The sequence below is a fragment of the Hyaena hyaena genome, unplaced genomic scaffold (genome assembly GCF_003009895.1).
Source record: "Hyaena hyaena isolate Hyena2069 unplaced genomic scaffold, ASM300989v1 scaffold_739, whole genome shotgun sequence".
Taxonomy (NCBI): domain Eukaryota; kingdom Metazoa; phylum Chordata; class Mammalia; order Carnivora; family Hyaenidae; genus Hyaena; species Hyaena hyaena.
In genome coordinates, this window is record NW_024081375.1 from 866,488 (window position 1) to 924,193 (window position 57,706).

The following is a 57,706-nucleotide window of genomic DNA, read 5'->3' on the forward strand; positions in this document are numbered from 1 at the left end:
TTATAAGTGCATGGATAACAGACATCAATGAAAATATGTTACTCTGTTAAATAACACATCAAATCAGAATTTATAAACTGCAGTTACAGAATATCCCGATCTTTTCCTCTTTAGGATTAGTAAGAAATATACACCTATTGGAAGAAAGAGAATAAATGAGATATAAACAATCAGGACCATTTCCCCCCCTTGGAAGTAACCTAAGCCCTTAAACTGCATGAATGATTAAGGGTACACAGTATGTCACTCGGGTATATCCACCACCCTGGAGTGTGGTGCTTAAGTATATATAAATACTTAAGCAAGCTATTTAAAATATCAAATAGGTAAAATGAGCAAATCAGAGGACTCTAGATGCTGGCAAGGATGTGGAGAAATGGGTACCTTCCTACATTGTTGGTGGGAATGTAAACTGGTGCAGCCCCTCTGGAAAACAGTGTGGAGGTTCCTCAAAAAATTAACAATAGAACTCCCCTATGACCCAGCAGTAGCACTGCTAGGAATTTACCCAAGGGATACAGGAGTGCTGATGCATAGCGACACATGTACCTCAATGTTCATAGCAGCACTCTCAACAATAGCTAAAACATGGAAAGAGCCTAAGTGGCCATCAACTGACGAATGGACCAAGAAGATGTGGTTTATGTATACAATGGAATACTATATGGTAATGAGAAAGAATGAAATCTGGCCATGTGTAGCAACATGGATGGAACTAGAAGGTGTTATGCTGAGTGAAATAAGTCAGAGAAGGACAGATACCATATGTTTGCACATATAGGTGGATTAGGAGGAACTTAATGGAAGACCATGGGGGAGAAGGGGAAAAATAGTTGGGGAGAGGGAGGGAGGCAAACCATGAGAAACTCTTGAATGCCGAGAACAAACTGAGGGCTGATGGGGATGAGGGGGAGAGGAAGGAGGTGATGGGCATGGAGGAGGGCACTTGTTGGGATGAGCACTGGGTGTTATATGGAAATCAACTTGACAATAAACTCTGAAACAAAAAAATAAATGAAAACTTTGGAACTTGATATTAAGAATATATACAAATAATGTTAAAATACTTGTTAACAGGTATTGAGGGATAAAGTTCATATTGCTAAATACTTAAATAAAATATAAATATCTAATAGCTTAAAATGTGAAACCTGGACTATCCTGATTGGATAAAGAAATGAAACTGATGGGAACAGAAAAATAAACGTATGTGTGTGTGTGTGTGTTTGTGTGTGAAAACAGGGGAAAATGATTCATTTAAGTAACTGTGTTTGAATTATTTGTTAACTCTTTGGAAAATGATGCTGATTATGTCTGACCAGGATAAAATTAGAAAGAAAATACCATGAAGAAGTACAATGTTTAGATTATAACTAATTATAACTAATATCTCTGCTCTTATATCATGAAAAGACAATAAAGGTATAATCACATGAAGATTAAATGTATTAAGGAAAAACAAGGAAATAATTATTTTGTCCTAGACCTTCCTGTATGAGGTCTGGGACATGTGAAAATTCTTCACTCTTAAAATTATAGGTGTTCCTTTTCATCTCCCTAAGAGGCTGCCTACCAAGGCACAGTGCTTTCTCATTTCATCTCCTTGCTGCTACATGGGATTAAACAAATGTTATTCCTGGTTGCAGTGGTGCTACCCATCCTTGTTCGGCTTTGCAGTTTCTGCATCCTGTCCATATAAAGGGGAGTGAGTCATTTTCTCTGACATCTTTTGGAACCAGGCAGGCAGGCAGTCTGGTAACCAAATGGCAGTGACTGACATTATCCATGATTCAACTTGCTGACAAGGATTAGTTGATCAATAAAAACAGTCTTTTGACACAGATGACAATTTATCCTTCATTGATTGTCAGGTGATGAGTGATATCCCACATCTATCATTCTTTCTTCTTATGTATTATCCTCTGGCTCCATTTCTTGTCTTGAATGTTTTCTTGACTCTGATTTTCGGTTCCTTGCCTTATTCAAAGTAGGGAGGACAGCCCTTCATCCACACATTAACACTTGGAATTGGATTCATATCACCAGATTGAATTTCCTTTTCAAAGTTTTCCAGAATTTGTTGCTTGCAATGATATCTACTGATTACAAAATAGATCCTGGCTTTTGCCTTCAGCATCATGGCAATATCTCCAGGAGCACTGCAATTAACCTTGTAATTGTTCTTTGGAGTCCTCAAGAGCTCTTCAAGATGTGTTCACTACATGTATTTCCTTTTCTTCTTTACCTTGACTTTGACTTATGTTCTAAATGACCCATAGTTCTTATGGGAGGTTCATTGTTGCTTTCTCTATTGATTGCCTATGCAAGTAGCTCTGGATACATAGGAGGTAACTCTAAATTTGAAAGTGTGACTACTCTTGAGGACTGAACTATCTTTTGCAAACTCACATCTGAGTTATCTATGTTATAGATTAACTGTCCTCCCTGGTGACTTCTGCCTCTGGTAGTCAAAGAAACACACAAGCATAGCTGTAAATCATTTGTTTTATGATCCCTTCTACATTCTCTACTTGCAGATCTTTTCCTCTCAGGGTGTAGGAGTTTTTCAGGGGTCAAATGTCATTACATATATGACTTTGTCAGAATTACCTCCCTCTACATAGACTGAAGCTTTGCTATGGAACCATGCTTATATGTGTCAAGCCTTCTTTTTTTTCAGTTCTTTCCAAGGATGATATAATAAGCCCATATGGGAAGGAAGAACTCTATTTTAGCTAGTTAACTATACTGAGGATATGACAGTATTTACATTGAAATTGGGACCCTGGCTATACTTATTTTCTTAAAAATAGTGTTTTCTGTTTATTAGACATTAATGCATAGAAAGTTGCTGTAGAAAAGTTAAACACTTATAACAAAAATAAGAAAAGACATGCAACTATAAGTCTCAGAAATAATTAGTAGCTTTAACATTTCATGAAAAAATAGAAAACATCTAGTTCTATGCAGAAACATATATATTACTTACATAGTGTTATAGGTTAATGAATAATGGAACCATATATATTGTGTTCTAACATTTCTTTTTAAATTAATATTATAACATGACAGCTATTCTATGTTAATAAATATTCTATGTCAATATCAGCAGCAGCATTCTTATGAACAATAATTATAATAATAATCATAGCTAACATTTCATATGTGTTTATTATATTATTTACCAGACACTATCCTAACTGCTTTATATACAGCTCATTCATTTGCCTCAACATTCCTATGAGTCATGTACTTATATATCATCTTAGAGATATAGAATTAAAATTTTGGATTTTCTAGGTATTGCACAATATTTCCCACAGGGCAAGAGTTCATTCATAGAAGTAAATACAGAAATGTTCAATAAAATATAACACTAAAGCCTACTAATGATTAACCATACAAGTTAAAATAAGAATCACCGATCTTTATTTCATCCACACTCCTTTCAAATTAAAAATATGAATTTTTTCTCAGTGGTTGAATGCAGGATTAGAACTATCATCATATAATGACTGTAGTGAGGATGTAAATGATGACAACAGATAGAGGCTATAAATCAAAATTTAATTTGTAGTATTTTATTCCTAATATATTTGAATGTGTCCAAATACTATGCAATGGAATGTGTATTCATATCCTTAGTCTTCATTATATGTTAAAGGTAGAAATACGTTAAATGTTCATTAATTGTATAAGGATTACATAAATTATGTTCCATTTGTATACTGAACATTGTGAAACCATTTCATAATTGTCATAAATACATTTGATTGTGTGGATGGACATAAAGCAGTGGTGCATGCAAAAAGCAGGGTCAAAAAACTGGGTGTGAGGACCAAGGGGGAGAAGGAGGGGGGAAATAGTGGGGGAGAGGGAGAGAGACAAACCATGAAAGACTCTCGAATACTGAGAACTGAGGACTGATGGGCGTGGGGGGGAGGAGGGAGATGGGCATGGAGGAGGACACTTGTGGGGATGGACACTGGGTGTTATATGGAAACCAACTTGACAACAAACTATCTGTAAAAAAAAAAAAAAAAGAAAAGAAAAGAAAAAGAAAAAACTGGGTGTGATGTTATTTATGCATTTAAAATATGTGTGTATATATATGCATTACAAGAACTCTAGAAAACACATTCACCATAAATAAAACAGCAATGTCGGTTGCTGGATGGTGGCACTCACACATAGTTCGGCTTTTTTTTTTTTAATATATATACTTTTGTAACCCACTCTTTAAACAAAAAAAAAATATTAGTAAAGACAGAGTAAAATATATTTAATTTTATAAAAAAGGTCATTGCTGCTTCCCAAAATTTTATGTTCAATGATATTTTCTAATGTTCCTATGTTATATATTTAAAGATATATATTTTTTAAATGATTTGGAAAATTTATGTGGAGTTTTCAATTGTATATTTAAATTTATTATTCAAAATGGATAGAGAGGTAGGGTGCCTGGGTGGCTAGGTGGTTGAATATCTGACTTCAGTGCAGGTAATGATCTCATAAATGATCTCACAGTTCACGAGTTCGGGTGCTGACAGCTCAGAGCCTGGAGCCTGCTTCAGATTCTGTGTCTCCCTTTCTCTCTGCCCCTCCCCTGCTCTCTCTCTCTCTCAAAAATAAATGAAAACATAAAAAAACCCCATAAAACTACAAAAAACTTTAATGGATAAAAAATTTATCCCATTACTTTCATAGATTTTTATTCTATTGTTTAATGATGCCTCCTTAATCATATATTATGTATTTATGTTCTCTTTCTGGGATGTTTATTGTATTCCACTTAATTACCTATTATGTTATGTCAGCTCAACACTGTTTTCATTAATTCTTTGAATGATAATTTCAAGAGGTTTCTAGCTGGTAAAATGTCATGTTCCCATATTCATTATTAAGTTTTTACTTCTAATTCTGATAATCTTATCCCATGCTTTAATTACAGGAAATAATTCCTTGCACCTGCCTGGTAACTTGACATTTATAAAACATTCTTTTTTTTTTTTAAAGAGATTCTTTTTTTAATGTTTTATTTATTTCTGAGAGAGAAAGAGAGAGACAGCTTGAGCAGGGGAGGTCAGAGAGAGAGGGAGACACAGAATCTGAAGCAGCCTCCAGGCTCTGACCTAGCCGTCAGCACAGAGCCCGATGCGGGCCCCGAACCCACGAACCGTGAGATCATGACCTGAGCCAAAGTCTGATGCTTAACCGACTGAGCCACCCAGGCACCCCTACAAACCATATTCTTATATACCATTCCATAAACCCTTATAAAAATACTGTCAATGAGATGCTGTTATTTTGTTTCTTTTTGTTTTTGTTTGTTTTTTCTTAGCAGATGGGCACACTAAAGGTAAGAGAGGATATCACCACCTGAGTAAATCATTATTGTGAACATGGATTCATATCTAATTTCTGTCTTCTGTTGAATTTAAGATGCCTGTATTACAATACTTAGCAACATTTTATACACCAAAAATAAAAGTGAAACTGCTTAGAAGCATTAAATTGAACAAAAATCAAAATGGCTGCACTGACTTCAGTGAAACTGGATTTTAAAGTAGCCATTTTCATTTCTTCCACAAACTTCCCTCTTCCCTTCTGAGCCTTTTGTTTTAGCAACCTGGTACCACCTTAAAAATGACTAAAGAAGCTGGCAGCAAGTCCTGTCTAAACCCACTAAGTCCTCTATTTCCTTATAAGCCCCCCTAGCCCCTTACTCCTGGGGGCTCTCAAACATAGCCTGTCGCAGTCTCCTTTGCCTGTCAAAGCAATGAAGCTATTATTCCTCTTTGTCCTAAACTCTGTCTTCCCCTTATGTTCTGGCTCCAAAGCACAGAGGTTGAGTTTTCACAACAAAAACACTGTTAAATGGTGGAAAAAGTATTCATACCGTTTTAACTTTATATTTTATTCTTATTGTAAAAACACTCTATGGATTCTTTTACACATTAATTTTTATCATACATTGTGCTGCTCTAGTTTTAGATCTTTCTATATGCAAATTGCTTTGTTTAATTGTTGAATGTTTATAATGTTTTTCAAGATATCTTAAACAATGAATCTCTTTCTATATATATACACATAAATAATATATAGGTATATATTATATATACATAAATAATCCAAATTATGGCAACGACTTTGACCACATGCATAGGAAATGAAATGAACATCATCTTGTTGATTAATAAACTATAGTTTTAAGTTGGCAGTGATCATAAGACAAGTTCCTAATTGGGATAATAAAATGTGAAAAAAGTACTCATCATTGAATAAATGAGACCAAATGTTTTTATGCTTTCATCTCCAGTTCAAAGACATTTACTATCTATCTAGTATCATTAACTGTCTCATAAAAGAATTAGAAAAAAGTGATAAGGAGGCAGAGCAACATTAGATCCCCTTGGCACCCCTGCCTCACAGCCTTCCACAGCATTGATAAATATTTAAGTACCTGACATTTGCTGAGACTACAGTGGATTACTAGTTCCCATTTTTATTTACAGATAAATATGGGTAACTGAACATTTCAGGTTAATCTCAAGTTGCTTTGTGTCCAATTTCTTTTTTTTTTTATTTGGTTGTTCTATTACTATAGCCTAAAAGCATTCTTTTTTTTTTTTTTTTTATAGTTTATTGTCAAGTTGGTTTCCATATAACACCTAGTGCTCATCCCCACAAGTGTCCTCCTCCATACCCATCACCCCCCATCCTGTCCCCCTACCCCATCTGCCCTCAGTTTGTTCTTGGCATTCAAGAGTCTCTCATGGTTTGCCTCCCTTCCTCTCCCCCACTATTTTTCCCCTTCTTCTCCCCCATGGTCCTCCGTTAAGTTCCTCCTAATCCTCCTATACATGCAAACATATGGTATCTGTCCTTCTCTGCCTTATTTCACTTAGCATAACAGCCTCAAGTTCCATCCACAATGTTACAAATGGCCAGATTTCATTCTTCCTCATTGCCATGTAGTATTCTATTGTATAGATGAACCACATCTTCTTGATCCATTCTTCAGTTGATGGTTTTGTGTCCAATTTCTATGTTCTAATTCAGTTCACTTCCCCTGAGCATGCTTTCTTGTGGTGAAGATGGGTGTGATTACCTCCAAACTCTCCACATGTGGGAGGTTAAATCAAAATCCTCGAAGAATTTTTAATGACATAGTAAGATATTGAGAAATTTTTAATAAAAATAAACCAAGATACAAAACCGCCTACCTAAGGTGGCTTAATTCATTCAAATAAAAGCTACACAAATAGGAGAAACAACCTAAAACTAAAGTGCTAACAGTGGTAATACCTTGGCTTAATCTTTCACTTTTCTTTTATGTGCATTGTTGTTTTTAAATAAATATATATGAGATAAACTCAGAAAAATGTACATTAACATGTTTTAGTATAACGGTTTGGAGCAAAACTATAGAAAAAGAATAAAATATGCCATAGCAAAGTGGGATAAAACTTTCATTATGCTGTCTATTGAAAACATATTTTCATTTTTACAAAACCTTGAAGGTGGGAACATAGCTGATAACAAGGTTTCAGAGTGTACCATCGAAAAACATCTCCAGTTGACACTGATTTGTCATGCAGTTCCAGCGCTACTTATATTTCCACTCTCTGCTTACTTCATTCAATTATTGTGATTTCTTGCTGTCAGAGGATTTCACTGTCTGAGGACCTTAGAACTCAGTATTAAAAAAAGGTGCAATAAAGGTTATTATAAATTTGACTGTGCTACTTATCTTGTTGTAAACTTCAAATGAATCCTCTTTCTACAGAATAATATTGAATTGTAGAAGATTAGCTTCTTTATTTCAGTCTCCTCATTTCCATTATGTCTCCCTCCTTCTCCCCACAATGAAATACCATATATACCAGGACCTTCATCTGCGTGTCCTCATAAATGTTGAAGTTTCTGACTAGAATCCCCTCTTATCTTACTAACATGGAAAATATTTTATATTTAACTATGTTTTCTACATCTAATGGGAACAGATTACGCATCTATGCCTCAAAACTCAGGTCAGAGGTTTAGTCTTCTTCTCTGTGCTACTACCATAAAACACTGGATATAGTCCTAGGTTGACCTTTTTTTTTTTTTTTTTTTTTACATCACATTGTTACTACTGACAATTTCCTTGTGACCTGTCTCATCACCTCCTTCAGATCTTTACTCAAAGCAACTTTTCAGTAAAATTTTCCTTTAACCCATTTTAAATTAATTCCATCATTGAACACTCATATCATTTTCTGGTTTGCTATTTTTTTTTTAATTTTATGATTTTTTTTTTTTTTTTGAGAAAGAGAGAGTGAGAGAGAGAATGGCAGAGGAGGGGCAGAAAGAGAGGGAGAGAGAGAAAGGATCCCAGTAGAGTCCATGCTACCAGTGCCCAGGCATGGGGCTCAAACTCACAAACCACGAGATCATGACCTGAGCCAAAAACAAGTTGGATGCTTACCTAAATGAGCCACCCAGGCATACCAACCTCTCCTTTTAAAAAAGTCATATCATTTATCCTCTATTTTTGCTAAGTATATATTACTTTATTGTTTATATCCTTTCTCTCATATAAATGGAATCATACAAAGCATAGCCCTTGAGTCCAACCTCCTTCAAAACTTAGAATACTGTTTAAAATTTATCTGTGTTGTGTATGAAACAGGAGTGCATTTATTTTTATTGATCAGTAGCATTTCATTGCATGACTATATCCTCCTTTTTATATCCATTCACCAGTTGCAGCACTTTTGTGGGGAGGGTTATTTCCAGATTTGGGAGGTTATATAAAAAAGCCACCACATATAGGCATTTGAACGAAGCTAAATTTTCATGTATTGGGCAAGCCTTAGGGATGTGGTTGCTAGGACATATGAAGAATATATGTTAAACTTAAAACTGACAAATAATTGGCCAAACTGCCTGTGTCGTTTTGTGTTCTCCAATAATTTATGAAATTTCCAGTTGCTCTGCATCCTTTCAAGAACTTGGTATTGAAAATTTTATAATGATAATGCAATCTCGATTTTAGCCATTCTAATAGGTATATATACATGCTATTTCATTGTGGTGTTAGCTTGCATTTCTCTAATGACTGATGAGGAATAGAGAGAGAAAATCTCAACATGTTTCACTTAGTGCAGAGCCCAATGTGGCACTTGATCCCATGACCATGACTCATGACCTGAGCTGAAATCAAGTCAGATGCTGACTGAGCCACCCAGTCACCCCTCATAGAATTGTTTTTTATATATTTGCCAAAATAAATTGGCCATATACTTTTGTGTCTATTTCTGGACTCTCAAATAACATTGTTATTTGTGTCTTCATTTTCACCAATAGTATACTGTCTTGATCACTATAGGTTTACAGTCAGTCTGGATATCAGGTTGTATGCATACTACAACTTTTATCTTCTTTCACCAAATAATTTTTGCTATACTAGATCCTTTGACTTTCATAAAGATTTCAGAATCACATCATTGATCACTACAAAAAATTCTGTGATGTTATAGCATCCAAATTGTGATGTGAATCAAGTATTACATTACAATGTAATTACATTATAAGTTAATGTATTAGACATTTTAATTAAAAAACACAGGTTGTAAGAATAGACAAAAGTGTAAAAATCAATTTTATGTTAGCTATGAGACACACTTTAAATATTAAAATTAGCAATAGGTTAAAAGTAAATAGACTGAAAAAGAATCACCACATAAATAGTAAGCGCCAGAAGGCTAGAATGGCTAATACTAATATCAGATAATATTAGATTTTAACATAATGAGTATTACCAGAAATAAAGAGTGATATTTTATTATAATAATGACTTCATTAGGAAGACAGAATAATAATTGCTTTTGTGTCCAATATCGAATCTCCAAATTACGTGTAGCAAACACTGTTAGAATAAAAGGGAAAATTAGACCAGTCCACAGTTGTAATTGGACATTCTGCACCCCTTACTCAGCAACTGATAGAACAGGCAAAACAAAAATCATTGTAAATGAAGATCTGAATGCCATTATCACACATTTTGTCCTGATTTATACGTAATGAACAACTACACCAAATAATTTCAATATAAACATTCTTTTTGGACACTATGGTATATTCAAGAGGATATACCATATATTGTGTTGTAAGACAAGTTTTAATTGTTATGATACAGTTCTCTATTTGCTCCCTTTTAAACAGAAATACTAACAGTCCTATGTTCTGAATGATCTTTTCAAGGATGTTTACATAGTGAAAACAAGACAGAGATAGTGACTTTTGGAAAAGAAAGGACAGGAACTTTGTTGTCCATAATGAAATATTTGGGTTCTTTAGGTTAAGGTACCTCACCTGTAGCTTCTTGGGTCAGCATCTATCTGGGTTCATCCACATCACCCTCATGAGACTTGGGGGCAAGAAGAATTGATGTGATATGATGCTATACTTAAAGCTTGTTGTACCTGTGAGTAAGAAAGTCTTCATCTCCTACCCAGGAATTGCATGTTCTCTACCAGAAAGTATGAAACTAACTTGTTAGCATATAAGTAGGATAAAATCTGTTTACACTTCTTGACAGTTTTGGCAAGGAGGATGGGATGTTGACAAAGATGGATTTGTGGAAGTGGAAGGTTGAGGGTCTTGTGGAATGACTGACAAGATTTGAGGTAAGTCCAAAGGAGTAAGGAACAGATATACTGATCAAACTGCAAGACCAACAGATAATAAATGGCCTTCCACCATACTGACTATCAATGAGGAGGTATAGGTTGGCAGATACAAGCCAAACACCAGAACTTCTTTGTTAAATGGTGCTGTCTTCTTGCCAATTCTCCGCTGAATAAAGAGAAGGGGTCTTCCTCACCAGTCTGCCTTTCATCTTTAGATCTGCCCATAAAGATTCATCTGAATGTTCAGATGGTTCACTACCATTTTAAAAGGTAGTTATAGGGCTGTATACCTGTACTGAGATTGAAATAAGAGATGTTTGTGACCACTATGTACAGAAACAAGGTGAATCGTTAGAACTTTGGATCAACTGAAAAATAAAGGGTGGAGTAGCACAATGCTTGTCAAGGATGAAAGTCTAGAGCTTATGGCTTAGTCTCAGTCTGTTTATTATGTCAACATTAGATCCATTCAGAGACAAAAGAAAACATCTCAGAGATATGTGTGTGTGTGTGTGTGTATGTGTGTGTGTGTGTGTGTGTGTGTGTATGTGTGTGTGTTGTTTTGTTTTGTCCTGTTTGTTTGCTATTTTGCAATGGGTCCTAGTTTCTATAAGAGAGATCTGGCCTCTCACAATCTTCCAAAACAGACAAACTCTCATGGTAAATCATAGGAGAACCATTGTTTAATATTCAAATTGGGTATACACTGCTGCTGACAGTTACTCAGTGGGGAATGAGAAATTGACCCAAATAAATCTTGGTAAATATGCAATCATCTGAACTTTCCTAGAAAACTCATATAGCATTTATGCTAACATTTGGTGAAAGCCTAAGAGTGTTATTAGTATGACTGGACAACAAACGCTTGCAATTAAAGTAAATTCCTTAGGAGATGTTACTACTGTGTGAGTCAAGCCTGAGTCAGCCAAAGGGTGAAAACCCTATGGCTCCATTTAGAAATAGTATGGCTGTGACTGCAGAGTCAGGGGATCCCCAAAGAGAAAACAGATTATGTCATTAGTGATGATCTTGACACTAGATATACAGCTTTATGAAGACTAAAAACACTAGAAAATCCTTTTGTTGACCTGTAAGCAGCTACTGAACTGCTTGAAAAGGAAAATAAATGAGCCTTAAATAATTGCATAAAACTGGTATCTCCCTTTGTGTACCTTAATTGTCCATTCCTTCCTTACTCTAAACTCAGATGCTTTAAGGATAAAGACTATTAGGGGTGGGGCGGAGGTCTCTCTGTCTCCAAGAGGAATTTAGGATCATAGGTAACCATCAAAAGATTCTAGAAAATTTCAGAGAGTGGAGAGATTTAAACTTTTATTGTTCAGATGGATATACACACCCAAACCACCTTTCTTCTATGTTCTGTCGGGGAATGAGATACCAAAGTTGAGCTAACAGTTTGACTAATGTTCACAGAAGCTAAAATGACCTTATGGTGGAACCATTTGGACCAATTCCACTACTTTTGCCATTCTCCTATATTAAAGGTAATAGTAATTAATGTGCTTTATATTTACACCTCACTGTTCCATAAATGCCAGAAAGAATTTGTCCAGTTGGAAAGAGTACATCAAAAGAAGTGCTAATGGGACAGGGATTACTAAAATCCCTTCCATTTGCCATTAGAGAGTGTGACAGGATTTAGCCCAAGTATCTCTACTCTATGATATGCAGTGTTGACTATACCGTCTTCTTGCTTGGCAAATCAAAAGCCTCAGTATCAATAAACTTGCCTACAGTATTGTCACACATATACTAGTAAGGATGGTTGATAAACACCAGCAAAATTAAAAGAAAACTGCTAGAAAGTAAAATTTCTTGGGATTATGTGAGTGCATTCATAATGCTCAATATCCTCAGTAAAGGAAGATAACTGTGTGTTTTATTCCCACCATCAAAAGGGACACTCAGCATCTTATTGGTTTCTTTGTATGACAGACAGTGTGCACCTTACCTGAACTTTCAGTTTGGTCATTTATACTGGTTATTCCACTAATATGAATTCTTTGAGTGGGATCCAAACCAACAAGATATTCTGGAAGGTGGCAATCAAGCTAAGGCACACTTTCTTCATTTAGAGCCCACAAGTCTAACAACCCTCTATAAGTAACAATCTCTGTAACTGATGATTTTGTGGATTAAGTCCCTTGGTCAAAGGAAAGCAATCTTCAACCAGAGGTACTCTTTCTAAAGCAGATTTAAGTGCTGATTCTTTATTAGTGGGTGCAATACCAGGACAGTGTGCACTAGAAGGAGAGAAGACAGAATACAGCCAAGTTGGTTACTGCTTCAGCATACATATAACCAGTCATTTATCCATGTGCAATATCACTGCCTATTATGCTGGGTCATGAGTGAAGAGGTAAAAGGGTGATTTATCTGTATTTCTACCCATCATCTTTCCTTCACTGGTTAAAACTTCATTCTTCTACAACCAGTTTACATTACCTGGTTCTTTAAGCTCCCCTGGGGAGGCCAAATACCATGACCTGTGGTGTGATGTTTCATGTACCTCTGAAAGTAAAAGAGAATCAGTTACCACTCTTGATGGTAATATAACCATGAACATTAACAAGATCCAATCTCTACAGAGGTGACTGGGCAGACCAAATAAGGCTGAGAGACCTGAGATAGCACAGTAGAGGTATCTGATACATTCCATTGTTGCTTTTTTTTTTTTTTTAATTTCCTTACATTAATTGTGAAAATAAAGGACAAGGAATGCTCTAAAGGGCTGTTTAAAAGTCAAGATTCATTTGAGCTTTCTTCTATCACTTAAATTACAGAACTGTATGAATTGTTACTTTTTCCATCTGCTGAGGTCACTTAAAAAGTCTCCTGAAATGAATCAAAACAGTATGGTACTAGCACAAACACAGACACACAGATCAATAAAACAGGATAGAGAGCCTGGAAATAAATTCACTTTTTCTTTCTTCTTTCCTTCCCCCTTCCCTCCCTCCCTCCCTCTCTCCCTTCCTGTCATCTATCTATTTCTGAGAGACAGAGGGAGAAAGTAAGAACAAGCAAGTGAGGGAGGGGCAGAGGGAGAGACAGAGAATGCCAAGCCGGCTCCATACCCAGCACAGAGCCCAATGAGGGGCTCGATCTCATGATCATGACCTGAGACAAAATCAAGAGTTGGATGCTTAACTGACTGAGCCACTGAGGCGCCTGGAAACTCACACTTATGTGGTCAATTAATCTGTGACAAAGGAAACAAGAATATACAATAGGGAAAAAACAGTCTCTTCAATAAATGGTGTTAGGAAAACCAGACAGCTATTATGCAAAAGAATGAAATTGGACCACCAACTTGCAATGTACACAAAAACAAACTCAAAGTGGATTAAGGTCCTAAATGTAAGACCTTAAACTATAAAACTCCTAGAAGAAAACACAGGCAGTAATCTCCTGGACATTGCCATTAAAGCATATTCATGGATATGTCTCCTCAGGCAAGGGAAACAAAAGCAAAAATAAACTATTGGGATTACATCAAAATAAAAAGCTTCTACACAGTAAAGGAAACCATCAATAAAACAAAAACGCAACCTACTGAATGGGAGAAGATATTTGCAAATAATATATCTGATAAGAGGTTACTACTCAAGATGTATAAAGAACTTATACAACTCAACACCCCCAAAACAAATAAATTAATTAAAAATGGGGAGAGGACACAAATAGACATTTTTCCCAGGAGGATATGCAGATGACCAAGAGACACATGAAAAGATGCACCACATTACTATTCATCAGGGAAATGCAAATCAAAACTACAATGAGTTATCACCTCACATCAGGCAGAATGACTACCATCAAAAAGACGAGAAATAACAAGTTTTGATGAGGATGTGTATACAACTAAACTCTTGTGTATTTTTGGTAGAAATGTAAATTGGGTCAAGCATTGTGGAAAACAGCATGGAAGTTACTCAAAAAATTAAAAATAGTAATACCGTATGATCCAGTAGTTCCACTACTGGGTATTTTTCCAAAGAAAATTAAAACACTAATTTTAAAAGATATATACACCCCTACTTTACTGTAGCTATGTTTACATAGCCAAGATATAGAAACAACCCAAGTGTCCATCAATAGAGAAATAAAGAAGAAACGGTGTGTGTACACATACACACACACACATGCTAGAATATTACTCAGCCATAAAAATAGAATGAGATCTTGCTGTTTGTGACAGCATGGATATGCCTAGATGGTATTAAATTAAGTGAAATAAGGCAAAGACAAATACCTTATGATTTCACTTATATGTAGAATCCAAAAACAAAACAAAACAGCAATTTTAGACTCATAAATGCAGAGAACAAAGTGATTTTGCCAGAGGGGAAAGGAATGGGGAATAGAAGAAATAGGTCAAGAAGATTAAAAGGTACAAACTTCCAATTATAAAGTAAATAAGTCATGAGGATGAAAAGTACAGCATAGGGAATATAGTCAGTAATACTGTAATAAGGGAGGGCAGAAGGGAGGGCAGGTAGGGAGGGAAAGGAGGGAGGGAAGGAAAGGAAGGAAGAAAGGAAAGGAAGGAAAGGAAGAAAGGAAGGAAGAAAAAGAGAGAGAGAAAAGGAGGAAGAGAGATGATGGTAACTATGCAAGGTGAAGTTATTTCACAAAGTGGACATATACGAAAACATCAGGTTGTACGTATTTATATACAATTTTATTTGTCAATTATACCTCAGTAAACATGGGGGAAAGGAAACTAACAGCAAGGAAAAGACAAAACCCAAACCCAACCAAAACACAAAATATCAGACATTTTTGTCACTTTATCTCTTTTTGAGAACAATTGCCATTTGAGAGCAACATCATTCAATATTTCAATGATACAGTTCATGCACTGTAAAGCAACAATCCCTCCCTCCTCTCTACCTCTCTTCTCTTCCACCAAAGTTCCTAGGTACTTCTCTTTTGGTCTGCATATCAACCAAGGCCTGGTACAAGTGGTTCATTGAATTCTAACACTACCTAACACTTGGTAGGGTATCCAGAGGGTTCATTTCTGAGGAGAGTGATAGAAGAACCTGAATAGTCTACTCTCTTGATGGTAAATGCATCAACTTTGACAACACTTGTTGAGTATAACAAGCAAAAAATACTCTTTAGTCTCTCCCATTTCTTCCCCAGCTTCTATGAATACACTAGCCCTCATAATTACTTATGGCTCTCCTTACGTACTTTATTTATAAAATCAGAGATTACTTTTAAAAAACAGATAGATTTGTATCCATACCTATAGACAGGTATATATTTAACATAGATGAGAGAACATTTATAGTGTTCAGTATGGTTTGTTGAATTCTTTCTAGGTTCACTAGTCCCATTTACATTGTTTTCAGTTCTCACACCAATCTTGCAGGAACAAATTTTTATTGCTTTCTTTTTGCCACATGGCAATGTCTTCCTTCTGTACAGCTAACATGCAGATAGTCATCTACATATGCAGCTCCATCATACCTCTGGGGTTTGTCTAGCTTTTTAAAGAAACACTGGCAATAGAACTTTCTGTAATGACAGAAATGTCCAGTGGTGGCCATTAGCCACATGTGGCTATCGAAGACAAAATATCTCAGTTGCAGGTGATGGAGTTTTAAAAAATTTTAACTAATTTAAATGCAAATGTAAACAGCTACATGTGCCTACTATATGGGCAGTACAGTTTGAGAGAGTAAACTTTATTTTCAAAAATAGCATTAAAGAATACAGCCCATATATCAAGTAAGGCACAGAGCAGTTCACAATTTAAATTAATTATTTATAATATCCAAACTCCATTTATTGTGATGTAGAAATTTTGGATGAGTTATTGTTTTCAAAGTACCCACAGATTAGCATATTTTACCATAAGAAGGAGGTGAATACATTTTGTTTATCTCCTTGCTGTTCTAAGTGAGAGTTTCTTTAAACAAAAGCTTTCATATCGAAGAGAAAAGAACAGGGAAACAAACTATTTTCATTCTGTATAGTTTAACACTCCATACCCTTCTTTTTTCAAATAAGCAAAGTGAAAAGTAGATAAGGTAACATGACTCAGAGTGACAGAGTAACTTATAGACCAGGGCATATGGGCTTCTACTTAGTACCCTTTAGGCTAAACATATTTCAGACCCAACAATCAGTGTAAGAAGTGTTTTTGTTTGTTTTTTTGTTTGAAGAGTTAAAAAATAAAATAAAATAGATTTGACAGTTTAGAAAAAAGTTTAAAAATATTTCCAAAAGTAGAGATAGTTTTTCATGAATGTTTTCATCCAAAAGCTTGGTATATAAGGTACCTAAATGGTCTTTTTAAAAGCATTAGCTTTGGTCTTACTTGCAAACATAATGCCATGCTGGAAAATTCTAAAAGTCATTACGAACTCAAAGTGAATTTATAGGCTCTTAGCTTGTTTATAATTTCACAGGGAAGCATTTGATTTTTTTCTTCATATATAAGTTTATACAGTAGCAGTAGATCTTTTTTATTGCTTTCAATGTTTTAGAATGCAGGAAAAAGAAAGACAATAAAAAAAAAGACAATAAAAAAAAAAAAAACCTGTGTTCACACAACCAATAATTAACAGGTATAAGATTTTGACATTTTTAAAGAAATGTTAGTAACAAAATGTATTATGGAAAAACCTGAGGTTTCTTTTGTTCCCTACACTATATTTTCAATCTTTTTCACAGTTTTACATTTCACAGGATTCACCGACATCTCATATACCAGACACATTTAATAGCAATAATTTTGATGATTAGTTGGGATTCAACTGTAAAAAAGAGAATCTCCTCTGGCTTGAATAAACCCAAGAGGTTTATCACAGAGGCTAAAATTACTTAAAGATCCATTAGGTAGAATGAAGAAATAAATGCTCGGCTAAGTCTCCAGAACCCAACACTTCCTGGCTACTGTATTCGTTTTCCCCTGCCATCGACTAAAGGACTGTCCAGCTTTCCTTCCAACCCAAGGTTTTCTTTACAAATAGAAATAGGCCTAACTTGTGAATACTTGAGAGATTCTGTTTCTGTTCTTATTTTCCAGAATATTATTCTGCTTTCTCAAGGCACCTTATCTTTATGCAGTATTTGGCTAAAGTCCTTTAACTGACTTGGTATATGGATATTCTATTAATGCAGTCAAAGGTTTGGTGACTTAAAGAGAATGAAGTCTTAGTTCTTAGAAATTACCTTACTATTAACTAATAAACTTAACTTTGTAGTGAACAAATTATCTTTACAACAATTGTGGCTATTGCATTTTTAAAAATCTCATCTTGGAATTGACCATGAAAATTTTATTTTTACTCCTTTTTTTTATATGATCTTGCATGATGAACACATCTACTCTAAAGTTGAGTTCTTACTTTCTAAAAATTTGGTAACAATTTGGTAACAATTAAATGAGACTAAAAGGTAAAAGAGTATAACAGAATACTAGTAACATACAAAGCTACCAACAATTATTACCTGGCATACGTAGTAAATGATTTTTGGTGACTCCAAACTCTTAGTGTGTGTATCATACTCATATCATTGAAATGATAGTTCTAATGGTAGTAGCTCTATGGAGGAATTACAAAGATAAACAGATTAAAAAATGGAATCACATATTTTTAAATTATTGCTAATTTGTAGGTCAATAAGACTAACCCTTAAAGTATACTTGAGAATGTCATACTCAAAGACCTTTAGCAAATGTACAGAAATTAAAAAAAATAATTTTTTTAGAAAAAGGACTATCATGAACTGGAAACATCAATGTTGTAATATCTTTCTATTTTTTCCATATGTCTAATTCTTATTGTTCCATTTCTTTATCTTTGTGACTTTCTTCAGTCTTTTTCCTTTAAATTAGTTGTGCCACATTCCTCTTGAGTTCACTTTCTTTCTTCTTTCTACATTTGCTTCCTCCCTTCTCTATGCTGCAATATTACACTTAACCGTAAGTCTGCCTAAGATCCAATTTACTACCTAATAGAACAGAGAATTCATACTGAAAGCCTGTTTTGTTCTAGAATTTTTCCTGCATTCTTTCAGAGTCCATGGAAATTTACAGACAATTTAAACACTGAAGTTTTCCTCATAATATAAAACGTTCTTGGAAGCAATTACCAATTTCATTGAACATATCTCAGCGAATAAGAAGCTATGCTCATGGACTCAATCTAAAATCAAATATATGAAAAGGACTTCTTTGAATGATCTGAACAAATACAAAAACAGGGTATGTTATTGCTGTTGCATATCTGTTACTTATTCTGAATTACAAACAGGACTTTAATTCATATATATTCAGTTTACCATTTCCTAGATTATAAGACATTACATTATCTGTGACATATTATATTATCTGATACTCATAAAATGCCTGAAGTTCCTGATGTGACTTTTCTATTATAATTTAACAAAGGGACATGAAATTCATTCATCTTTTTTTGGATTCAGCAACTCAATTAGTAAAATCGTTTATCATCACTAATTTTTATGTCAAGGAACAGGTCCAAATGGCTAAATTACTCTTCTGTGTTTATCAAGCTAACAAGATTTGTTTAGTATGTAAACCATGACTTTTGTTATTTAAATAGTCATTACTTATTTCCTCAAATCATGTTGCCTTATATGCTGAATTCTATAATTCTCACAAACAAAAAAAAGGCTAATTTTATGTAATGATTACTAACTGCTAGGTTACTATTATTTTTTAAGGTTTACTTATTTTGAGAGGTGGGGGGTGGGGCAGGGACAAAGTGAGAAAGAGAGGGAGAGGGAGAGAGAATCCCAGGCAGGCTCTGAACTATCAGCAGACAGTCCAATGCGGGGCTTGAACTTAGGAACCATGAGATCATAACCAGAATCTAAGTCAGATGCTTAACCAAAGGAAGCACCCAGGAGCCCCAAGGTTACTATTATTTAAATATGTTTTTCTTTTAGTTGATTTTCATTGCATACTTACTCATGCAAACTTATAAATATGTTAAGTAGGTTGTTTTACTTAATTTCATATCAACCAGAAAGTAGGCATGATTATTTAGTTTGATAGGTAAACACTTTGAGGCTTAGAGTGGTTACATAAGTTTCAAAGATCAAAGAGCTAGTAACTGATGTCTAGGAGTGCCTAATTCCAGAACTTCTTACATAATATGCTATGCTGTATTTAAGTTTTTATGATGTATATTTAATCTTATTTACATATATAATTGTTTTAAAATGAAATGTCTACTCTACAAATAATTATACATTACTACAGCATGGTATATTTTAGGTTATTGCTAATACAATAACAAAATAACCTATATTAATTAGAAAGCAAAAAGGATTCCTATTTACAAATTAACAGCTATATTATATAAAAATAGATTTATATAACAGTAATTACATGTTAGAAATAGAGTATATGGTACAAAAAAATTCACAGGAAAGACAGTACTTACATAGTTCAAACTATGAAGTTTTATTCATTTATCAAATGATGAGCAAGAGAAAACTTCTTAGAATACCAGAGTTATCATCCTAAAAAGTTTACTATAATTAATGCAACTCTAATCAGAGTCTGAAAGAGTTAAAAAACAAAAACCTGGAAGATTTCAAAGTTACAAAGGAAGAAAACAGTTAAATAAAAGCTAAATCATTTTGATAATTTTAAGTAGGGCTATATCTTAACAGATCATAAAATGTTCTATAAATCCACTCCACATAAAAGGCAATAATACTGACACAGGATATAAATAAAGTCATTATTATAATCTAAAAATATAAGATTGTTTAAAAAGATTGTTCCTGTGGAAAAAAAAAAACAGGAAATTATTCTATTACAAATATCATTTTATTTCATTCATAGGAGAATGGAACTTTGTTATTTATATTTTTATCTGCATGCAACTAGAAGAAAACAAAGCTAATCTATCATTTTATACTATTAAAAATGAAACCTAGGGGCACCTGGGTGGCTAAGTCAGTCAAGTGTCTGACTTTTCATTTCAGCTCAGGTCATGATCTCAAGATCATGAGATCGAGCCCTGTATCGGGCTCTCACAAAGTATAGAGCTTGCTTAAGGTTCTCTCTCTCTCCACTCGTCCCCTGCTCACTAGATAGTTTCTCTAAAACAAACAAACAGACAAATAAATACACAACACCTAGATGAATAGAATACGGGATTAAAAAATAAAAAATAAGCATGACAAGAATCCAGAAGCCATTAAAGAAAATATAGTTTAATTAACTAGAAAAAATGTTAAGTGCTTAGCTAAGTTATACTTGACATACAATCAACTACAAATATTTAAAGTCTAAAATTTGATAAATTTTGGGGTGCCTGGGGGGACTCAGTCGGTTAAGTGTCTGACTTCGGCTCAGGTCATGATCTCACAGTTCGTGGGTTCAAGCCCCGCGTCGGGCTCTGACAGCTAGCTCAGAACCTGGAGACTGTTTCAGATTCTGTGTCTCCCTCTCTCTCTGACCCTCCCCTGCTCGGTCTCTCTCTCTCTCTCTCTCTCTCTCTCAGAAATAAATTTTAAAAAAACATTTAAAAAATATATAAAATTTGATAAATTTTGACCTACATATGTATCTCTGAAATCCTCACCATAACCAAGATAATGAAAATATTTATTATCCCAAAAAGTTTTCTTGTACTCTACTCTGCCCCTCTCTCTTCCAATTAACCAATACACTTCTTTGTGTCATTAAATATTAGTTTACATTTTCTAGAGTTGTAGATAAATGGAATCATATAGCATATATACTTTTTGTCTGGCTTCTTCCATTCAACAGAGTTACTCTGAAATTCATCCATGTTGTATGTACCAGTTATTTATTTTTTATTGCTGAGCTCCTTTGTATGCCTATATAAAAATCTGTTTATCCATTCACCTGTTGAGGTACAGTTGGGCTGGTTCTTGTCTTAATTCGTTTTGAATGATCCTTGTCATGCAAGACCTTGGCAAATAAGATAACTGAGCGCTGTTTCCTTAGCACAGAGCTTTGAGTCTCATTGCAAGCCTAACTGCCTAGTTGGAGTTAGCAGAATAAGCAGGAACTCAAAATGGATTTATAGACTATTTTTATATTTTTAATTTCACAAGGAACCATTTGTTTACCACATATAAGCTCAAGCTTTAGTATGTAGATCTGTTTTGAATCACTTTAAATGATTTACAGTGTACACACACACACACACACACACACACACACAATGATAAAAGAGTACATGTGTTCCCAAGCCAATAATTAAAAAGCCTAACTGGCACTGTCTCAGGCCCTGTGCCCATGAAGCTACTGATGGTGGCTGGTATTGACGACTGCCACACCTCGCCCAGCAGTTGCACTGTCACCCTGGGCAACTTCACAAAGGCCAAGTTTGATGCCTCTTCCAAGACCTACAGCTATCTCACCTCTGACCGCTGGCAAGAGAATGTGTTCACAAAGTCTCCCTATCAGGAACTTACTGAGCATCTTGTAAAGATCGACACCAGAGTCTCCATGCAGAGGACCCTGGCTCCACTTTTGGACACCACATAGTTTTATGCAAGAAAAATAAATTAAATGCTATTTTTTTTTTGTTTGTTTTTGCTTGTCTGCTTTAGATATTTAAGTAACAAAACACAGGTAGAGGCACCTGAGTGGCTCAGTTGGTTGAGCACCTGATTTCAGCTCAGGTCATGATCTCATAGTTCATGAGTTTGAGCCCTGTGTTGGGCTCTGTGCTGACAGCTTGCTTAGAGCCTGGAGACTGCTTTGGGTTCTGTGAATCCTTCTCTCTCTACCCCTCCTCCACTCATTGTCTCTCAAAAATAAATAAATGTAAAAGAAATAAAAAAAACCCACAAAGGTAATATAGGCCTAAATGATTCCATATAAAACGTTTTAACAAATAATCAAATAAAAAAGCAAAACAAAGGTTGAAAGACATATTTGTAGAATATATGATAAAATGATTGATACATACAATTGAAAGATTTTTTCAAAAACAGAAACAATGTTTCATATATTTCAGTTTTTTTAATGTCTCACAGGAAGTCTGTATTACTTTTCTACATTGAACAGTTTAAAATTTTTCTTTTCCTTTTATACTCTCACTTCCTCTTCCTATATCCCTTCTTCTTTCCTTTTTTCCCCTTTCTTCTCCTTAAATTCTCTTCCTGAACAATTAAATTCTGAATCCATCAACAGAAGCAGAGTACTCCTGCCTCCTTCTGTAGCGGCAGCTCAGAGTAGAGGAATTAAGCCTATGCTGGGTGAGGAAGGAATCAAGGGATAGCCATGAAAGAGGTTTTGGATGCCAAGCAGGGTGAGAAGGACCTCCATGAAGGAATATGAGCATCTCTCCCTGCGTGATGAATCACTGCTAAGTAGGGTAAGGAGGAAATCTATCCTGGATGAGTGGGTTATCTTGGGGACTAAGAGTCTGCATGTGGTGGGGAGGGCATTCCTACTAAGGAGCTGCTTGAGTGTGGTTGCAGAGTCCAAGAAGGACAAGGACAGCATCTACTCCTTCCTCGGAGTGGCAGCGGAAATGAAAGATTAGTTTTAAATCAGAAAAATGATCAAATAAGTAATTTTATTAAATGTAGTAGAGAAGTTTTCTCAATGTTAAACAATGAAATTATAAATACAAAAGTTCATGATATTAAATAGTAGTTTGGAATCTTGGTTTGAGTTCATCGTTCTCAATTTAAACAGATATATGATGATGGCAGATAAAGTAAAATATGCATATAGTGTGTGTGTGTGTGTGTGTGTGTGTGTGTGTGTGTGTGTGTGACTAGACTGGGAGTAGCAAGGTTTCAATGTCAATGAGTACACCTAGCAACCAGATTTTGGCTTCTAAATTTTCTACTAAAGCAAATTAGAACTCCCTGGGTGAATGGTTAATTTTAGAGTTGTGGTAGGAGAAGTATAAGACAGCCTAGCACTTCTTACTGGGCCTCAAAGCGAGAAAGTACTAAAAGAATGATGAAAACATAGTAAAAGAACCCAAAGACAGATAGAATGTGCCCCAATTGGCCAAAGTGAGAATATTTCATGTATCCAAGTAAATGGTGATTATAACCCATTAAATATAAAGAAAACTGAAAAAAAATGCATAAACATGTATATGTGTATCATTTTATGAATAGGATTTTTATAGTTTCAAATTATATCTTTTGCAAAATCTTAATAATGATAAGGAAAGGAGAATCTATCTGATAGAGAAACCTGAAATATATCAACTTTATCAAGTGAAGAAAATGAACATCAATAATGAGGCAAATTGAAAATGTATACCACCTGATAAGATATAGTGAAAAGAACATATAATCACTTTTGTGATATTCTTGATGAAGATACATGACATGAATATAACCATGAAGAAAAAACAGATAAATATAAATTAAGGGGCAATCCAGAAAACTGGCCTGTAATCTTCAAAGCCAAGGAAGTTACAAAGAATCTAGACTGGGGACTAAAAAGATATGGTGTCTAAATGCAATAAATGATTATTCATAATAGCCAAAATATGGAAATAACATAAGAACCATCATTGGATAAAGATATAACAGGTACACACACAGGCACACAGACACAGACACAGACACACACACACACACACACACAGAATGGAAGCAGAAAATGAAAGCAGATCCCTCCATTTACGACAACATATATGGCCCCTCAGGGCATTATGCTAAGTGTAATAAGCCAGAAAGAGAAAGATAAGTATAACATGATATCACTTATATATGGAAGAAAAAAAAGGATCAAAGCTTAGAAATAGAGTAGAAAAGCTATTGCCAGAGGCCTGTAGGTGGAGGAAATGGGAGGTGAGTAAAAGGGTACAAACTTTTATCTATAGGATCAATAAGGTTTGATGATCTAATGTAAAACATGATGTTTAAACACTCTATTATATAACTGAAATTTGCTAACAGTAAAATTTAAATGTACGTACCAACAAACAAAGAAAAAGAGAGGTAAATATGTGATGTGATAGATGTATTAATTAACTAGATGGTAGGAATCCTATCACTTGTAGAAGTACATAACATCACCATGTTTAGCATTTTAAATGTCTTACAATTGTATTTGTCAGTTAAACTCCAATAAAGCTGAAACAAATAAATGCAGTGAATGATTCGGAACTGGATTATCTTGTTATAAAGGATATTATTGGGACATAGTAAAATTTGAAGTGGGTCTAAGAGTTAGATGTTAATTATGAATCAATGTTGTTTTTAGATTATTGAATTGTGGGACCCTTTTCTTTCTGTTTTGTCTAGAAGAATGTCCACATTTCCAGGAAATATATATAGTATTGCAGATTAACGGAGTATTGGGCCACCAGTTAATTCCTAAATATTTCAAGAAAAAAAGTATTCTTGATGTTGTGCTCCTAACTCTTCTATAGGCTTGTGACTGCTCTACATTAAAAAAAATAACAAAGTAATATTTAAATAAAGACCAATGGGAACACTATTCAGCATTATGATATAATAAGAAAACAAACACAATAGAGTTAAAAATACCATTTTGAATAACTTTTTAAGCAAATGTAAACATTAGACAACATCATTACCATTTATAGTTTTCTAAATGAATTGGTATGGTAATTTAATGACTTATAATTATATGGCTAAATAGCTCACATAACAATCTGTTTATATATATTTAAATTAATTGCATAGCCAATGAATTCTTCTCATATATCCTGAATAATCCTTATTAATTTCTCCTCAATGAATACATGATGCTTAATTTAGTTAAACAAATACCTTAACCATCATAAATTAATACAGGCCATGCACTTAATATTCACAGTGAATTTCATCTCAGAGAAAACCACATTGATGGATTAAAGGTGCTCTAGGCAAGAAAAATAATTTCAAAATATCTTATTATTACTATGTTGAATTTAATTACTTCCTTCATTCCATAGCATTGTACCTACTCTTTAGGGAACTTCTAAAAATCAATTATAAAGAACCAACATGTCAGGAAAATGTTGAGGATGTGACATTTTTCAGTGATTTGTGCACTAATTAAGAGGGAGAACAGATGTGGATTAAAGTTGTCGGTACCTGGACAAACCTACTCTGTCTTTTTAATTCTTAAGCTCTTTTCAAGAGCACAGATGAATCTAGTGTGCATCCCCCTTCTCACAGCCTAGTGTAACTATTGTCTTCTGATGTCTTTTTCTGTGGATCTGGGGGAAGTTTTCTTTACAGATCTGGGACACAAATAATGTCAACCGCCTTGAGGGGAGTTCAATATTTTGACAAGAATGTGAGGACTAAGGTTAAAAAAAATCACTGATCCAAAGTTGGGGGGAAATTCTTGTCATCTGTGGGCCTCAGGGAGTGAAGACTGAATCCTTTGACAGGCACAGGCTTGTTGATACCACAAGTTTGGGGAGAACTGTTTTGTTCCACAGAACTTCGCTCTGACTAGGTAGGATCACATCTGCCAGGGCTCCCTGAGGATGAGTCAGAGCCTGCTTGCTGCAAGGGTAGCCACAGATGGTAGGAGGTGGACTTCCCTTCAGTTTTCTCTTGAAATTTTAGTAACATCCTATTTCAAGTGATCATCTGGTCTCAATAATTACTCTAGTGGAATAAGCATAACAACTGTAGTTGAAATGAAATTACTATGTGGAAAGCAGTAGCAGCCTAGGAAAGGATGGAAATTTAAATTTTTTTTTCAATTTAAAAGGAGGAAATGATTCTAAATGTACATTGAGGTCACTGCAATGTACTGCAGGTGAAGTTCTGAAAATAAGATGTGTCACCCCCAAATATGCCAAATGATTTGTACAATAGGAAGAGCAAGAGAAACATCAGCTTTTATATTGGAATTCGTCTGTACCCACAACTCCAATATTCTAATGCTCTGACTCTCTCCCTCCCTCCCTCTCTATAGATAGACAGACAGACAGACAGAAGGACAGATCTTAATTTTTTGTACCTATTGAGGGTAGATTTGTGTCCCAGTATGTGATCTATTCTGGAGAATGTTCCATGTGCACTCAAGAAGAATGTGTATTCTGTTTTAGGATGAAATGTTCTGTGTATATATATGTATATACCTTTTCATTTTTTATTCAAATAGAATTAATATAGTATATTAGTTTCAGATGTACAATACAATTCATTTCTTTTTAAACATTTATTCATTTTTTGTAGCCTTGTTACTTATTTGTTTATTTATTTTACAAATAGTTTATTGTCAAGTTGGTTTCCATATAACACCCAGTGCTCATCCCCACAAGTGCCCTCCTCCATGCCCATCTCCTCCCTCCCCCCACATTAGTCCTTAGTTTGTTCTCAGCATTCAAGAGTCTCTCATGGTTTGCCTTTTTCTGAGGGACAGAGAGATAGTATGAGCAGGGGAAGGACAGAGAGAGAGGGAGACAGAATCTGAAGCAGGCTCCAGGCTCTGAGCTGTCAGCACAGAGTCCAACGCGGGCTCGAACTCAGGAACAGTGAGATCATGACCCAAGCTGAAGTCGGACACTTAACCAACTGAGCCACCCAGGTGCCCTTACAATTCAATAATTATATACATTTCTCAATGCTCATCAATATAAGTGTACTCTTAATCCCTTTTAATTATCTCACCTAATCCCCAACTACATTCCTCTGGCAATACCAGTTTGTTCTCTAAGAGTCTCTCTTTTTTGTTTGTCTTTTTATATCTTGGTTTGTTTTGTTTCTTAAATTCCACATGTGAGTAAAATCATATGGTGTTTGTCCTTTTTTGTTTGACTTCTTTCACTTAGCATTACACCCTGTAGGTCCATTGTCACGAATGACAAGATTTAATTCTTTTTATGGCTGAGTAACATCCCATTATATACCATATATATACCAAATCTTCTTTATCCACTCATCTGTCAATGGACACTTGGGCTGCTTCCATATCTTGGCTATAGCAAATACTACTGCAATAAACACAGGGGTGCGTATATCTTTTCAAATTAGTGTTTTCATTTTCTTTCGGTAAATACCCAGTAGTGGAATTACTGAATCATATGGCAGTTCAATTTTTAATTTTTTGAGGAACATCCATACTGTTTTCCACAGTGGCTGCACCAATTTACATTTCTACCAACAATCCAACGTACTCTCACTAAATATTCTTGTTGTTAAATAAAATACATTTCTTTTCTGGTGCCATCCTGTATGAAAAAAAAAAGACACTTGAAGACATTTCTCAGGATTACGGAATTATCTCCAGTTGTAGTACAATCTTACCAAATGTAGGGTAATTGCATAAAATTAAACTATTTTCATTAGAAAAGGCAATCGTTCTCTTTAAATTAGAAACTTAAAATGCACCTGTTTAGTGCAACACTGAAGATGCTCTATAAAAGTTATTATCTATATCTCTTGAAGACAATTCTTTTTGAAGAAAATAATTTTTTACCTAGAATTACATACTAAAAGATTTTTTTAAAAAAATCCTTGTTTATTGTAAACAATCAGGCTCTTTGGTATGGGTGATGGCAAAACATTTTTCTAGAATTTTTTAAACATTCTATCATTGCTTTGGCATAGTATAGATTCAATTCCATGTCTTCTCATCTGTCAGTGACTATAATATAGCAGATCCAAATCACAGTGTAGATCAGCTATAGGTGAGTCAAAAATATTAGTAGTTATATTGATCTTCAGAGTTTCTTTTAGAAAGTTAAGAGTACTGCTACCAATAAATGAAGATGGCAGTGAAAAATCAGCACCCTGAGTAGAGGCTCACTGATTAAATCCTGTTTTGACAAGTTCAATAAATAAAGTGGGAGCATATTGATTTTGTTCCCTAATTTTCTCTTGTATCTTCCAATGAGAAATATCATATCCAATCACTATGATATGGATAACATGTGACACTGCAGCATCTATGGGTACAGACTTGACAGGCTATTCGACAGATAATTCTAAAGGAGTTTGATCAAGGGACTACAGTCACAGTACTTGTGCAGGATAACATGAACACAATCATCATCAGTCTTTTCAACTCAGTTGTTGAAACCAGTGAGAAATATACATCTCTACCATGTTCATATTTAGCACAGGTACTAAAAACAATAAATGTTTGGGATGATTCCACAAATAGGTACACGGAATGATGAATGTATGTTACCTGCTGATTTAGCTCAAGTTCCTATCAATTTCAATTTTTTTATGTCTAATCAGAAACTGGGCATTAATCCTCTCAAGTTACAAATGTTCATAGCACTTGCTGAACATACATTTTCTGTAACATGCTGAGAAAACTATCATCACTAGGGTTTACTGTAAAATTAAAAATAGTGCAACTACTACAAGATAGAGCTTTTCATTCCTAGAGTTTTGGGACTGATTTTAGCCATGGTAAAACTTTTATCTGAGATCTTCGAAACCTTCAGAAGATAAAAGAACCACAATAACAATTAATATCAAATGCTGAAAATTCTTCATATTGTCAGAAGTAAATATGTGAAATCAACTTTGGGACTTAGGACTACATGACTGTGTGTGCATGTGGTGTATGTGCGTACGTGCGTGCGTGAGTGTGTGTAGGAGGAAGAAGGGGTGTGGGATTGCTGCAATGCAAAATTTCTGAATATCCAAAACAAAGCAAAATCCTATCCCAGAGTGGTAAATTTGTAGACATTGAGCAGCAGAGCTGCTCTCAAGTATATAAAAGTTCCACCTCTGGAACACATTATTATGGAGGAAATGAATTTGGCCTTCCTTTGAGAGGCCAGTACAAGGAATTATGGTCCTTGGAATTTATATGAGATTGCAAACAAGAGGAGGCTTCTGTCTGGGAAGGAATATTTGCCCCAGATATTAGAAGCAACTAAGAAGCTTAATAAAGAAGTCAGCCTTAGGAAATTCCTTAAGAATTACCATGTCAAATAAATTTTAAATGTGGTAATATTGGTTTATAGTTTTCATATGTAGTTATCTCCAAATTTTAATAGAATTTATTTAATGAACTTGTATTTTCGACATCATGGGTAAAAGGGATAGACACTGTCTTCCATACGGTGAAGCATACTCGAGAGAAATACAGCATGAGAGAATGTTATAAAATGACCAGTGATGAATGGAAGAGAAGCACAGAACAGCAATTTTAAGTGACAAAAGATCAGCCAGGGGAAAAAAAAAATACTTTTTTCATGATTCATCAGAAGTATTAGAGAGGTACTGGACTGTTTGCTATCACACAAAATATGGATTCAGAATGCTGTTTAGATATTGGTTGAAAGAATGCCTTCAAATGGCTTATACAGGTTATTGATCTTCAGTCTAGGCACAGGCTTTTGATGATATTCCATTCCTCTGTGAATTCATCCATATATTGTTCAACTCTTGGAAAATGCAAATAGATTCCCCCCCACCCCCCCTTTAAATATATGCCACCTGTGGCTGCTTATCGCCACCTCAACCACAACCACTCCAGGGCAGGCCACCACTGACGCCTGAACCACTGCAATATTTTCTAATAGTTCCTACACCCGACTTTATCTCCCTTGCAGTCTTCTGTATGCACAGATCACATTTTCAAATGCTAAGTCAGATCATATCATTTCCCTAACCCAATTTTTTCTGCCTTTACTCTTAGAAAGTAATTCAAATATCTTAACATTATTTACAAAGCTCTGACTCCTGCCTAATATCTAACTACTTTCTCTGACACTCTCTTCATTCAAATAATGCAAAATTTTGTTATTCCTCAAAGGAATTACTTAGAACTTTGTGCTCGTGTTTCTTCCTGCATTGTTTTTTCTCACATCATCCAATGGCTTGTTCCTTCACCAAGCTCAAGAGTTTACTCAAATAGTATCTTACTAGGGGCGCCGGGGTGGCTCAGTCAGTTAAGTGTCTGACTTCAGCTCAGGTCATGATCTCACGGTTTGTGGATTCAAGCCGCATGTCGGGATCCATGCTGACAGCTAGTTCAGAGCCTGGAGCCTGTTTTGGATTCTGTATCTCCCTCTCTCTCTGACCCTCCCCTGCTCATACTGTCTCTCTGTCTCTCTCATAAATAAATAAAACATTAAAAAATTTAAAAAAATAGTATCTTACTAAAATAGAATTATTCTCTGCATTTTTATTTTTGTACATGATATATGTTATTGTTATATTTTATGGTAACTTTTCATTTTAATTCCTTTTCATTTCAAGTAAAAAATAAGTTGTAAGAGAAATTCAAGAAATTCCTATATAATCTTTATTCAGATCCAGCAGTTCTTTACATTTTGTTCATTGATTTTGCTTTATCATTATCTCCATATATCTGCATCAATATCCAATAACTGGTATTATTATACTTTGTAGTAAAGTTATAAAAATAGCAAAATAGCGAAGATTAACAATGATATCACACTGTTATCTATATTTAATTATCCATATTTAAATTTTAGAGAGTATCCTAATAATGCTCATATTTTTAAAAACTTTTTCAGCATCTAATTCTGGATTATTTGTTTAGTTTTTGTGTCTCCTAAGTTTTTTTTTGAAACTGTATAGTCTATGTGAATAGACCCTTTGTGGTTGTTATTGTTTACTGCTAATCTTGGTGATTAGAACCGGAGAGGTAGTGTAGCACTAAGACTACACTCACAGATTCTAATGTCCTGGGTTGGGGGCTTTCCCATCTACCATCTGGCAAGTGATACTAATTCTCCGTGTCTCAATTTCTTCACATGTAAAATCAGATGATAGATAGAATTCATTTTCTAGGGCTGTTATATGATTAAAGGAAGTAATGTGTGTTCTAGTCTGGCACAGGGTATTACACAAGTCAGTGTAAAATAAATTAAAAAGTATCTGGCAGATACCAGACACTCAATAAATATCTGTTGAATGCATGAATAGGTTTGGTTATACATGATATAGTAGTATAGATTGCTCAAAAAATCCCAGATGCTTACAATGAAAGGTGGTGATCCCAATCATTGGTCTGGAGAGGGAAAATTCTTTGTAGTTATTCAGTGATCCAGGCTGACAGAAGCTCTGCCACTGTCAATACATAGCTTCCAAGGTCACTCTGAATATAAATAGACAACCAGAAAAAAGGGGAAGAGGGAAAAGAAATGGTGAAGGAGCCTATGGAGGTTATTACCAAGGTTGTAATAGGAATATATGTATTTCATTCACTAGAACATTCACTAGGTACCATACATGTACCTAACCATAGAAAAGGATGGCAACTGTGGGCTAGCTATGAGCACAGAAATAACAGAAAATCACTTTAGTAAACAGCTATGCAGGCTCAACACCATAAGATTTTGATAAAGAATAAGATTGCAGTTCCAAGATGGAAGAAAATTTGTACACACTCAGAATCTCCAAGTTACAATTATTAAAGTAGCTGACTCCTATAAGTTATAATAAATTGTTTCCCTTTAATGATAAATAGCAATGACTCAGGACTGAGTAATCCAGGGGAATGCAAAAGTTGAGGCAGTAAAAAGTGAATGGTAAACTCTTTGGGAAATTGTGAGTAATTCAAAGTGACTTGAAGTCATAGAATGAATGGAGGTATGCATTTGGGAAAGGCAAACACATATATATTTATAAATTCAGAGCCTATAAATTATAATTATATATATATATTATAGTCTATATTTTATGTGTCCATAAATTTCTTATAGTCTTTATAAAGCAGCATATAAAGATTCTCTCCTTCACTCTAGTTGGGCTTTTAGCCATCTTTCTATTTATCCATCAACATGTTTTTGTCAAGGTTACTGTCAACATTCCTAAACTAGATTGACAATTTATAGACCTACTTATAGAAACATATCCAAATCATTATTACACTGATCACTGTGGTAATAAATAAAAATGAAGTCATTAAATCACATCTTGTGGCCTTCATTAACTCTAAATTTGTATACCTTGCAAATACCAGAAAAAAAAAACCCAACAACTTCATTCTGTCTGGTTTAGCGACACAAAATAGACACAACAACTGTTCCAGTGCAAATAATATCCTTTGTTTTCCAGTCACTTATAGAAAATAACATGTCATTTAATGTAAAACTAGATCCAAGAGATGTAATGGGCTCTTACCATTTGGATATGATTGAGGGTAACTTAAAAAAAAAAAGAGGAAATATCCAGTAACTTATTATTCTTCACTTTTTAAACTTTCAATTATTCTGAAATATTTCAAAATAGGAAATTGACTGATCCACACCAGTGATTCAGTTAGGTCATGTTCTAATTATGAATGACCATGCAGTTAATATATACAATTATTAAAAAGTAAAGTGACAACCACGCCTATATCAATTTGTTATGTATATCAAAGGAAATACATAGGCAAAATAATCATACTTAAAAATTCCTAAAATGACTTAATATAGCAAAACAACAAAAAGAAACCTGGAAACAACTTAATATCCACCAACAGGTGAATGAATAAACAAACTGTGGTATGTCCATACAATGGATACAAATGAACTATTGATACATGGTATGACATGAATGAATCTCATAATTTTTTAAATATAATTTATTGTCAAATTGGCTAACATATAGTGTGTAAAGTGTGCTCGTGGTTTTGGGGATAGATTCCTGTGGTTAATAATTATGTTAAGTGAAAGAAGACAAAAAGAGTACATATTATATGATTCTATTAATGTAAAATTATAGAAAATACAAAACCGATCTTCAGTAACAGAAAGTTGATCAGTGGTTTCTGTCAAAGAGGGATGAGCAAGAGGAATTACTCATGTTCACAACAGAATTTCTGGAGGATGTTGATATTTTATTATCTTGATTGTGGTGATGGTTTTATAGGTGAATATATATGCCAGAATTTATTAAAATGTATCCTTTACTGCGTGCAGTTTATTGTATATCAACTGTACCTCCATAAAACTTTTTTTCATAAAAGAAACAAAAGATACATTGAAAAAAAAAATCCTAACATGCTTTTCTAGAAAGATGGGCCTTCTCATTTTGTAGATTAAAACAAATCTACAAAAGTTGGTAACTGAAAAAGTTGTTTGATACTCTTTTGAACTGTACCAAAGTGCCACATTGGCAAGCCAAGTATTTGAGCTCAGATTTATGTCCCGAATGGTCTCATTAGCCAGGATGAAGTTTTCACCCTATGAGGATAATGGCATCTGTGACATCACAGAGGACTTCTTAACAGAACAAAGTGCCAGAAAAACTGTTTGTAAAAAGATAATGATTAGATAAAAGATGAGATATCATTCTTTATGTGTAGAATGCCCCCTACAGTTTAATTAATGGGGTCATGCACCTATTTATCTATGCTAATGGTATTTCCCATTTCATTTTTTGCTTTCCTATACAGGGTAATTGGTAAAGATGAGCCTCTTTTGTGTCCTTTATTTTTAATGCTTAAAAATAAATGGACTTTCCTATTAACTGAAGTTGAAGAGATAGAATGAATATAGGTAATGTCATAATAAAAGTATATATAATCAATTTCTACATATATATGGATAGGTCAGATCTATTTTAATTTTTTTTAGTTAAGTCAAATCTTACTAAATTCCCTTAGCATGCGAATATTTTTTAGTATGTGTTCTTAGTGGACTCCTGTGATTTTAGCAGAAATGTTATGTAACTTGAGTCATAACAACTTTAGAATTTTGGATTAAATAATTTAATTAATTAATCAATTTATTTACGGAAAGGCATTTTTCTAAAGCCTCCCTTCCTTTTTTAAATAATTTTTAATGTTATTTATTTCTGAGAGAGAGAGAGGAAGCGTGAGCATGGTACTGGCACAAAAACAGACATATAGATCAATAAAACAGAATAGAACATCCCAAAATAAACCCACAACAATATGGTCAATCTTCAACAAAGCAAGAAGGAATATCCGATGGGAAAAAGACAGTCTCTTGAACAAATTATTTTGGGAAAACTGGATACCGACACGTAAGAAAAAAATGAAGCTGGACCACTTGCTTACACAATACACAAAAATAAATTCCAAATGCATTAAAGACCTAAATATGAAACCTGAAACCATAAAAATCCTGTTACACAGACAGTAGCCTCTTTAATATTGGCTGTACATAGCGATTCCTTTGTAGATATGTCTCCTGAGGCAAGGGAAACAAAAGCAAAAACAAACCATTGACACTTCATCAAAATAAAAAGCTTCTGCACAGTGAAGGAAGCAATCAATAAAACTGAAAGACAACCTATGGAATAGAAGATATTTGCAAGTGACATATCCAATAAAGGTTTAGTATCCAAAATATGTAAAGAAACTATATAATTCAACATATAAAAAACAAATAATACAATTAAAATTGGGCAGGAGATATGAACAGACATTTTTCCAAAGAAGACATATAGAATGCCAATAGACATATGAAACGATGCTCAACATCACTCATCATTGGAGAAATACAAATTAAAACTATTATGAGATATCATTTCACGCCTATCAGAATGGCTAAAATCAACAACACTAGAAACAACAAGTGTTCGTGAGGATGTAGAGAAAGAGGAACACTCTTGCACTGTTGGTGGGAATGCAATCTGGTGCAGCCACTCTGGAAAACAGTATGGAGGTTCCTCAAAACGTTAAAAATAGAACTATTCTATGGTTAAGCAATTTCAATACTAGGTATTTACTCAAAGAATACAAAAAATGCTAATTCAAAGGGATACATGTACCCTGATGTTTATAGCAGCATTAAGTACAATAGCCAAATTATGGAAACAAGCCAAGTGTCCACTGATTGATAAATGGATAAAGAAGTGGTAAGTAAATTTACATTATTTAGCTATAAAAAAGAATGGAAGGATGAAATCTTGCCCTTTGCAAGGATGTGGATGGAGCTCCAGAGTATTATGCTAAACAAAATAAATCAGCAGAGAAAGATAAAGAAACCATGATTTCACTCATATGTGGAATTTAAGAAACAAAACAAAGGAGCAAAGGGTGGAAGAGAGAGAGAGAGAGAGGCTAACCAAGAAATAGGCTCTTAACTATGGAGGACACAGATGGTTACCAGAAGGGAAGTGGGAGGTGGGTGGGGGAATGGGTGAAATAGGTGATGGGGATTAAGGAGTACACTTGTGATGAGCAAGCGCAGGGTAATGTATGGAAGTGTTGAATCACTACTGTACACCTAAAACTAATATTACAGTGTATGTTAACTGGAATTTAAGTAAAAATTTAAAAAATAAATCATTCAAGTATGAATACAAAAGAGTTATATAGTTATGAAGTATAAGGTCTAATAATCTCATTTAGAAAATATGTGTAAATCAGTTCATCAACCACCCTAAATTTACACATTTAAAAAAGAAAATGTTCTCAATATATGTTTGATTAAGCAAACATTTTCAACATGACAAAGAAATGATCACAGTGTAATTGATGTTTTCATATATATGTTTGTTCAATAGATTGTAAGAATCTAATGTATGTAGTTAATTATGCAATTAAGGTTCTAAAATAAAGTACAGAAATGTTTTGCTTAAACGTTAAAAAAAAATAGGCCATCTGGGTGATTCAGTCAGTTAAGGCTCTTGATTTTTTGCTCAAGTTATGATCTCAGGGTTCGTGGGATTGAGCCCCACTTGGTGCTGACACAGCAGAACATACTTGGGAATCTCTCTCTCTCTCTCTCTCTCTCTCTCTCTCTCTCTGTGCCCTTCTCCCACTGCTCCCTCTCAAAATAAATATTTTTTTAAAAAATTAAAAATATTAACTAATACATTCCTAAAACAAAGGAATAATGGCTTCAAAACCCAAATTTCTGCACTTGTCTGATGTTTGTGAACAGGTTTTTTTCCTACCACTTTTTGTCTAATTTACTAATTATTTATGATATAATGCACATCTTTAGAAATCATTCCTTCATGGACAGAAGCAGATATACTATTTATTTTTTCCTATTTTTTCTATATATCTAAAGCCATGCATTCATACTGATAACACCAGTGCTGATCTAATAATTTTCTTCCTTTTGATAATTCTCTTCAAAACAGTGAAAAAACTGGCTTCTTTTATGTTCAATATATTCATATACTTGATCCATCCTCTTAAATCTAACAACTCCTTTTCCTTTTCCAGTGCCTGTGGTGACCACTGAGGCTCTAATACCCACCCAGATGTTCCCTGCCCTGTGTAAACATTCTTACTACCCCCATTAGGGTTTCCGTATTCAATTCCAGACCAACCCATTGCATGGTCACCTTTCTCTACCTGATGGGACTGACATATCACATGGGACCTTCCTCCTCTGTGCTTCTCTCTTCATCCCACCTGTAATCTGACACCTTACACAGGGCTGCCTTCACTTTGGGGTACTTTCCTTACTCATTCAGATGGAATAACTGTTAGGCTGCTCTCATTGTTAGGTTCTGTCATCCTTTCATTGTGCTTTTTTCCCCACACAGACACTTTTCTGATTCTTCTCAAGCTCTGAATGGCCATAGTTGGCTCTCTCTCCTTGTGCAAGCACTTTACACCATTCAGAACATGGTGCCTCAGCACCTCTCTATGTGAAGATCTTCACCATGTTGGGGCTCTCTTATGTTGAGGCCACATTTTCACAAGGATGCTCATCTCCCTGACTTTGACTCTTCATGCCCATCTGTCATCCCATTTCATAATACCTCCATGAATGGCGAGTATCTGCTGTTCTATCTTTCTCTAGCTGAACTTTCACATCCTATTCTACTCTTCATTTGCATAGAAGTCTTTCTCAACTGACACATAATTTAATTCATCATGCCAGGTCTTCTATCATTAAGAATGCCCTCTGTAGTTCTCTTATGCTCTGATAACTCACACTTGGCAACTGATAATGCTTATTCCATTTGAATTTGCCTCTCCACAATAGGTTACTCCCTGCATGGATGCGTTCCTCTCTCCACTTTGGCTCTTTCATCCCATGCTGGGACTTCTCTAGGCATGAATCATCTCATTTCCCTCGCATGGGCACTGCCAACCTGCACCAGGCTGTCCACACACTTGGACAACATTGTTAGTCTACTAGGTTTTGAAAACCTTTCATTGAGGGATTGGTTTTCTGACTTGACTTGGACTTTGATTCCTCAAAGCAAGCTGTATATCGTGTGGGCATGCTCTTCAGTCGCATTTCAAAAGTGCATGCCAGGCTGATTCTCCCTGTGGGTGCACTCTCTGCCCTCACTTACCTTTGAAACCTTATGCTAATAAACAGCCTCTAGATACGGATGTCTTTGTCACTCTGCTTGGGCTCTGACACCCTAAGCAAGGATATCCCTTCAAATGAAGTCCACTTTGCTCTTCTCCCAACAAATGGCTTTAGGGTTGAATAATTAATGAAGGAAAGATAAAGGTAGAGGAAGATAAAGAGGGGAGGAGAAGGAATAGGAGAGGAAAACTCATAATTGTATTTGAAGGCATAAAATTACATAATACAATCTAGGTAAAGTATGTAGAGAGCACTGAATCATCGGGTAGTCGTACTATGGGTTACTGTGTACTATACTACTTCCAAATAGTTAAAAAATTTCAAATCATAAAGTGCATTTTTATAATAGTAAAGTATTTTTTCAGGAAAGAGAGGGTGTATGATTTTAAAGAGATTATTTTTATCGTTTACTTTAACTAAGACTTATTTATATTTGCTGACAAATACAGATGCTTAATAATTCCAGTAGGTTAAGAAAATCCATAGTTATTTAAATTAGGTAATTATTACATGTCTATCTGTACCTATAATGTAGAAAATTTATAATAAAATTCCATTTATTAAATTAAAATATATGAGGCTGTCCATACTTGGGTGAATCTATTAATTCAAACTGGCTATGTTAGAACTAGATGAAAAGTCAATTGAAGTTACTTTTATTTATTATAACAACAAAAACTAATAAAAAAAACATTTAGAATTTGTGATTCCACACCTGTGGAAGTAAAAACTATTTTGTAGCACTAATCAAAATGTCATGCTGAGTATTAAGATAAATACAATTTTACTTATAATTTTTCAGTGGAGATAACATACAGAAACCATATATATAGAAGGAAAATGTTTACTCATGGCAAGAGAGACTATTGTTAATGTTGTCCTAGGGACCAGTTGAATATTCTAAATTGGTTATTTGAACCTCTCTGTGCTTCCTTCCCTCAGAACCAGTTATAAGAGTTCAACACTCTGTATTGAAGACCTCCTTTGTTTCTGTCCATTTTTTTCTGACTTCTAGATATTAAAGGGAGTTTTGACAGGAGGACAGAAAATTTGCTGTCAGCGTAAGAAGTGGTGGTTTCAGTAGTAACTGCAGAGACTATTACTTCAGGTGGAGTTCAATACAGGATAACCCCGGAGTCAGGGTTTACAGTGTTACCAGTTGGGCTACCTGGGACTTAGCCTGAAACAATGTAGTCATATTCATTAGTTATAACTCAGTGGGCAGAGATAAGATAGTTATAAAAGGCTTTTGCTTAAACTGGCCTCCAAATGTGGGAATGGATTCGGGGCAGGATAGGAGCGGGAGTAAGTAAGTGGCAGTAAATTTAGTGGAGTAAGTAACGATGAAAGTAAGATCATTATTTTATGCATCATACTTAAATTGTATTCTTACATGTTGGGGATTATTAACAAAAATTGTTACTTTTCTCTGAAGAACCTTAAAGAATATGAAACTAACATTTTATGAGCCTGTAATATGTGTCGGATGTTGAATAGGACCTTTAGAAAAATCATTTCACTCTGTCTTCACACGTAAATCCTGTTTACAATCCATACAGGCAAGCAACTTCAACCTAGATATGGCTGACTTTAAAAAGCCACTATTTTTTCTAATAAATTATATTTAACATTATTGATTTTATCTTACAGTTTAGTATTGAGGACATGAAAGAGTTCTGTCAGAAATACCTGGATTTTTAACATGATTCAAACTCTGTTCGGCCTATTTCCTTTAGAAATGACATCATATATGTTAAGTCTGAATCTTCACATCGCCAGTGTGAACACACTGCCATTGAACTAATCAATACAGTTAATGCAGTGACTGACTTCTAAATACATACTCACACACATCCATGCCAGTATTATATGTTTGAACCATCTAATTGCTCAAATTCAGGGGAAAAAAAAGCCAAATTAATTCCAATAACACTAGGCAAATACTCCCTTCATGACTGTTAAATTTCTTTCAAAGCCTTCATTTTTAATGGACATTGAACCAATGCTTTAAAACCTATAGGGACTGGGCACTCATTATCTCAGGTAGCAGACATACTTAGAGCCTTCTGGCACAAAACCCTACCTTCACTTAAACACAAATCTATATTTGAAATACTTATCTAAAAGAGACATTAATCCCTTTGCTCATGACAGGCTTTCAAATACTGAAGTGATATACCTAATTCCCCTGTGAGCCCACTCTTTGCTATTTTAAAATGCCATGCTGCCTTCCATCATGTGTCTTGTGAAATAATTTAGAGTCCTTTAAATTCTTCTTTTCTTCTTCATTTTTTATCTGAATTAATTCCATTTTTATATACCTGGCATTGAACAAAACATCTGAGGAAATGTCATATCCTCAATTCCCCCAGCTGACAAATCATGTCATTTGACATACACAATTATAAATCTTTTGAGAGTTTTGCCATTTCCTAGTATCTACAGAATCTAGAAAAGTATGTATGGTCATTTTTAATCTTTTAACTGGAAGATTACACATTTTAAAACATGATTAATTGTGTCTCATTTACAGTTAACTGCAAGCAACTGAAAGCTGACTTTGAAGCTGACTTAGGTGAGCAAGTAATTTGTACGATCTTCCTACAATGTGTTCATCTTAGAGATTCAACATAGTGTTTTCCAATAATGATAAAATGGTTACATAGTTCAATAGGAACTAGTAAGGTCGAACCTCATATAATAAAGATACTCAAACTGTTCTTTTAAGATTCTTCTCCTTTTAAGATTTTTATTCATGCTAGGAATTTTAAATAAAAAATCAATTAGAATAAAATAAAATCAAATTTTATGGGCCATGAAGAAACCATACAATTTCATTTATCATTACAGAGTGTCTCACACTTTGATCTCATTTGAACATTTTATTCCTAGGGAATGCCTCTTTTCCAACTGCATCAGTAGCCCAAAGATGTAACACTGTTCATTTTTTTTGGTATGTGCTCTGTTTTCATCTGACATCAGCTGAAGCCTGTTGTCAGTCTCCCAGATGCAACCAGAATTACTTTTTGCCATACCGAATGTCTTGACACAGCTATTATAGTACCAATGAAAGCTTTCTCTGAAAGATACATTCTCTGAACATCCTGCAAATGTAATCCTTTAAAATTCTTTTTCACCTGAATTCTTATATGAAGAATTCCTATGATTGTACTTATTTCAAATAAAAAACTCATGCTTCTAAACATACTCGTGATTTAAGATTCATGTTTATATATAGTCTTACAGATATTTAACCAAAATAATAAGCAATGGATTTAATAAGTTTAGTTTTCTCTTGTGTGGCAAAAGAAATAAAATATAAATAACCATATTAATCTTTTCACACTTGAAACTAAATATAGCCTTGGGACCAACTATAAAAAGAAAATAATATGGTAGGTTATATTATAAAATGTGTGAACTATTGTACTTTGGAGTCAAAATAAACATAATATATATATATATATATGTATATATATACACATATATACTTATTTATATATATATCAAATACGTACAATAAAATAGAAAAATGAAAATATACACTTAGAAAATATAATCTTGATTTCCATTAGACATATTTTAATTTGCTATGCTCCCCTAATAAAAAGCATTGTCTTTTTAATCTTATTTTCAGAAATCTCTAGATTATAAAATGAACACTATGAAATGAGAGAATCACAGAATGTGTACCTATGTAAACTGCGGAAGCACAGTTTAGTGATTATGTCTATTACTGAATATTTACTGACAAACACAGGCAGTTGAGAGGATAGGGAAGGATGGAATTTGTGACAATCAATATGATGAAACAAATCTGTGAAAGTGCCATGCAGTATAAGGAAAAAGAAGGTCATGATAGAGATTAAATATTTTGACATTACCCTACTTTGCCACACATTACTATAGTTGAGTATTGAGTAGTTTGTAGTTAAAGAAAGAGGACTCTTGGGGTACCTGGCTGACTTAAGAGTCTCTCTCCCTCTATCTCTCTCTCTTTCTCTCTCCTCACTGTATTCCTCCCCTGCTTCTGCACATGTGCGTGTGTGTGCACATGAACTCTCTCTTTCTCTCTCTCAAAAAAAGATTACTCTTACATTCTAACTCATTTTTGCCTTATAAGTAATGTATTAATTATTGTATTTTTAAAATATCTTTTGAGAGAGAGAGAGAGAGAGAGCAGGAGGAGGGGCAGAGAGAGAGGAGAGAGAATTTCAAGAATTCCAGAATTCCCAGGAACCCTGAGATCATGATCCAAGCCAAAATCAGGAGCTGGACACTTACCCGACTGAGCCTCCAAGGTGCCATTAATTGTCCTTTAAAAAAAAAAAAAATTTTTCCCTAAAGAGAGAGAGGCAAACCAAGAAGCTTACTCTTAACTATAGAGAACATACTGAAGGTTACCAGAGGGGAGGTGGATTGGGAGATGGGTGAAATAGGTGATGGGGATTAGGGAGTGCACTTGCGGTGATGAGCACAGGGTGTTGCACGGAAGTGTTAAATTACTATACTATACCCTTGAAACTAATATAACATTGCATGTTAATTAACTGGAATTAAAATAAAAACTTAAAAAATAAAAATAAAAATGATAAAAACTGAAGGAGTACTGTTCATTATCTTTTATCCTATCTTTCTATTCTAATAGTTCTGCCTCTTTCCTCATTCTTTTTCATCCTTTCTTCAATTTTCATACTCTTCTCTCTTCTGCTTCTCTCCCTTGAAATGGTCAAAGTGATCTGGTATAAGAAAATTCTTTCTCTCTCTATTATTCTGCCAAATTGAGACAAAAATTTCAAAGAATAGTGTTTTTTACTTTTTAACTTTTGAGAATGTATTATGCTAGCTTTAAAGATGAAGTTAACAATAGCAATACACCTGGAGTTGTTAAAATTTAACAATCTTTATGTTACAATAGATTTCCATATTTTATATCAAGTAAATTAAATTTTCAGGTATGCGATACTGATAGACTGTCAAGTGATAATCAAAACCTACCTAGTAAAAAGAGATCACCACATGATCTCAAAGGTCCTGTGATGCACAGGGTAAAGGCCAAAGTTTTAAATATGGCTGGAATTTGACCTGAGCAAACTATAATTAAATTATCTGTGCCTCATTTGCCTGTAGTATTAAATGAGAATATTCACAATTGTGTTGTCTGCATAATCATGTTATTATGGTACTAAATAAGAAGTGTCTTATAAAACAAAATTAAAAATAGAGCCAGCTGAGGAGTATTTTGGTAATGAAATCAGATAAATTCTGTCCTTTATTCTTCCAGAAATGTTTCTTTGTATGACAACACATATACCCAGGAGTCAATTCTACACCTTCAAATATGTGAAGGGCAGTTTTAAACCTGATCTTGCAACCTTTCTCAGGTAATTCCTCTAGTACTATAGTTTCCTTATATTCCTCTATAAAATCACATTTAATTTTCCTTTATAGATTTACACCATAGTTATTTACATGATTATTTTCATTATTGCCTCTTAGATTACAAGCTCCATGACATAGAGGAACATATGTTTTCGGTTCATCATTGTATACCGTGAACATAACAGAAGGAAAACAATGGATTAATGAAATAAAGAATAACCACAAATAATCTTTTTAAAAATACCTAACACCAGACATTGTAAAATCACTCAGAATAAAAATGAGATATAGATTAAAATATTCATGATATACCATTAATCATAAAATAGATTGCCAAAGCATAAGAACTCTGATAGAACCTAAAATGGCAAAGTTGTGGAGTCATTAATACCTTTTTTTAAATTTTTAAAATTCTTTAATTTCTCATATCTTAAATATTTTTAATTAAAATGATTTTTTAAATTTAATTTTTTAAACAATTAACTTTTTTTTTTAATTTTAGAGAGAGGACAAGAGTGCAAGAGGAAGAGAAGAGCAGGGAGACAAAGACTCTCAAGCAGGCTTCACACTCAGCATGAAGCCACATGGAGGGCTCTATCTCATAACCCTGGGGTCATGACAGTATATGAAATCAAGAGTCGGATGCTCAACCAACTAAGCCACCCAGACACTCAGTTACTGATACCTTTATAACTCATTATAAATAATGGCATTGTTTTTAGAGTAATCTTTATATTTAAAAGAAGTAATTCTTTAGGTGGGTGTTATAAGGTTGGGAGGGAATAAACTTTCGTATCTCAACCAAAAGATTCTTGAATATAAATCTAGTACTGATAAAAAAGTGTAAAAGGCACAAAACTTGTAACTTAGCTCTTAATTAAAATCACCTTATCCCTTATCATCTAGATAAGATTAGCTTGAACACACATTTAAAATCCTTTAAAAAGAAAGATGTCTTCTCCAAGGTTTTAGCTAAGGATCAAATGGCCATCTTTGCTCTATTACTTTCATTTATGTAATTCTCTTTTCCTGTTTATGATCTTTTCACTTTAGTAGCAATTTTAAGCACCCTGATGCCCTGAAATTTCCCCATGTCTCAACTAGATCAAGCAAATACTAACAGAAAACAGCAGCGGCAATAACATCACCACCACCACTAAGGAATTCCAACAAAAAACAACTAGAACTGATGAATTCAGTAAAGTAGCAGAATACAAAATTAATATACAGAAATTGGTAGCATTTCTATCCACTAATAATAAAGCAGCAGAAACAGAAATTAAGAAAGCAACCCCATTCACAATTACATCAAAATTAATAAAATATCTAGGAATAAACTTAGCCAAGAAGGTGAAAGATCTGTACTCCACACACTGTAAAACTTTGATGAAAGAAATTGAGGATGACACACATAAATGGAAAGATATTCCATGTTCATGGACAGGAAGAATGAATATTGTTAAAATATCCACACTACCCAAAGCAATCTGCAGATTTAATGCAATCGCTATCAAAATATCAAAGACAGTTTTCACAGAACTAGAATAATACTAAAATTTGTATGGAACCACAAAAGATTCTGAATAGCAAAAACTATCTTGAACAAGAACAAAAGTGGAGGTATCACAGTCTCAAACTTCTAGATATACTACAAAGCTGTAGTAATCAAAATATTATGGCATTGGCACAAAAATAGACATATTGATCAATGGAACAGAATAGAAAACCCATAAATAAACCCATGTTTTTATGGCCAATTAATTTCAACAAAGAAAGCAAGAATATACAATAGGAAAAAAAGAGTACTGGTATAATAATTGACCATAAAAAATAGTAATGGGAAAATTGGACAGCTACATGTAAAAGAATAAAAAGGAACAAAACTGGACCACTTTCTTATGCCATACACAAAAATAAATAAACTAAAAATGGAGTTAAAACCTAAATGTGAGACCTGAATCCATAATATTCTTGGAAGAAAACATATACAATAATTTTTTTGACATCGGCCACAGAAAGTTTTTCTAGATACGTCTTCTTTGGCAAGGGAAACAAAAGCAAAAATAACCTATTAGGACTACACCAAAATAAATTGCTTTTGCATAGAGAAGAAAATGATCAAGAAAACAAAAGACAATCTACTGAAATGGAGAAGATATTTCCAAATGATATATCCAATGATATGACTCTGGTAACAGTTTAATACCCAAAATATATAAAGAAACTTACACAACTCAACACTAAATAATAATAATAATAATAATAATAATTCAGTAAAGATGAGCAGAAGGGCCAAACACTTTTATAAAGAAAAGATACAGATGGCAAACAGACACATGAAAAGATCCTCAACATCACTCATCTTAAGTGAAATGCAAATTAAAACCAGCATAAGATATCATCTTACACCTGTAAAAGTGGCAAAAATCAAAACCACAACAGATACTAAATGTTGATGAAGATGCAGAAAAAAAGGAACCCTTATGCACTATTGATGTGAATGTAAATTGGTACTGCCACTGTGGAAAACAGTATGGAGGTTGCTCAAAAATTAAAAATAGAATTACCATATGATCTAGTAATTCCATTACTGGGTATTTACCCAAAGAAAATGAAAACAATAATCTGAAAAGACATATGTACCCCTCTGTTTATTACAGCATTTTAAAGAAAAGTCAAATTATGGAGACAGCCCATGTTCATCAATAGATGAATGGATAAAGAAGATCTGATATGTATCTGTGGGTATGTGTATGTATATATATGCGTATGTACATACATACATACATACATACAAACTATGGATTATTGATTATTACTCAGCCATAAAAAGAATGAAATCTTGTCATTTTCAACAACATGATGGGTCAGGGCATAAGCAAAGTGAAATAAATCAGTCAGACAAAGACAAATGCCATATTTACCATATTAAACCATAATTTTTCATTCATGTGGAATTTAAGAAACAAAATAAGCAACAACAACAAAAGAGACAAACAAGCAAAAAAAGAAAAAAAAAACAGACTATTAAATACAGAGAACAAACTGGTGGTTGCCAGAGGTGGTTGCAAATACATTCTCAGACAGAACAAATTTTATAAGCCATAATTTATTTGCCCAGGTTAGTGTGAATATCCTAGCAGTCCCAGGCTTTATGTTCTCAGAGAATTCTTTGTTACTGATATCTTTTTTCCTTGTTATTGTTAGCATGAAGCAAATAAATCCTCTTTCTCAATATTTCCAAGTATCCATTTGTCCATTTTGAGTTAACATTTAGTTATGTAAAACACTTATCACTCTTAATTTTGCAGTATTCTAGAAAAGAAGATGGTTCTCAAAAATCCTTTACCCACTATAAAGTACACATTTATAGCTTTTAACACTACAAGGGTGGCCCTTTTACTTCCCCAGCCTACTGCAAAGACACACATTTTTAATACTGGTGATACAGTCCAAAGACCTTGTGCTTCAGAAAGCAGCTTTCATGGCAACAACATTCGGAGTCAGCATGCTAATAACTTCAGTAAGTTAAAAAATTATTGTTAAGGTGTAATGTAAGGTGAAAAACAAATAAACATTGTATTCTGCCTTTTAAAAAGAGCTAGGCTTAGCATCCTGGGCTTAATTCAAATAAATCAGGAAAAGCAAACACATAGCTATACTATCAAATAACCTGAAAGGAACATTTAAACAAACAGTTAAGCCCAGATTATACTAAAACTGACAAAAAAAAATCTCCATTTTAGTTTTATTATTTTACTTTTTTATTATTTATTTTAAAATCCAGAATTAAATTCACTCTATTAACATTATTTCTATTAGGCATCAGAGTGTAAGTAAGACAGAAAAAGCACACATTGTAGAATTTAGTGTCTAGATTTATCTTCTTGTACTCAGTTTTCAGTAGAATTGAGTAGGTACCTACACCAGTGGCAATCAATGTGACCTGACACTACATCTACCATTTGGTTTGAAATAATGCACCTAACCTTTCTCTTTAAATCAAAACCTTGAATGATAAGATTGCTTTTCTAAAACGTTCTTTTCCCAGAGAAAGAACATTCTAATGATCACTATAATATCCTTATAATTGACCTTATAATTTTAGAGGAAAATTAATTATAAAATAGTTACAGTAAAAATCTGTGGTATTTTAGATAAGGAATTAAAAGACATTTTTTTTTCTGTATTATTAATGGAAAAAACAGAGACTTTAGTATATGTGCTGCCGAAGCGAGCACAGAAACAGAGACTTTAATGTTAATCCAAACTACAAAGCTCTTTACAATTTTTCTTCTTTGACCTTTCAGTGGTTACAATTTATCAAAGACTATTTTCTGGCATTTCAATTCAAAATAAATTAACAATTCATTTTTTTACCTTAAAGTACATCCATGATGTATAAATATGTGCTGATCTACCTTAAAATAAAATTGCATTTTCATAACAACAACAACAAAAAAAACCTTAAATGGAATGTCCCTCATAACACATTATAATAATAGGAAGGCTGTATTCCATAACACTGAAAACATGTGATAAGCATTTAAATAGATTTGGATTTGTGATAGATAGAATAATGGCCCCTCAAAAATGTCCATGTAATACTAATCCCTCAAACCTGTGAATATGTCACTATATCCGGTAAAAGAATGTTTGCAGTTGTGATTAAATTAAAGATCTTGAAATTGAGAGATTATTCTATTTGTCAAGGTTGGTTAAATGTAATCATAAGGCCCCTTGTAAGAAGTAGACAAAAGGATCAAAATCAGAGAAGGGTAAGTGAGGACAGAAGCAGAGGTCAGAGTAATGTAACTGCTTGCTGACTTGGAAAATTGAATGACTCACAAATAATAAAGGGGGAGCAACCTCCAGGAGTTCAAAAATATGATACATACATGGTTCTTCAGAACCTCCAGAAAGTGCTTCTTAGACACCTCGACTATTAGCCCCGTGAAATTCGGGATCTCCAGAGGTATAAGATGCTAAATTTGAGCTGTTTTAATGTAGTAAGTTTGCTGTTTTGTGTTATAGCAACAACAGGACACTTAGGTTCTCATTTCATTTCCAACACTTGCCAAAAAATGGAAGCCAGATTTTAAGAGTTTAAGAATGGTTGGTCTTGGGGCACCTGAGTGGCTCAGTCGGTTGTGTCCAACATTGGCTCAGGTCAAGACCTCACAGTATGTATGAGTTTGGGCCCTGCATCATGCTCTGTGCTGACAGTTCGAAGCCTGGAGCCTCCTTCAAATTCTGTGTCTCCCTCTCTCTGTCCGTCCCCTGGTCAAACTCTCTCTCCACTCTCTCTCTCTCTCAAAAATAAAGATTAAACATATTTATAAGAATTGGTTTTAAGACAATGAAGACCTTAAGTTTTAAAGATTTTTATAATAAAGGTTATTTTTTAAAAATATGTGGTCCTTAGGAAAAAGCCTAATTCTAAGATTATAAATAATAGGAAATAGTGTGATGGCAAAGTATAGTACCGCGGTATAATTCAGAAGTGGTGAGTAAAGCAGTTATACAGCATATGGACAGTTACATATGGTGTCCTTATCCATGACATGCATTCATAGTTGAGTCCAGTATTGAGTCACAGCCAGTGTAGCCTTAAAATATATTTCAACATGACACTAAAGGAAGCTACTACTATTTTTTTTTTTAGTTGGAGTATATGTCATTCAGAATCCATTCAGTAAGTACTCAAAGTAGTTAAAATAAGGGTAATTTAATAGAGACCTAGCTACATACGTGATGGAGAAGCTAAGAAGACAAAAGAAACTAAGGATACCCAGAGGTTAGCGATAGTAGAACACTACAACACCTACGCTGCTAAGGAAAAGGGAAGACTGTGGAGTCCTAGCACTGGGATCGCCCTTCAGGAGTTATAACCATGGCCTATCACTTGGGAGTGGGAGCCAAGCAGGAAAAGTTGATGAGGGAGATGGACGTGTGTGTGTGTGTGTGTGTGTTTGTGTCCATTGTATGTGTGTTTGCATTTTTCTTTATCTTTTAATCTATATTTTCATTATCCACTTATCCATCAGTGAACACTTAAATTGTTCCCATGTCTTGGCTATTGTAAATAATGCTGCAATAAACGGGACTGTAGATACCTTTTTGAATTAGTGTTTTGTTTCCTTTGGATAAATATCCAGAGTGGAATAGCTGGATCATACGGTAGTTCTATTTTTAATTTTCTGAAGAATATCACTCTGTTATCTCCCACTAGTGCCTCTCATTAACTCAAAATAAGCTGAAAGCCAGCTAAAACTGCAGCCAAAGAAACCTAATATCAGGCCCTCCACTGCCAAACAGACTAGGGAGGGGCAAGGGAGGGATGTGAGCAATTGACTCTGGATAAGCATAGCATGCAAAGTTAAGAAAACATTCTTTTTTAAATGTTTATTTATTTCTGGCAGAGAGAGACAGAGACAGAGCATGAGCAGAGGACAGGCAGAGAGAGAGGGAGACACAGAACTTGAGGCAGGCTTCACGCTCCGAACTGTCAGCACAGAATCTGACTTGGGGATCAAACCCATGAACCGTGAGATCATGACCTGAGCTGAAGCTGTACACTCAACCAAGTGAGCCACCCAGGCGCCCCAAGAAGGATTCCCCCTTTTACCTATTGGATATGTTAAGGAACCTAAAGAGAACATCTCTTGAAAAACAGGGATTCTATTGAAAGGAATACATTTCTCAAGTTGTAATAATAATTAAAACTGAAGTGTATAAAAATAAGGCTTCCTGTCATGTAAAGCTCCTTCTTGTTTTGCTTGTCTGAGGAACACCAGCCTGAACACTGCATACATTGAAAAAAATGTAAATAAAAAATTGCATTTTCTCTTATCTGACTTGTGCGTGTATAATTTAAGCATTGGAACTCAAAACATGTACTTACAAATCAGAAAGATTATGTAGTTAAGATTTCCATATGATTTTTAAAATGAGACTTTTATGGAAATAATTGTTTAAGGTGTGTTATTAGGTTAACATAAAATATTAAGAGAATGTTGAGCGGATATAGTCATAATCTACCCATATATTTTTCATATTTCCACATTTAAGATATATGTAATTATTCCAAGAGATAAATCTTGGAATATCAATAGGTATTAAAAGTGAAGACTATAAAGTTGATTTTGTTAGGTGTGTTTTGCGGTTGCTATGTGTAATCATGACAGGCATAAAATTATCATTGACATTTTAAGTCAAAAAATGAAGTACAATGTATGCCAATTAGTGGGCAATAATAATTTTTCTAGATTATAATAAGTACCCAGTACACAGATGACTGAATGTGCAAAAATAATCAAGACATAATCTGTCTCTCAGCATCTATCAAGCTTTTCCCTCCTTGATCCATCACAACTGTGACAGACTTCATGCCCATCTGTCATAATCAATTGAATCATTTTCAGCTGACAGACTAAAGCACATGGGGGAATTCCTAGATGATATGATGGCCAGCACTCCCTTCTGTCAGAAAACTGCAAGGTTGATTGAGTTAAGAATTCATTTCACCTATGACAAATGATTAAGCATTTTGTTTCCTTAAAGTTACAAAATAGAATTTTATGCCCTTATCCATTGTTCTGCCATGTTAGGAAATTTTCATATTTTACTTACAAATCTCATAATCTCATGGCATATTCTGTTTTATTTCTGCTAGAGGAGTCTGTCCATTATTTGAAATGTCTCTGTATAACATGAATTAAGCATACCACTTTGATTCAGTACTAGAAAGATAAATCCCTCAAATTAGTTTGTTCAGGTTATGGTTTCCTTCATAATGTAATGAACTTGTGCAGTGCATTTGTTTTTAACTTAATGAACACATAGTCTGATAAGAAAGATAAATATATAAATGAAGTATTACTATGCAGAGCACTGTATGTAAAAATGGACCTAAGAACAAAGTTAGTATTAAATAATTAGTTGTGAGTGATTAACTCTCTGAGGATGAAAGAAGTCTTCATGAGAAGCAAAGCTTACCTTTTAATAGAAATGAGCTTTAACATTCAGTATAAGTGTTTATCACAGGAGTGAGGATGTGTTTTCCACCTAATTTATACAGACACAATAAAATCAGACATGAATATAAGCTTGGGTTTTCAGTAGAATATATCCTGATTTTATACTCAGTGAAAAGTGAGCATGTATCTAACACAACAAAATGCAAAACCAAGTGTCTGTAGTAGTACTCTAAGCATCTGTCACTGTGGAGAAATTATTGTGAAGCATTCAACTGTCAAACTTTATATTGATTTTTCATGAGTGACCTTAGCTGAATATTATCAAATGTTTTCTTTAGCATCTTTGATAAAATCACATTTTTTCAGGAAATAACAGGTATTGGTGAGGTTGAGGACTAAGGGGAACCCTCTTACACTATTGGTGGAAATGCAACCTGGTACAGTCACTCTGGAAAGCAGGATGGAAGTTCCTTAGAAAGTTAAAAATAGAACTACCCTGTGATCCAGCAATGGCACTACTCGTATTTATCCAAAGAATACAAAAATACTAATTCAAAGGGATATATGTAATCTGATGTTTATAGCAGCATTATCAAAAATAGCCATATATATATATGTATATATATATATATATACACACACACACACACACACATATGTATATGTATGGAATATTACTCAGTCGCAAAAAAAGAAGGAAATCTTGCCATATGCAATGACTTGGATGGAAGTAGAGAATATTATGCTAAGTGAAATAAGTCCATCAGAGAAAGACAAATACCATATGATTTCACTCATATGTGGGATTTAGAAACAAAACAAATGAACATAGAGAAGAGAAAGAAGAAAACCAAGAAACAGTCTCCTAACTATAGAGAACATACTGCTGGTTACAGAGGGGAGGGTGGTGAGGGGAAGGGTTAAATAGGTGATGGGGATTAAGAAATACACTTGTGATGAACAGTGGGTGTTGTATGTAAGTGACGAATCACTAAATTTTACACTTGAAAGTAATATTAAACAGTACATCAACTAGCTGGTATTTAAATAAAAACTTGGAAAGAAAAAAATAAGAAAAAAACACCATGCTTTTTTCTTTCTATAATTCATTAATACATTAAATTTCTTATTGTTAATTTATGCTTGATGCCTTAGAATAAATTCTGACAATCTACTGGTAAATTGAATGATTCCATTTCCTTTTATTTTATTTTGCATCCATATCATAAATAGTAAGTAGTTTTATTTTACTGATTTACATTACTGCATTATTTTAAACATTCTGGTTAATAAATTAAAGAGATTTCATGTTTTTTTTTTAATTTTTTTTTAATGTTTTATTTATTTCTAGGAGAGAGAGAGAGACAGCGTGAGCAGGGAAGGGTCAGAGAGAGAGGGAGTCACAGACTGAAACAGGCTCCAGGCTCTGAGCTGGCAGTCAGCACAGAGCCCGACGCGGGGCTCGAACCCACGAACGGCGAGATCATGACCCAAGCGAAAGTCGGACGCTTAACCGACTAAGCCACCCAGGCGCCCCAGATTTCATGTTTTTTATAGTCTGGCGTGTTTTCAATTATACTGGATTTAACTACTATTTAACAGTTAGGTAGAACCTATCCTTAAAATCATCTAATCAATGTGCTTTTTAAGAATAAACTTCCAGGGGTGCCTGACTGGCTCAGTGGGTTAAGCGTTTGACTCTTGGTTTCAGCTTAGGTCATGATCTCATGGTTTGTGAGATCCAGCCCCACATCGGGTTCCATGCTGACAGTGCAAAGCTTACTGGGGATTCTCTCTCTCTCTCTCTCAAAAATAAATAAATAAACCTAAAAAAAGAGAGAATAAACTACCAACGATCTTCGCAATTTCTTCTATGATAATTAATTTATCAAGTCCTTTGTCCTTTTTTAAAAAAAAATCAATATTGGTAGTTTACTTAAAATGAAGAAATCTATTTCCTACAAATTTAAAAATATCTTGGGGCAACAGGGTGGCTCCGTTGGTTTATGCTGACAGCTCAGAGCCTGGAGCCTGCTTCAGATTCTGTGTTTCTGTCTCTCTCTGCTTCTCATCAGCTCATACTCTCTCTCTCTCTCAAAAATAAACAAACATTAAAAAAAACTTAAAAAAATATCTTAATGTAAAGTTTACAGATAACATTCTCTTAGAAATCTGTAACTTATGTTTGCTGATAAATCCATTTTCATTCCTAACCTTAATGCTTTCCTCTATTTTTTAAATAAAGTACACAAACCAAATTTTCATTAATTTATCCTTTCCAATATTTTCATTCTTTATTTTATTTCTATATCTGCCTTCACCATTATTTTTACTTTCTTTTATTTTTAAAAGAAATTGTTTTGCGTTCTCTTAAAATAAATATTTTGATTCTTTCTTGTTGAGGAGGGCATGTAATAGTATACACACTAATCTCAACTTCAAATGTTAGATTCACTCTTATCTATCATTAGGGAAAGGCTACTTCCAGAATAAGTCTGTAATAAAGATGAGAACTCACTGTTTTGGGCTCAATTGTGTTTTTCAGAAAGATATGTATCTGTAAAAGTGACCTTTCAGACATAATCTTTGCAGATGTAATCAAGTTAAAATGAAGTCATTAGGGTGGGGCCTAATTCACTATGATTGGCATCCTTAGAGGGAAACACTATGTGAAACAGACACAGACAGGGTAAATGCCAGGAAACGATGGAGGCAAAGACTGAGACGTTGCCGCTGAGGAATAAGGAATGCCAAAGATTGCAAGCAAACTACTAGAAATGCAAAGACTTGCCCCTTCAGGTTTAAATGAGCTGTTAGCGGAAAGATCCTAATAATAAATGAGATATGTTTTGTAGCCTATGTAAGTGATATGATAGCATGAAGATTTACCTGCCAATTTCTTGGGAATCAAAATTGTGAGTCATCTCTCCACAATTTATTTCAAGCTTTTTCTATCTGATTTACTACTAGAATTACCTTAATGTTTATGTTGATTTGAGGCCACTTTCTGGTTTCAATACGGATGAAGATTCATACCATTTTTGTTTGATTTGATCATATCTCTAGACTGTTATGTGGCAATTTCACATTTTTATAATCTTATGTGTCTTCTCTTTTCCAGAAGAATGCTTACTGATAAAAGGAATTATGCTTATTTATCTTTTTAACTTTCACACCTAAAAGGGTACTTGGAACATTTTAAGTGTAAATAAAAATGCATTAAAGGAATGAATGATATCCATTTGTTCAACAAATGACGAAGAAGCAGAAAAATTCCCAAAGTATACACTATTTGACAATAGAATATAGTATATCAAATGAATTTCATTATATAAAAAGATACAGTAACTGAATATAACATGCATTAAAAGGAAATGAATTTTCTAACTTGGTTAGCTATATTGATAGGATTCTTCTTTTTTTATTTGTTTCTGAGGGAAGTATCCATTATTAGTTGATATTCTCATGGTTTCCAAATTTTTACCAACAAATTTTTACCAGAACAATAGTAACTGCATTACTATTGAGAAATAGGATTTAGAGAGTCTAAATTCCATTTCTATTAATCTTAGTGCATTAGTGTTTTCCAGTCAATTAAACAGGCCAGCACCATATTCACCCAGACTGATATGCAGGTAGCACTTAATTTTAGAATTCTTTATGGATGAATGATAGCAAACCATAAACCCCACTGAGCATACATACAGCATAAAATCAAGGAATCATATTCCCTTTTATCCATTACCTATCTAATAGATAGAAAGCCCATTTTAATAGTTAGTCATTAGGGACTTGCCTTTGAATAGAATACTTAATTAGGAAAACGGCATCTATCTTAAAAAAATATGTTATTTTCCTGGCTTTATTTACCGTAAGGACTTATTAAAAATATAAACACAATTGACATTCTGCAAAAATGTCCTATATTTTGTAAAAATCACTGAACATAAATTTTTGGACTGTTTATCCAAATTCCACAAATGATATACATGAAGAAAAAATAAAAAGAGACTATATATCTTAGATTTTCCAAGGTAGTAAATGGAAAGTAAGAATGAAAATGTCTCTGAAGAACTCTGTTCTGTTATTATAAGCTAAAACACTACTATTTTTAAGGGGTTATGATTTTTCCTGTGTGCTAAATACTATGGATTCCTATATTTTTTTCTAACTTTGATGTTATGAAATTGACTCTTACCCATTTTTTACTCCAATTTTGAAATTATCCATCAAGATAAAATGCTTTTTGTTAGTGGAAAGATAGGAATGCCATCTAAGTTTATCCAGACAAATATTTTCACCCTAAGAAATTAGAAATGTGAGATTAGTGATACAAGTATGGAGCAGATTCCTCTTGTCAGAATCCACTTATGAGACTCATCTGGATCTTAAAATTTGTCATGTGCTTTTCTTTTCTCACTCTGATTCATTTTCTCAATCTTCAAGACATTCTCTTATTATTCCAATTAAAATACATTTTCTTTCTAAGAAAACTCAAAGATAACTCAAGAAAAAAAAATTTTGGTGACCCTGAGTTTGTCTATGACTTCTTAAGTAAAATGGCAAAAGTAAGTTATATGAAAAAATGATACATTGGAAATTAAAAACTTCTGATCTGACAAAAATACTGTTAACAGAATGAACAGACAAGTCACACACAGAAGGAACATATGTTCAAAATCTATGTGTAATAAAGAACTATTATCCAAAATATACAAAAAAACTCTTAAAATCACCAATAAAAAACTAAACAATGCAATTAACAAATGGGCAACCAATCTAAAAAAACAATTCTCCAAAGATATCAAGTAGCATGTGAAAAGATGCTCAATATCATATGTCATTGGGGAAATGTAGACTAAAACAGTCAGATGCCAATAACACCAACTGAAATAGCAAGGATCCAAAACACAGACAACATGAAATGCCAGGGAAGATATGGAGAAACAAGAATTCTCATTCATTGGGGCGCCTGGGTGGCTTAGTCGGTTGAGCGTCCGACTTTCGCTTGGGTCATGATCTCGCGGTTCGTGAGTTCGAGCCCCGCGTCGGGCTTTGTGCTGACTGCCAGCTCAGAGCCTGGAGCCTGTTTCAGTCTGTGACCCCCTCTCTCTCTGACCCTCCCCTGTTCACGCTGTCTCTCTCTCTCTCCTAGAGATAAATAAAAAAAAAAAAAAGAAGAAAAAAAGAGAATTCTCATTCATTGAATTGAGAATGGTAGAGCCACTTGGGAAGGAAGTTTAGTAGTTTGTTACAAAACTAAACATTCTCTTATCATAGGAGCCAATAATCATGCTCCTTGGTATTTACCCAAATGACCTGAAAGCTTATGTTTGCACAAAACCCTGCATACAAATGTTTATAGCAGCTTTACATATAATTCCCCAGACTTGGAAGCAACTAAAATGTTCTTCAATAAGTAAACTCTGTGTGTGTGTGTGTGCGTGCACGCGCACGCACTAGAATATTACTCAGACAAAAAATAATGAAATCTTGCCATATGCAATGACATGGATGGAGCTAGAGAGTATTACGTTAAGTGGAATAAATCAGAGAAAGACAAATACCATATGATTTCATTCGTAAGTGGACTTTAAGAAACAAAACAAATTAGCAAAGGGAAAATAGAGATACAAAACAAAGAACCAGACTCTTAACTACAGAGAACATACTGATGGTTATCAGGGTGGGGATGTGGGTAAAATAGGTGATGGGGATTAAGGAATGCAGTTGTGATGAGCACTTGGTACTGTATGGAAGTGTTGAAACACTATATTGTATACCTAAAATTAATATTACACTGTATGTTAACTAACTAGAATTTCAATAAAAACTTAAATAAGTAAATAGATTACCAAATTGTGGTAAATCTACATAATGGCATATTATTCAGTAATAAAAGGAAATGAGCGATTAAGAACAGAAAGGACACTGAAGAACCCTAAATGCATATGACTGAGTGGAAAAAAAAACAACCTGAAAAGGCACTATACTTCAGAATTTCAACTATATGACATTTGGAAAAGGAAATCTCTGGAGATAATGAAAATAGCACTGGTTGTCTGGGTGTGTGGGGAGGGAAAGAGAAATGAATAGGTGGAACCACAGGGTATTTTTAGTGCAGTAAAAATTTTCTGTATGTTATGATAACAGTGGATACATATCACCAAACATTTGTTAAAACCCATAGAATACACAACACAGAGAATAATCCTAATGTAACTATAAACCAAGAATAAAAAGATTCTCTCATCAATAGTAACAAGTGTATAACACTAATTTGATAATGTCAGTAACAGGGAAAACTAGGGGAAGATGTTAAATGTTACATGGGAACCTGTACTTTCTGCTAAATTTACCTGTAAACTTAAAACTGCTCAAATTAATAAAGTCTATTCATTTAAAATCATTACTCAAAACTAGAAATAAGAAAGTATAAAAGAAATTTAATAATCTTAAAATATACTTGCATATTTGTTACATTTATATT

The 57,706-nt window shown here is 34.1% G+C and overlaps 1 long non-coding RNA gene across 1 annotated transcript; it reads left to right on the plus strand.

Moving 5' to 3' along the window:
- The first annotated feature begins 18,755 nt into the window (after nt 1-18,755).
- Nucleotides 18,756-43,766, plus strand: LOC120220958. The gene is made up of 4 exons (XR_005525699.1): nt 18,756-18,924; nt 40,389-40,430; nt 43,140-43,239; nt 43,740-43,766. It is a non-coding gene; the product is annotated as an uncharacterized LOC120220958 (long non-coding RNA).
- The last annotated feature ends 13,940 nt before the right edge of the window (nt 43,767-57,706 follow it).